Raw genomic sequence first — 72,089 nt, 5'->3', positions numbered from 1 at the left:
AAACTTATAACTTCAGAGTTGACCAAATCCCGGGTGCACCCCCGGTCCTGAAAGGTGTAGATTCGAAGAAGTTCGTGCAACGCTAGAGGAAGAGGCTTCGAAACCCATTCCAAAGAAGTTCAGAATGCCAGAACTCCCAAAATACAATAGGACCTCGGATCCCAACGAACACGTCACTGCCTATACGTGCGCGGTGAAGGGCAACGACATAAAAAACGATGAGATCGAGTCAGTCCTACTGAAGAAATTTGGAGAAACGCTCTCGAAAGGGGTGATGATGGGGTACCACAACCTAGCTTCCAACTCCATAGATTCATTCGCCATGATAGCGGACTCCTTCATAAGGGCGCACGCCGGTGCCATCAAGGTAGCAACAAGGCAGTCCGACGTATTCAAGATTAAGCAGTGGGAGAACAAAATGCTGCGAGAAATCGTGTCTCGTTTTCAGACAGAACGAATGGAGCTACCCCCGTTCTCTGATGACTGGGTAGTGCAGGCCTTCACTCAAGGCCCGAATGAACGAAGCTCGGTGGCATCAAGGCAGCTGAAAGAAAATCTGATCGAGTATTCTGCCGTAACCTGGTCGGACGTCTACAACCGATACCAGTCAAAGATCAGAGTTGAGGACGACCAGCTAGGAGCCCCTTCGGGCTCAGTATACCCGAGCAGGCTCTTGGCGAAGGAGCCAAGATCAAATAAAGATAGGTACCAGCCATACCCCGATGATAGAAGAAACGCTCCAAAGCGCAATCCACCCTGTTATGACTGGTTGGTAAACCAAGGACAGAACCCTCGGGGACCCCTCAACAGAGGTGACATCGACGGGTACGCGGGGCTAACAGGGGCGCCCTGCCTATCGGAGTACAACTTTAATGTCGATGTGTCAGACATCGTGTTCGCCATTAGCAAAATTAGGGATGCCAGATGGCCCAGACCAGTACACTTGGATCCTTCCCAAAAGAACTACAATTTGATTTGCGAGCTTCACAACTCACACGGTCACCGAACCAAGGATTGCAGGCAGCTCCGAGAGGAAGTGGCCCGACTGCTCGATAATGGTCACCTTCGGGAATTTCTCAGCAACCGGGATAAAAACCAATCCCGAGAAAGAGAAATAGCCAAAAGGAACAAAGTAGACGAGCCCCAACACGTCGTCCACACGATTTTTTGATGGTCTCCCCTGACGCATTCAAATAGAGGACCATCTAGCAACCGCCAAACAAGCGCCAGAACGCGAAAGCGCCGTCGCCACCAAGGTATATTCACCTCTCCCTCTTTCTATCTTCTACTTCACGATAACTCTTGAACAGGATAGCGACCAAGGCAATCGGGACGCCACTTCGGCTCGAAGACCCTGAGGTTTCAAAGCATCCGTTGTACTCTTTTCCTTTGATCGGTTTTTTATCCCGAAATGGCTTTTTACCGGCAGTGTTTTTTAACGAGGCAACACCCACGCACTTCCCAAAAAGGATTCAATGAGCCTACGGGACTTTCGAGGCTCCAATAGGAAATGATGTACCGGACCAAACGGTCCAAGGAGCCGCACCCGCGCGGGCCGAGCTCACATCAACGAAACAACATGTATTTACGCCAAGCAATAAAGAACATTTTTCAGCATCTCGTACTCAAGAAAAGGAAATTTTAGCATGCTCACGGCAGGGGTCCCTCCACCAAATGTGTCCCAAAAAACTCGGAGACTTAGCATCAACAATTTGGCATCCGCACGACCCCAGGGTCGAAACTACGGGCTCATAAGGCCCCAACAAGGTAACTCCAAGCTCACGAATAATGGCCTTTGAGCCTAAGTAAACTCGATGACTCGGAGACTATCGCCAATTGCCGTACACTGGAAAACCCGAGGCCGTAAGACCCCGAGCGGGCAGACTCGGTATAACCAGATCTATTTTACGTAGCAACAAAAACTGTAAGACCTCAACAGGCGTGACAAATTGTAAGACCTCAACAAGCATGACAAACTGTAAGACCTCAATGGGTATGACAAACAGTAAGACCTCAACAGGCATAACAAATTGTAAGACCTCAATAGGCATGAAAATTTTGTAAGATCTTACTATAGGCATAAAACTCAATCCCGAAGTTTAGGCTATACGTCGCATTTATAAGAATCCCGAAAGGGCATACCCTCGATGTAGACGCCTAAACTATCACTCGGGATCAAAAATGGATCCGGCCAAACACATATAACTACGGTCAAAATGGCTGCTCCAGCCAAATTAACGTGACTCGGGGACGCCCGACCGTCGTAACAAAAATGCATGCCATTACTTCGAATCTACTTCAAAAAGAACCGGTAAAACAGGCTTCCTTCAACAGGCAAATGAGCTTCGACCATGTCAGCTCCAAATCACAGGGCTTCGAGCTACTCAGCCTACGAGCTAAAAACCTTTCGAGGTGCTCAAATATCGCCGCAAACGACTTGAAAATGAGGTTCTTCCTGAACCGACGATGGGTCAGGCAAAATTATTTCAAAAAGACCTTAACGAGAGGAAAACAAAGCCTACAGTATGCCCACGGGCAAAAGCATAAGAGCCATTGTCTCCAGCCAAACGAGCCTCCGGGCCACACACTAAAAGGTCGCAATGACCAACAGCATAAGAGCCACTATCACCAGCTTGAAAATTGAAAACTTGAGGATTAAAATGAGCTCGAGTCGTAATCCGATTCGGAGACCGGATCCAAAATAGTTAACTATACATGCCTAAGGGCCACATACATAAAAGGTCGCTCCGACCCAAGGCGTAAGAGCCATTGTCGCCAGCCTATGCAAACGTAAAACTCGAGGGTAAATTGAGCTCGAGTCGGATCCCGACTCGGAGACTTAACCTGAAGACGGTTAAAGTACATAAGCCTAAGGGCAAAAAATAAAAGCCACTATCGCCAGCCTAATAAACATCGGGGCCATATTGTAGGTTCAGAGGTTTTTGTTAATTCAAAGGTCAAATCGACCCGATTGAAATCCCGACGAACAAGAGTATAGAAGATACAAATTGCAGGGTTCCCCATCTTATTTTTACATATTGGCGGTGAAGCACAATCTCAACCTATGACATATTATGAAAGCTATATATGCAAAGAAGAAGGCAGGAAATAGAAATTCCCCCTTTCAACAACTAAGGCCCGGTAGCCTCCTTCTTACCGTCCTCAGCATCGGACAGAAGGAACTTGGTATCATACTCCTCTCCTTTGGCTTGCTTGATCTCCCCCGAGAGATTGAAGGCCCTGACATGAATCTCCTCGTGGATTTCCCTCTGGGATATGCACCTCACATATTCCTTGCTATTGCGTGCATGATCGAGGGCCCTCTTCAGCTCAGCTTTAGCAACGGCAGCGCTCCTTGAATAGGACACCACTTTCTATCCCGCCCTGGTATTGCTCATTACAACCTCCGCCCAGACATTCACTACCTCAGGTTTTGCCCTCGAAAGCTCGGATGAAAGCCTTGCGATCATCTTAGCCTGAGCAGAATCGTTCGCACGGACGTTCTGGATTTGCCCCTCAAGAGTAGAATCCCCGGCCTGAGCCCTCTCTTTGGCCACAAAATGGGCACTCACATGCACCTGCAGCTCGGTGAATTCGCATTTGACTCGGCCAATCTCGCCCAGAGTTGTCCCAGCTCATCCGTTTTGTCTTTCAACTGAAATAGCAAAACATCAAGACGCCAAGATAGAAGGGGAGTGCAAGCCAGCATGAAATGCAGGGTATCTATTTTTCTAGGAGGACCTCCCAGACCCAGCTCCGGTCCACCTCACGCCGTAAGGAGACGAGCTCGCTTTCCTTTGCCGCACAAAGAAGCTTGAGGGATTTCTCCCTATCTAGAGCCTCCCACAATGGGGCCTCACAATGAAGCAACTTGGCTTTAAGCCTGTCGAAGGCCTATGAAATAAAGCCAGATAAAGATAAAGAAGAGCGCAGGGCCGGGACATTCTTACAGCAGTCGAAACTTACCATAAGGCCAAAACGCTAAGCCTCGCCGAAGGCCGAAGCAACGTCCAATGGCGTGCCACTCCCAGAAGGTTGTTGATCGACCGAATCACTTCTCCTTAACCACTGCAAAGAAGTCGCCTCACTACAAACCTTTCCGCACCCCGAAATATCTTTCTTTTTATTAGCACTCCTTGATCCCGAGGCCAACAACCTCTCCTTCTCCCCTGAGGGACACGGCCTCGCCTTGAAAGGACTCCCAAGACCTGTGATAGATAAATCAAATAAGCTGGCAAGAAAGACGCCATTTCTTAGGAGTCAGAGCATCGTGCACCTACCATGGTACTTCGCCTCCCATCTCCCTTTTGACAGATCTCGCCACCGGTGCCTATCATAAATCGTGCAAGCTGCCAGCTTATGAGACCACTCGGCTAAATCAGGGACCTTGCCAGGTGACCAATGAGTTGCTACAAATAAAGAACAAAAAGATATCGTTACGAAGCCAATCTCAGGTTGAAATGAAGACAGTTCATATGAAGCACTTACATGTGAAGTTCCATTTCTCAGGAAATGACAAAAATTCTCCCGGGATAATATCGGTCGTTCGGATCCGAATGAACCGATTCATCCATCCATGATCCTCATCCTCCTCGCTGCCAATTACAGGAGCTCGGGTGGATCGACGCTGAAGAGCAATCAGGTCCCGGTAGCACAATGGTTGATACAACCTCATGAGTTGGCTGAGGGTAAATTCTATCTCGACCTTGTCGGCAAAATATCTCATCGCCTGCACTATTCACCAAAGAGAAGGATGAACCTGCACCAACGTTACTTGATATCTTTGACAGAAATCAAGCACGACCCAGTCCGGGGAATCCGGCATGAAAACATGAGTGTATACGCTCAAACATCCCTCAACAAATGTCATGACACTCTCCTCGGGGGAAGGTACTTGTAGAATCGCGCCTTCCCCCCATCCGCAATCTATTCTGATCATCTCGAGGTTTTCCTCCCTCACTAATGAAATGATCCTCGACACACACTCTCGATGGCTCGGAACATTGGGAGTTTTCCCCAGCGTGATAGCCCTTCTCGATGCATGGCACCCCGAGCCCTGCTCTCCCGACATTGGAGGCGAGCCGCTAGAACCGACCAAATGTGGAACGCATGAGAGACTCCCCTCCACTCGATAATCAGACATCGAAGCAGTGGACATGGCTATGACATATTAGGGGGGCAAAGTGAGGATCCGAGAAAAAAAAATCCGAAAAAGGAAAGCAGAAGGACTAGCACAAAGCACCAGGCTCTATAGAAGAGATAGCCTTATTAAGAACAGCAAATTTGCCACTTAAGTGACAGATGAAAAAATATATAGGGGCAAAGCAACAACTGCCCGTTTACCAATTAATTCTGGCCGCGTTAACGTAACCCTCTCCTAGGGGAGCATACTAGCGGAATCACTCCAGCTCTTACGTGACTTAGAAAATTGCGGGACCTCAGGGAGACCCCCAACGTCACAAATATCAGTTTGAGAGGAGCTGTCGATTTAACCCTGCGACATGGCCAGTTTCAGGGCCCCGGTTGATCCGAGAGCACGCCCCGAAGGGCCAAAGCTGAGAGGCAAAAGCAAAAACACAAAAGCAAAGGGGCAAGGAGAAGGGATGACAGAGTGAAAACTCTTTTTCTACATTGTCAAAAAGAAAAACATCTTTACACTGTCCATTCCTCGGGGGGCCGCATACATAGGGAAAGGGATGGTATACAAAAATGACTCGGATACTACTCCTCATCACTATTATCTTCGCCCTATTGGGGGCAATCAAAAGCACCAGTTTTTCCTCCACTACACGGTCCTCCTTAAGATCAGCTGATAGGTTGATACCTCTGACCCCTAGTTCCTCCAGGGTCTCTCTCCTCGCCTTCGCCTTAGCATGCTTAATAGCTCGGATTAGTTTCTGCTCAGTTACTATGGATATGTCATGAGCTATTAGATGCGATGTGGCCACGTCCTCCTGATAAGTAACAACATCTTGTTAGACCTCAGACTTAGCTGCGGCCAAAGCAGCAATCTCCCTGCGAGCATCCTTGAGAAGATCCCAGGATGTCGCCAACTCCCCGTCCGCTATTTTATTTCGCTTCATCGGCCCAGAGATCTATGCATTCAATTGATTAATCTACGAGCCACTCTGCTCGACCTACGTGAGAGGGGTAAGCCCATGAATATATATGAACACGGGATAAAAAGTCGGGCACGAGCAAGGAAAAGTAGCTGAATAGCAAGATTGGCCTTCTTCCGGAGTGTCGTTTCCAAAGTGGCCCGAAGTTCTCCCAGCTCTTTATCTCCCCAGGCAGAGCGAGCCTCCGAATCCTACAGCTTCAAAGTAACTTTCTTACACTCCTTTTCATGATAAGAAAGCTCTCCGCAGAGCCGGAGGATGGCATGATCGTACATCTCCTTACACTGCAGCATAGCGGAAAAGTTAGAAAGACAAAAAATGATGCTTGTCGACGAAAGAAATGCACGAGAAATGGCTATCACCTGCTGTATGAACTTCTCCGTCGCTTTGACGGCACCAGAAATATCGAGACCAGCTCTATCAATAATACCATCAAAGATGTTCGCAATAAAGTCTCCTCCTTTGAGAGGAGTCTCCGCTATAGCACCGATCATCCCCGTTGGCATCCCGCATCACCAAAACCTACACCAGCACAGTAACCGCAATACGTTTTCGCTAAGGGCTAAAAAAACACAAAATACGAAGCATATGCGGTAAAGGAACCTCACCATGATTCTTGGCCACCCAATGCTTCTTATCCAGGCCGGTCCAAGACCGAACGCAATATGGGAACTTCTCGTTCAACCGCCCGATCCATCCCGACAAATCTGGGATCACCTCCAGGTGCCAAGCAGCGACTGCATGGAGCACAAAGAGATTATTATTTCAAAAGGAAGAATAGTTGGAAAGCGGCTAAGAGGAAAATTGCTTACATCGGGTATTCCACCTCTCCGGAAAGGGCATCTCTGGGGAGAGATGATATCCAAGGTCCTTACTCAGCTAAACTTGCTCATCCATCCTCGATCCTTTCCCTCGTCGACGCTCGTGAAAAAAGATTTTTTGGACCAATGGTGGAGCTTGATTAAACCTCGATACAATCGAGGATTATACATCCTGATAAGATGATTGAGGGTAAAAATCTCACCCTCAACCCCTTCGGTGAAATAATGAAGCATCAACACTATCCTCCAAAAAGAAGGGTAGATCTGACCAAGCATCACTTGATATCGGTCGCAAAAATCAAGAATAACCGGGTCTATCTCCAGGGGAGGGGCCTCAACAGATTTATCAGGTCCCAGGGTGAATGGGTAGGTGTACACATGAAGGAAGCCAGCCTTAAAGTCAGTTATATTATCATCGGGACCGGGAATCTCCACCGCCACTGCCTTGCTCCATCGGCAGTCCTTCCTCACCTTGCTAATATCGGTCACGATGCTAACATATCGGGACACATGCTCGCATAGGCTTGGTGTAGATGAAGTGGCATCGACATTAAAATCCTCTGAAACGTCGAGATTAGGTGGGGTACATTGTTCCAAGGAGGGAATCGCTCTGGTTTCTTCCTTAGGTCGGGATGATGCATCGTCGTTCCATCGGGGAACCGTCCTATAGGTCCTAGCCATGTCAATGGTAAAAATCCTTCTATGAAAAGATGAAGGGGTGTCAAATACAAAAATTCTAACTCATGAGCTTGAAAGTGAGGTGAAAGTGGAAAGCGTCAAACAACCGATGCATTTATACGAACCGCTGGGGAAGCAGAAGGGATGAGCCAATGGCAGTTCATGGGTTTCTCGATTATCGTATCTGACGGTGGCCTTACACAGTTCTCTAGAACATGGCATTTAATGCTCTTAAACGGTTGACGTCACGACAATGATGACCTCAAGACGACGGTTCAAATTTGTTTCCTATTACTTCATTCTAGGAAACACGAAGATTATCTATATACGGTGAAATTGGAGGAGTCTATTTCTCGCCACTAAGGTGCATTCGGGGGGTCATATCAGTATTTCGAGGCTGTAAGACTACGATCGAGCTCCCTCTCCCAAGGCTCGCCCGCGACCCAAGAAAGGTTCCGAGGGTGGGGAATTCCCGAAGCAAGCAGCCAACATCAGCAGGGTTTAGCATCGTGCCTAGACGTCCCATCCCTGTATCTTTACATTTAATGCACTCTGTACTATATTGTATTCCCTCTCCTATATAAAGGGAATCCATGCCACTTTGTAAAGGGACGATCTTGCTCCATCTATTTCTCCACAAGATCAATAATCTCTCTCTCTCTCTCTCTCTCTCTCTTTCTTCTCTCTAACTTACTCATTCTTACTCGCTCGAAGCCACTTTAACATTTATTACTTTCCTACGTGTTCTTCATTTACTGCTCGGTATTGGCCATACAGAGCCTTGTTTAATCATATCTTAACTGTTATCCCATTCTCGACTGCCCCCGATAGCTCGAGATCGAGCTGGATATCGGCCCCGAGGCTTCTTCATCGACCAACCCGAGGCTCGGGCAGCAAGCCCCCTGGATTTGATTACTGTCTCATTTTAGCTTGTATCTCTTCATTAAACTTCATACTCTTAGCATCAACTGCTCTAACAACTAGCATAAAAATAGATCACGTATTTCTAGAACCCCATTTACAAATTTAATTGTTGTTACCATTTTCACGGTAAACAAATTTGGACATGAGGAATTATTTAAAAATACATTAGGTTTCACATTTTTTTCCAAAAGCAAAATAGGAAAGGAGGGGAGTGGAGACCCTACCTATTTTGACATAAGCAAAATTCGACCTAATTCGTAATTTTGAAACCTTTTCTTTTTATTTTCCCTTTTCATGGGTTATAATATCGAATTTGTTATAAAACAATAAAAGAATAATATTGAAAAGAAAGAGAGAATTCTTAATGATTTTGGGATGAATTACAATAGAATAGGACCCCTCTATTTATAGGGAAAGAGTGACTTAGCCACCAAGTAATAAACCCTAAGATCTCTCTAAAATATAGACATTCACCATAAATAAAATTCTATTTATAACACTCCCCTTTAAATGCCTATTTACCAGATAATGTGCATCGTTAAAACCTTAACTAAAATAAACCCAGTGGAAAAAAAATCTAGAAAAGGAAAAAGAGTACACATATCTAACAATACGCTTTTTGGTTACCTCGTTAAAAACCTTGCAAGGAAAACCTAGTGGGACAAAACCTTATCAGAAAAAAAGAGTACAACACGTATTAACTCCTCCTGATGAGAGCATCAATTCACACCCTTGAACTTTAGCATTCCAATATTGTTCACCATATTCAAAAGATTGTTGGTAGAGATATGATAAATAAATTAACCATATTAACTTGAATGAATTTGTTTCACCTTGAAATCATTATTCCTAATAGAGATGTATTGTCTTCATATGATCTTGTTGGAATCGTTATTTCAATATCTTCACATAGAGGTAAAGACTCTGCTATCGTATTATCATGCTTATAGTTATAGCAAAATATCTTTGTGCAAAAATTGCACTTAGGATGTGGTCATTCATGACCATAAAATTCTCCAAGAATTGCATATGCTATCAGCATTTTAAATCGTTCATGGATTGCCATGTAAGTATAGTCAAATAAGCCATATAAATAGACTTTAGATTTGCACCAAGTTTTCATGTCATGCCAGACATATAAGATACATGAAAGTGATTACACACACCATTGACTTTATACTTTCAAGTGTTTGAACCACATGTCCAAAACTATATGTCTTTCGTATGAAACCGATTCTATTTGAATTGCGTCTCTTTTATTTGGCTAATAATTTGAGTCTGTATTCAACAAACTTAAGATCCTCAGCTATACTTAGCGCTATCATATATGTCGTCGACAAACATTTTATATCGGTTCCAACATTTTTTTCATAAAGACATGACATGGAGATCTTTTCATTCATATTCTTAGGTACCTGAACCTCTTTTCTGAGATTTTATCAAGTGTTATGTCATGAGATCTTCTAGATCACTTGCCTCCTTATTATGATCATTTTGATCATTTGTTCATCTTCTTTAACAAGAATTTTAATTGAAACCAATTTGTCTATATGCTTTAATTCTACCATAGACTTTGTCCTTTTAGGACTTAATATGAGCATTTGCAATGAGAAATAGTTACTTTCTTTGGGTCAGCAAATGCGTCTGACATGTTTTGCAATATATTACAAATAAATTATCCTTTTATGAACTTCAAGTTCATATTATTTTATTTGAGGATCTTGATGTACAAATGATAATTCATTCAATGTAACTTTTTCTCAACTGTTTATCTTGTGTCCCCCTCATGTTAGAAAAACTAAATTTCTTCCTCAATTTTGGGAACCCATCTTTGTGCATATGGTGTTAATAAAAATATACACCGCTAGTAATAAGATAGAATTATTTGGTTCCTGACCCTGAACCACTTGTGAGGGGAGAATATAATATACTTTCGTATATAACGTATATCAAACTGATATAGATAACTTTGTTCTCATAAGCAATAGTTTAACTATTAAGTGCAGGCACTCAATAATTATTTTGCTAAACTAGCTGTAATGTAAGCCAACTTATCAAGATAAACTGTCTTGAATAAAAAATATGAAAATTATGCTCGAAATTAAATTACCGAGCAAGTTACCTCGCAAACACCGGCAAGGTTGCGGGTTAATAATAATCGCACGTGTAACCATCTCATAGATGCATCTTATGTGGTATACATGGCAGGTGAATATTCTCATATTCACCTTTGATATTTTCAGTATTCATGGGATTCAATCCCAATTTTGTTGGTCTATTAATAACGAGAACAAACAACATAAGAGAATTCGTAAAGAACTTTCTAGTTCTTTAATATTTACCCATGTGAATTCTCTTTTATTTTTGCACATCATACTTAACTTAATATGGCTAAACCAATTATGCCAACTGAATAAATTATTAATATTGATAAAGTTCAGATTTATACCATGACGTGTGCAATTATCAATAAACTCCAAGTTTATTATGATATAGGTTTTTATATCAATAAACTTCTATTTTATTGTGGTATTTTTTTATTTATGTAGTACAGACTGAAGAATAAAGCGAGTAGCTTTTCACATATATATTACCCAGCTATAAGTTGTAGTAATAGAAGATATTAAATCTTCCTTTATTTATAGTCTTAATATAACCAACCGCTTTCGCGAATACTTTAGAAACTCAATAAGTCTCTTTGACACTTACTACGAGACAAAATAGTATAATTGGCTCTTCCAAAACTCTCAAATAATTTTGTACTACCACTTACTCATCAACATCTATATGGTGAATAAACTTTTAAGGAGAAAGTTATACCATTATGGTCATGGTCAAAATCATATGCAAGATCTGTTTCTTGTATTACTGTTGTCTTCGCACATTGCCAAAATATTTTGGCTCTAGAATAGGTATGTGACCAATGACCATTCATCCCATAATAATGACATTATTTTCTTATTTCCCCTCAAACCTCATTCTAGAGGTGACTGTGGTATATTCACTACCACTAGCACGTTCATATTCTTCCAAGAATGAATATGTATTCATAAATCAATGTTGTCACATTCAGATCATGAATGGACCATAATCCTCTATACGTGCCTTACAAAATCTCATGTCAAATCAATGACAAATATTACTTTCACAAAGTGAAGGATTATTTTGAGAATTATTATTGTTCTCATTACCACAATGATGACGATTATAATTTTGTCTATTGTCATGTCCATATCCACTGAGACATTCATAGTAATAATTTTGTCTTCTTTCTTTATCATATACTGCTATCGCATTCTCTTAAGAGAATGAGAATGAAGCAAATTCAATGGGGTGGGTCTCAATTCTTTGCCCACAATCATACATGAATTTGATCATGGCGAGGTATAAATTTTTTACCACTTTGGGTGATTATAATTTCTTACAAACTCCATTAGAGTTACAATCAAAATTTATTGACTTTGCTTATATTTAAAATCAAATTATAGAATTTCAAGAATTTAACAGAGAAAAATAAAGTAAAATACTTACCTTAAATCAAGAATTTAATTATGAAGGAAGTTCACTGAATAATTGACAATCATTATGCTCAATCTCAAAGCTTCTACTCAATTGGTTAGAGTCCGTGCTGATAACGTGTTTCAAAACAATAAAAAAAATATTGCACAGAAAGAGAGAGAGAATTCTTATTTATTTTGGGATGAATTATAATGGAATAGGACCCTTATATTTATAGGGAAAGAGTGACTTAGACACCAAGTAATAAACCCTAAAATATCTCTAAAATATAGAGATTCATCATAAATAAAATTCTATTTATAACAGAATTGTCATAGTTTAAAATTGTTGAATTTTGTATTTTTTGGCTTCTAATATAGTAAGCGACGTTATTAAATTGTTATGTTTTTTTAATATATATATATATTTGGTGTGATAAAACAATAGTAAGTAGCTTTTCCGTAAAAACACAAATAAACTAAAAAGAAATTCTATTACAAAATAAAAACTTTATTATGCAACTTTCAATTATCAATCTAACTCCTAACACTAGAAGATTTCAATTATTTCATCGCGGTAAAAAATACTATTTTGTCGCACCCTTGTGATAAATTGATAACATACTGTTTGATTTTATTTTTTCAAGGAAAAAGGTGAAAAATATCCTCGTACTTTTTTGATGTTTTATATGTCAATACCACACAAGATGGGGAGAGAGTGATTTGTGTGGTACCCAAATTTTGTTTAACTTGATAATAGAAGGACATGGTTCTTCTATGTGTTCCAACTACTACTGTTTGCGGAATAATAAGTAAAGAAAATAAAGATGTCAAGACCCAGATTTTTCACTCTCGAAAGTCGTGATGGCGCCTACTAATGTGAGCTAGGCAAGCCGACTATTGAACAAATAACCTTTTTACCCTTTTTATTCTCTTTAACAGTTATAAAGCAATAATGTGTAAACAACGGAAATTTAAAATAAGCGAAAGAAAAGCAATAGAGTATCTGAACATGTAACTAATACAACTGTTTAAGCCTTAACCACCTAAAATTGGTGTCACAATGTCACAGACGATCTAAGATTTACTACATACAAAGTTCGAAAAATAAACGATACACTGTTTCTGAATTAAGGAAATGAAATAGGCATAATGGGATAGAGGGAGACATCAGGGTTTGCGGATGCCTGCAGGTCTACCTTGGATCTCCGTGTGGACTGAAGGCAGCCACCCAATCTACGGTCCAAAAGCTGCTCCGTGATCTGCACATAGTTCAAAGTGTAGTATCAGCACAACCGACCCCATGTGTTGGTAAGTGCCTAGCCTAAAGGCTAGGACCAGACTACCACATAAACCTGTGCAATTCAACTATATACAGCGAAAAAGAAGAATAGAAATAAACAACCAAATATGGGAGGGGTAGCATGCTACGGGGAAGATATCAATTCAGAATAGAAAGACAACAGGTAGTTGAAGGAAACAGTAAATCTCGGATATCAACAAAGAACCAGAAATCAATAAGTACACGGCATCACCCTTCGTGCTTTTACTCTCGTCCTCACCAAAGCAATCAAGTAATGAAAATGTGCACGGCATCACCCTTTGTGCTTTTACTCTCGTCCTCACCATATAATCATTATAATCGGCACGGGATGGTACATCGTGCGGCACTGCATCATCTTTCGTGCTTTACACTCTTTCCTCACAAATCATACACGGCATTACCCTTCGTGCGTTAACACTCTTCCTCACCCAAGAAATAATCATAAACAATAGGGCAAGGGAATAATGAAATTACGATAAGAATCTCGGCAATGGAACAATAGTTCAACAATCAAGTCGTGGCAAGGGAATAGCATCAAAAGAAACATCAACATCCCGGCAAGGGAGATAACATGAAAAACAACAATATCCCGGCACAGAAGATAATATAATGATTCTCTTCTCTTTTTCACTTTTACACTCACTTTACCAATTTGAAACAATGCTTTAAAGGTTCAATTTCCACTTATACTTTCATATTTCATTGTACAACTTGAGCCAATGCTCCTCAATGTTCAAATGTCTCAATTACTTCCACAAACTTTGCCCAACAATAGAAATCATCATCAAAGCATGAATAATACAACGAAGCCACAATATTCACAGTATAAGACTCACATTGACACCAACGTATAGATACTCGTCACCATGCCTATATGTCGTACTCGACAAATACCACATAGCAAATAAGACTCGACTCCTAATCCCTCAAGCTAAGGTAAGACCAAACACTTATCTCGATGCCACAAACACAATTCACGTCTCAACTATCACTTTACCCCTTGATTCCACCACCAATTCGCTCGTATCTAGCCACAAGTTACTTAATTACATCAGTAAATGCTAAATAAATCAACTTCAATGCATGAAAATGAGTTTTCCAAAGTTTTACCCAAAAAGTTAAAAATTACCCCCGGGCCCACATGGTCAAAATCTGAGGTTCGAACAAAAACCTGATTACCCATTTCCCCACGAACCCAAATATATAATTTGTTTTGAAATCGGACCTCAAATCGAGGTCCAAATCCCCAATTTTTGAAAAACCTAGGTTCTACCCAAAACACCCAATTTCCCCCATGAAAATTATTGATTTTGAGTTGAAATCACGTGAAAAGATGTTAATGATTGAATAAAACGAGTTAAAATTGACTTACAATCGATTTGGAAGAAGAGTTATCTTTGAAAAATCGCCCAAGAGTGTTTTGGTTTTGAAAGAGTGTGAAAAATGGGAGATTTTCGACTAAATATAAAAATTGCAGGTTGCAGATATGGGAATTGCGACCAGGGTTCGCAATTGAGAACCCCGACCTCTGCTATGTTCGCATTTATGAAGGAGTTCTCGCATTTGCGAGGTGAGAAATGCGAAGGATGCGTCGCATTTGCGACGACTGGCTAAAAGGGGGAGTATCACATTTGCGATAGAATCCTCGCAATTGTGAGGTAGGCTGGCCTGTGCTTCTTTCGCATTTGCGACATGCCTCTCACATTTGCAAGTCAGGCTTCACAAATGCGAAGCCTGTAGGCCTGCAATGCAACAACTGAAAGTCTGCAATTCACCAAGTCCAAAATTCACCCCGTGGCCTATCCAAAACTCACCCGAGCCCTCGGGGCTCCAAACCAAACATGCACACCAACCTAAAAATATCATACAGACTCGCTCGTGCATTCAAATCACTAAAATAACATTAACAACTATGAATTTAGCATCAAAATCATGAAATCTTCTTAAGAACTTCAAATTTCCAATTTTCTCAAAAACGATCCGATTCACGTCGTTTCAAGTCCGTTTCTTATCAAATTTCGCAGACTTATCTTAAATCACATATAAGACCTGTACCGAGCACCGGAACAAAAATACGAGCCCGATACCATCAAATTTTAATCACAATTCATTTCCAAAACTCGTAAATAATTTCAGAAAATAATTTTCTTTAAAATACATTTCTCGGGCTTGTGACATCGGAATTCGATTCCGGGCATATGCCCAGTTCCATATTTTCCTACGGACCCTCCGGTACTGTGCAATCACGGGTCCAGGTCTGTTTACCCAAAATATTGACCGAAGTCAACTTAAACTCATTTTGAATGCAAAATTCATCATTATTCACAAAATGGCTTTCCGGCTATGCATCCAGACTGCACACACAAATCTAGGTGATGCCAAAAGAGATTTTTAAGGCCTCGGAATGCAGAATTCACTTTTAAAACAAGTGATGACCCTCATCACAAAAGAACACAAAGATTTTTACGTGAAAAATACCTGGCTCAAAAGGTGAAAAAACCACGACCTACTACTCAGTAGGATTTTTCCAAACTTTCACTAAAATCACTGAGCCGAAAACTACATTTACAAAAACTCTTTTGTAAACCTAAGATTAACTCTAATCCTGTTGTGGCACACAACATCAACTGTTGCGACATATTCAAGTTAACTCTAACTTGAACACTCTAGGTACCTAAATACAATTGCTTCTATAAAAGCTGAAAGGTACAATTTAAAAGCACCTACTACAATTGAACTAGAATAAAAGATAGACACTTGGAATTGTTTCTTCTATCTTGTTCAAGTAGCTTCAGGATTGCACGATTGAATCACACATAAATTACTTGTAAAATCGCCTTGCTATTTTGCTCTCAATTTAAGTTTAACTTCTGCTTATGTGCATTACCTATAAACAAGAACAACACTGATATTTAATGGGTTAGTAATTAGAGATTGACTGGGATTCAGATGCTACTCTTCTATCGTAGAAAAGTTCTAGTTGATCTCATACTCTAACACTATCTTCTTCCTAAACTGTGTTCTCTTCGCGTAAGGAGTCTTTTTCTCCTTATCCAATATGCAACCTTTTCGATCAGATCAAGAGATATTACTTCTGATAAGTTAGATTTATCTCCTTTACGTGCATCTCACATGTTTGTGTTGATCATGACTGTGCTTCACAAAATGGACCTGGTCCATGTCTAAGTTCTTTTGTCATTCTTCAAAACTTCACCTGTATTTGGGACAACAAATTCCCCCTTTTTGATGATGATAAACCCTGTGCTTTTTACTTACTTGGATCCTGTAAGAACTCAGCTTAACCATCAATACAAAGTTTAGAAAATTCACTTATCATCAAGGACCAAGTTAATTAGGTTATAAATATCACTTATTCAGAATATGTAAAGCACAATATCTCTTTCCTCTTTTGGCATCATCGAAAAGTTGCATACAAAGTGTGAGTCCCAAATTGTAATAAGTACTCATGGCCTCTGGGGCAACTGCAAGTGCAATCATGGATTAATCATCAGTAATCGAGCAAACATATTTAAACTATCAAGGAAATATTAACATTTAACAAGAGCAAAAATAGTAGATATCATTGATAGAAGATATGTTGCTATCACAATCCAACACAAAAAGCAAAAATATTCAAAAAATGAGCAAAAAGAAAGAAAAATCCCTAATCCGGGTCACTGAAGGTACTAGACAGGTTCAGGAGATAAAGGCTAGAATTCCTAAGGCTTGGGAGAGCTAGAGGGTTGGTTTTGGGCTTGGATAAGATTCAGCATATTTTGAAGAATTCCATCATTCTTCTCCTTTTCCTTGGTGAGCTTAGTTCTGAGAGCATCCCTCTCATATTCCACCTCTGTCACACGAGCCTTTAGCCTAGCTATCTCAACATCCTTGGCTTCACTTTTCTGAACAAGAGCCCTGACTTCACTGTTGATAGGAGTCTTCTTGGATGAACCAGGTTCATTTGGGATGACATCGACTAACTAGTCACAAGCAAGCAGAGTATTAATACCAAAGTAATCCTTGCTTTTAGCCATTTCCTATTTCTTCAGAGGCACATTGCACCTATCTAGAACTGTAGTCAAAATAAAGCCATAGGGGGTAGCATGAGCTTTGGAGCCATTGATAACCCTGTTCAGTAGCTTGATGATGAATGCAGGCCAATTGATTTGCCTTACACTTTCAAGGCACTCCATCAGAACTAAGTCCATATAATTTGCAATATGTCTTATCTCCTGCCTGGGCAGGAGGCACTTGTTGACAAACTCAAAAATGACTTTGTGTTGTGGCTTCATTTCACTCTTGTGCACCAACTTGGCCCCATTCACTTCTTCATCACAAAATCTCCTAATGATTGTAAGGGCAGATGGAAGGGAATCCAGACTTGGCCATCTCTGTCTGGTGTAATCATCATATCCCTCAGTAGGTATATATAGAATCTCTCCTAGTTTCTCTGCATCAAATGTCACTTGAACTCATTTGACTTTGCTTGTAACTCTGCCATCTTTGACTTCAGCATTTGCATTAAATTCAATGATTTCATTTCTGGCCAATCTCCCATCCATCTAAAGGTCCATGTCCTGCCAGCCCTGAGCAGTCAGTGTGTCAACTAAACGAACCATCCCTGGTTCTACCAAATATTTTAGCAATCTTCCCTTCAAAATTTTTCTTTTGCCAAACATGGCAAACTTGTCTTGTTCACCATCAGTCTCATTTTCTTCTTCACCACTCCATTCCTCATCTTCAGAAACTCTAACTTGTTTACTTCTCACTGCAGACCTTGTCCTCTTGGCCAATGAAGGTTCAACAGCTTCAGACACAGAGAAAGACTTCTTGGAAGAAGTCTTGGGCTTTTTGGGCTTGGGGGTCTGAACCTCCACTGTTGTAACTTTCTCCTGATGGACATGTTCCATCTCCTCAATATCAATAGCTTCTAAGGACTCTGCAACCTTACCCTTTCCTTTAGCCATCCTTTTCTTTTTACTTTCAGCCAGAGCCTTTTGTAGATCACTCTCACTCTGTTTCCCCTGCTTCTTGTGGCTCTTCCGTTGGGCAAGGAAGTTTTAGTAGTTGTTGGGGATTGTCACACCTCCTTTTTACCTACACCCGGAAGGGCATAAGGGAGTTTTTCCAATTAAAGGACAATCAAAATGGGATTTATTATTAAAGATTTAGAGTCGCCACTTGGGAGATTTATGGTGTCCCAAGTCACCGGTTGAATCCCGAATCGAGGAAAAGATTGACTCTGTATTACAGTCCGCGAACCAGAAATCTGAGTAAGGAATTCTGTTAACCCGGGAGAAGGTGTTAGGCATTCCCGAGTTCCGTGGTTCTAGCACGGTCGCTCAACTGTTATATTTGGCTTAAATTATCTGATTTTAACAATTATGAACCTATGTGCAAATTTTAACCTTAACCGCTTTTATTCATTTTTAAAGAAAATTGCAACGTCATTAAAACAAGTCTTGAACCACGTCACATAAATGCACCCGTGGTTTTTGGACATACTTTAACATCGTTGGGATTTGGATTTGGGTCACATAAATGCGCACCCAAGTTTAGGGAGGTAATGTTATTAAAATACGTGCCTAAAGAGACTAACGCGTTATTATTTTGGGGAAGACCGTGAAATTCGCTAAACGGCCCGTCCCGAAATCTAAGTATTTTAATATATACAATTATCGAGGGCCCCGCAATTTATGTGTTTTGTTTAGCGAGGCTCATTCCGTTTTATTATTTTAAAGTGCAAACCTAGAGCAATCTATAGTTTTCTACTTAATTTGTCTCTAAAATAAAAGAAAGGCCCTAATTAATTTGTTACTGGACTGATACAAACTAAGTAATATTTTTGCACCAACATCCGACCATTGGGCTCCGATGTGAGCCCAGCAGAGGGAATTTAAAACCAAATATACACCATAAAATCGGCCAAAACAGACCTTGGCCCAGGCCTAAATGAGAAAGGGGCCAAAACTGGCCTGGGCCGTGCATCAATTATCCTGAGGCTCAAACGTTTAGGGACTAGCCTGTTAAACCCTGTCTTTTACACTAAATGGAATTTCAATTTAATTAAGAACACAAATCTGATGAATCTACTACTAAAATTAACTAGCCAGTAAAATAAATTCAATGCAACATTAAACATGAGTTGGAAAGCAACTGATTTCAGATTTCATGACCCACGTAAACTGCCTATGATCACAATTTCAAACATGGTGCATACTAGTTCAAATTTCAAATTCCCTACTATGACTCATTTTTATTAAAATGCTGACTCATGAACTTTGATTAAACACTAACGTGACCACATATGAGAATTGAAACTCGAGAATTAAGGATGCTGGACGAAAATGGATTGCCTAAATTAACCTTACGAATTACATATCTCATATCTACTTTTAACTTTCTGATTTCGAACCCACACACAACCACTCAAACTCAGAATTATAGATTAACTCACATCATCACTACTAAATATAAAGCTCCCATGATTAGAAGAAGTATCACACTACTTTAACAGTCTACAACCTAATTAATCATAGCTTGAAAATACTATTTATACAGATCTAGGAAAACCGGAAATTAACTAAACTAATAGAAACTATTCTGTTAGTCCAGCATGGAATTATTACAACGAATACTCAACTAAACTCATATGCATTTCTAAATATCTAACACACACTTAACGGTTCAAATGCACAAACTTATAATTAACAGTCCATCAGTACGGTTATTACAGTATAATGAAAGCAGTAAATCAACAATAGGCCTCCACTTCAACAACAATAGGCCTCCACTTCATTCATTTTCAACTGGATATTTTCATACATCCAGTTTCAGGACATGTACCTGGTATGTAGAACAGAAAAATGGGGTAAGCAATCAGCAACAGCAAACAGCAAAATACAGCAGCAGAAAGCCCAACACAGTAGCTTCAACACCTCAATCCAGAAATCTCAGCAACACGAAGAAAACCAGTAAAAATGGAGAAGAAAAATAGTCCGAAAATCTCTCTTTGTTTTCTCTTTCTAGATTTGAACTCTCTCTGGTGTTCTTCCGCTCTCAATATTTCAGAAAATTTGGTTCTATCTTTTTTTACTCTCTCCAAAATGAATTCTGCCCCTGTATATTCATTGTATCCAGAGTGTATATCGAGTGTATACCGCTCTCTTCTCCCCCTTGAATCTGATTTTCAGCTCCCTTAAATGGGCATTCAATTAGTGCATTTTCCACTACCAATTTAACTTTTCATTTCTTTAATCATACACTTAATTGTCCACTCAATTAGTGCTTTTAGTTAATTTGATAATGCAAATACTACCCTACCACTATTAGGAGCTTCTCAATTAGTAATCACTTGCATAAAATTATACTAATTAGTGGATTATATACACATTCAACCAAATTATTGAACTAATCCCAATTATTCTGCCTAAGTGATTAAACGAGATACCATTTCAAAGTTTTCTGATATCCTAATTATTAATTAATTCCAAAAAATATAAAATCAAATCTTAAATGTCAATACTATATTTTTGTATTTTTAATGCATTAATAAAATTAAACATGCCCACAAATATATGCAAACAATCAGAAAAATCACGCAATAATTCCTAAAAATAACAAATAATCAAGGCCAAAACCTAATTTTGGGAATTATTTTGGAGTAATTCGTATGAGGCAAAAATCACGTGCTCACAGGGATGAAGCCTTTCTTTTCTTGGAGGGTTTAGGGGCACTGGGGATTTTGGTGTGTGAGTTCTCCTTTTCTTTGGGTCGTAACTTGCCGCTACCTTTTTCAAAAGATCTGCTAGGGTCTCTTCAATTGATGAACCATGTTCATCTCCCTGTGCACTTAAATTAACTAACCCTTCAGCAGCTTCACCATAACCACTTCCACTTGACTTCTTGCCACTTTCTTCAACATTTTCTTATACAACCCCACAAATAGCAGGTACAGACAAATCAACCAGTGGGTAAATGATCAACTACTCCTTTCCCTTTCCCCCTCTCATCACCACATCTACCCTCTCTCTCTTTTTCTTTTTCAGATTTCTTTTTACCTCCACTCCTTCTTAATTCAGGTAATTCCACATCCCTGATAGGCCCAACCAAAACAAACCTATTTTCTAAATTCTCAGTCAAAGAAGAACTTACCTTAGAAGGGGATTCTTGAGCCTTCTCAGAGTCAGAAGACCCAGGTCCTTCCCCCTAACAGATTTGTACGACTCAGAATCAGAGTTAGAATCAGAGTCTTGAGCCTGACTTGCCTTTAATTGCTCATTCAATTTCTTTGAGAGAGCACTAGATGCCACCGTTTTACGAGCAAGCATTTTTACTCTTCTTAGCCTGGATTTGGGAGATGTGCTAGGTGAAGGAAGGTTAGATGAATCAGAGGGAGTGTGTTGTGGAGGAGTTCCAGGGTTGTCTTATGGGTTTGTCATTGTAGATGATTTCTTGAGAGAATTGGTGAGTTAAAGCTTTGGAGAAAAAAGCAATTGGGTGTAAAACAATTGGGTGTTTTACGTGAAAAACACCTGGCTCAAAAGGTAAAAAAACCATGATCTACTACTCAGTAGGATTTTCCCAAACTTCCACTAAAATCACTGAGCCAAAAACTGCATTTACAAAATCTCTTTTGTAAACCTAAGATTAACTCTAATCTCGTTGTTGCACACAGCCTCAACTGTTGCGACAACTTCAAGTTAACTCTAACTTGAACACTCTAGGTACCTAAATACAATTGCTTCTATAAAAGCTGAAAGATACAATTTAAAATCACATACTACAGTTGAACTAGAATAAAAGATAGACACTTGGAACTGGTTCTTCTATCTTGTGCAAGTAGCTTCAGGATTGCACGCTTGAATCACACATAAATTGCTTGCAAAATCGCCTTGCTCTTTCTCTCAATTTAAGTTTAACTTCTGCTTATGTGCATTACCTGTAAAAGAGAACAACACTGATATTTAATGGGTTAGTAATTAGAGATTGACTGGGATTCAAATGCTACTCTTAAGAAGAGTTCTAGTTGATCTCATACTCTAACACTATATTCTTCCTAAACCGTGTTTTCTTCGTGTAAGGAGTCTTTTTCTCCTTATCCAATATGCAACCTTTTCGATCAGATCAGGAGATATTACTTCTGATAAGTTAGATTTATCTCCTTCACGTGCATCTCACATGTTTGGGTTGATCATGACTGTGCTTCACAAGATGGACCTGGTCCATGTCTGAGTTCTTTTATCAGTCTTCAAAACTTCACCTATACTTGGGCCAACATTTTTGAAAATAGTTTTAAAATATACTATGTTATACTATTTGGCTATCTGAATCCATATCATTATACTATAATTAAGAAATACCCATAAATTTGAAGGACTGCCACATGGCTTCACCAAATTCAAATAACCCAACTCCTTTTCTATGGTTCGATTAATTTAAACTCGGAACCCGATCAAAATGCTCGAAACTTAAAACACATCTAAACCTAAAAAGAGATCCAATACCCTTTCATTTATGAATTAAAGTAAAAATCTGGCTTTTTTAGAACATTAATTTTTAGTATTTTTTGGTTTATATGTATTTAAGTTAGGGGTGTTTGGATCAGGTTCTGGGTTTAAATTAAGCGAATCGCGTAATAGAAAAAGTGTTGGGTTATTTGAATTTGGGGAACTAGGAAGTCGCGTGACATTACGTCAAATTGAGGGATATTTTTGAATCATAAAAAATCAGTGGGAATTCAGATAGTCAAATAGTATAATAGAGAGTATTTTTAAACTATTTTTGAAAATATAGAAAAAGATAAATTTTGAAAATTTTAAAAAATTCTAATAAGATATTTTTCAAAATTCACTCAGATCACTCACAAAAAATAAAAAAAAAATCAAAATTATATTTATATCCAAACACAAACTCTAATTTTCAAATAACATTTCCACTTTAATTTATTATTTTTTGGCCACTTTTTTCCCGGAATTTACAATTCTTATGCCAAACGCCCACTTATTCTCTTTTTTCCTTGTTCCCTTTTCTTTTGTTTCTCTTTTATACTAACTATAGTAAGCTCAAGTTTTAAACCCCTACAGCACAAACCTCAGAAAGGAGAAAGGAAAGAAGGGGGAAAACGATGGCTCATCATTTGCCAGCCTTAAACCCTCCCAGAACCCTAAACACTAACCTTCACTCTATCAGCAAACCAATCTTCTCATTCTCACAAACAGCATCTCGAAAAATTTCGAAATTGAAGAAATACCCATCAATCACTTCATCCACTATGTCAAGCCAGCAGCAAAACCCACTGCCCCATATAGCATTAACCAACAATGAGCACAAGGAAGAAGTCATGAACGCTATCAAAAGTTCAATATCTAATTGCCTCTCCGAAACCCATCTTGATTTAACTGTATCTGCACTCCGGTCCAAAATCAGAGGCAAGGTAATAAATATTAGTACTTGTATTTTTCTCTTTTAGTTAGCAGAATGTAACAGATAAATATGTAGGGTGCTGGAACTTTTTCCAAAAGTTTAAACGCATAGTTTTGATAAAGGGATTTTATTTCCTTGATAGAAAGTTGACAACTTTATCCCAAATTTATATGCGAAGTTTTGAAATAATGTGTTTTATTCACGAATGTATATATGACAAATTGCATGTGTATATGACCGTCATAGATATATATATGATGGAGGGGATTATCTATTAGTGTTTCTATTTACTATTTTTCTCTGTTAGCTAGCAGAGTGTGACAGATAAGTATGTGGGATGCTGGAACATTGTCCCGAAGTGTAAATGCATAGTTTTGCTAAAAGGGATTTTATTTTCTTGTTGGAAAGTTGACAACTTTATCAAAAAATTTATGTTCATAGTAGTGAATTATGATTCTTTTTTTTGCACATATGACAAATTTCATGTGCTTTGAAGGTTAGAGATATATATGATGGAGGGGATTACCTTGTAATGGTGACAACAGATAGGCAAAGCGCATTTGACAGAATTCTTGCTTCCATCCCCTTCAAAGGCCAGGTAATATTTTTATTATTCCTGTTACAAGGTAGCTTATGTGAAGAATGTATTGATATTATGCAATTAGTAATAAGTATAATATGATCACTATCTTCAATCTTTAACGTAGTTACACTCTGGGTACGCAGGTCCTTAATGAGACAAGTTTATGGTGGTTTAATAAAACTCAACATATTACTCCTAATGCAGTGGTATCAGTGCCTGATCGGAATGTAACTATTGCGAGGAAGTGTTCGGTTTTCCCTGTTGAGTTTGTTGGTGAGTTTCTACCATATAGTGGTATTATCTGCAAAATTGATTCACTGTTCGACCAAAATATAATGAGCTTTATGTGTGGTTAGGTTCCTCACTACATGTATAGTAGTGAGGCAATTGTTGAAGTCAGCCAAATTGTCAGTTTGTGTTATATTTTCTGGACCTGCATGTTTAGAAACAATGGAAGTTAACTCTCTTTGTTATTCTCAATCTGGGCACTTCTTGCTCTATGGTGCTTATATGCTTAGTGGCAAAATTTTCCTTTAATGGCTTTACAAGCTTAGCATGGTTTACCGAACTCCCACCTCCACCCCACCCCTACCAGGGGAGGATGTAGAGGTTAAGGTATGGGTTCAAATAGCTTTTGCTCAAACTTTGTATATGTTAGAAAATTTACTAAATAAGTACAATTAATTGATTTCGGACCCATCAAATCAAATGTTGTGTTAGAATTCCATACTCGAACCTATAAAGTTCAAATCCTGAATTTGCCTCTGATCCACACCTCCCAATGAAGGAAAAAAGAGGTAAAACAAAAGAACAAATTTGACATAGTTTAAAGAACATAATAGTTGGACTATCATATGATTTCTCACTGTGAGGAAAATGCTGAAGGGCTAGCTACGTGTTTGAATCTCGCTCTGGCACACATATGAGCCACTACTATAGTTATCCTACTCAGCATTTCCTTTCTCTTCTTTGGGAGGAAGGGTGCTAATTGAAGGTAAGTCTTTGCAATTTGTGCAATTGAAATTCTTTTAGATGTCAATTTGAAGCATCCTTAGTGCTAGTAAGGGACCTAATCAATGGTGAGTCTTTGTAATTGTATATATATATGTATAGTCGCACATTGGAATAGGAGTAATATGTATAGTTGTAAATAAGACTTCTTGTATTATATTGTAAATATACATCAGTAATATTTTTTTCCCGTGCTACTTCTTAGTAATTAATGCCATTGAAATTCTTTTAGATGTCATTTTAAATATGTAAGCTCAAAACCTCCTAATAAGCATCTGACTTTTATGCTTCCATTTGTTTTGACAAGTATGCTTTCAAGTTTTCAACTGTGTCTTTTAGTGGAATTAAAAATAAATGATAGCTTCTCAAAGCTTTTTGTATTAGGTTACTATCTACTTCTCATGTTAGTTTATGTTTGTTGGTGACTGTCTTGTTATTGTACATCAACAAAGCCGTGACTTCAGGTATTAACATTATCTTCTTTTTCTAGTAAGAGGGTATGTTACTGGAAGCACTGATACATCACTCTGGACAGTCTACAATAAAGGGGTTCGGAATTATTGCGGCAACAGCCTTCCAGATGGTGTGGTTTGTATAATGCATGAATGCCACCATTTTCATTTAGCTTTTTGTCCTCTTCTTTTTATTTGTTTCCTTGATTTTTGTTCTTCTTATATTTTACAGGCTTGGTGAAAAATCAAAAGCTTCAAGAAAATATACTCACACCGACAACTAAAGCAGCAGATCATGATGTTCCTGTAACACCAGATGAGGTCTGTATTTTCACTCTCCTTTTTTCTTTTACTTCTTACTTCTCTACTAGTCTTTCTTTATTTCTATTTGCTGTTTTATAAAAGAATGAGTTAAATTTCTTAAAATTTGATGAGAATTAGCATAAGATATAATGGATGAAATTATGAAAAAATGACTAGCTGGACATGTTCTTGAAAGATTGTATTTCCATCTTTCTGTTTTACATCTTGGTATTTTGGTGGTGTTTGTCGGAATCTGGTTGGTCGCTTTGATGTTATAGGCAGATTTTCTAGCTTTTTGAGCATTTTCATGCCAAAGCCTGGGGATTTTGATATCTGTCATAACACAGAATAAATGTTGATTTGGAAGTGAGAATGACACTTTATCTGCAATATATTTGGCTGACAAGCTAAAACTTATAGTAGACAATAGATGATAATACTACTAGATTTTTCTCTTGTAGCACATTTGTTGTCTTTACCAAATTGCTGAACTTTGTTGTAAGCAAAGATGGCTTAAGTGTCCTGAGCAATTTAAACTGCAGATAGTTCAACTCGGGCTTATGACTCAAGCTGATTATGACGAAGTGAGTAGGAAGGCGACGAGCTTATTTGAGTTTGGCCAGGTAATCAGTTTATATTATGTTTATCAATTATTTTACTTGGGATTCTTATCATGCTTCTTTCTCCTATTAATTGTTAATATACCAGTCTCTTTTACTCAAATTCGCTGAACCAACGATGGAATGATCTCACTTCAATATCATCCCTATTCCTTAATTTCAAGTTCATGATGTTTCTTATCAAATGGCTTTAGTTTGTGCTGTGCAATAGGTTAATGATTGTGGAGATCAAAGCTTTTCTTTCTTTTTTCTTCTTAGTTAATTTTCCGCAGTGACGATCTTGGAATTTCGAAGTTCCATTCCGTATGGACAAATAAGTAGCATGCCTCTTTGTTATTATAAAAAATGTGGCATGCCCCATAATCGACATTTATTATTATACATAGATAGTTAAATCAATTCTCATACATTATTTGGTTTGGAACTTTTCACAAGTTTTAATCTATTTTCCATAAGTTTTTATATTTTAATCTATTTTTGGAATATTCTTCTTATTTTTAGAAGTATTGGAACTTAAAAAGTTCGTTGGGCTAAACGTGTCATGATAGGCAAAATACTTGCCCTGCTCCTTAGCCTTCTAAAACACTAATGGTTAGAGTTTCTGATGTATATACTGTCTTAGCTGTAGAATGCAATTAGACAATATTATACCTCACTGTTCAGTTGTCTTCACTAACCTTCACATTGCAGCGTGTAGCATTGGATCATGGTCTGATATTGGTGGACACCAAATATGAATTTGGAAAGGGAGTTGATGGTAAAATTTATTTGATTGATGAGGTAAGCGTAAGTTTCCTAGTTCCTCTTTGACAGTGATACTACTTTTCTCACTTCAAGGCCTGATCATCTGCTTCCTACTTTTAGGTACATACACCTGACTCAAGCAGATATTGGATTGCTCATTCTTACCAGGAACGCTTTCAGAGTGGTCTTGAGCCTGAAAATATCGACAAGGTTTCTTACATGATTGAAACTTAATCATTACGTCTTAGATACATGCTCATGCATTTATCTTAAGTGGATTAGGGAAGTAGAAAACTATAATTATACTTTTACTTTGTTTTTCCCAGTTAGCTTATGATTTCCGAGTATGTTGTCCTTGCAATATGCTGACATTTACTACAATATTTGACTAGGAATTCTTGAGGCTGTGGTTCAAAAATCATTGCAACCCATACGAGGATGAGGTAATCTGTAGGAAATGGGCATTTTATTTCCTCTCGTTTCCTTGGTATTCAGATAACACTCGTATTCGAACTGCACTAATCCAAAAAAATCAATTTTCCTGCTTAGGTCTTACCTGATGCTCCAGAAGAACTTGTCTCTGAATTAGCTTGGCGGTATGGTTCCATGTCTTTTCATGTTATCACTGTAGAGGCAATGCCTCCATTCCTTTTTAGCTAATAGTGCGCTGAAACTTCACTTGGCTGTCATCTACTTGTAGCAAAGCTGCAAAGATGTCTTACAGTTATCATTCTTAATGTTTCAGTTATTAGTGCTGATTTCCACTTTACTAACAGATACATTTTCCTGTTCGAGACGATAACAAATTCAAGATTCGAGATGCCTGGGACAAAGGTAATGCTGAATAGAAAACAATTACTATTATTGTCTGAATACAACAGTTACTGAAGAAAAATTTTATTTTGTGCCTCACACAACTCACACTAGTTGTGTGAGGCCTCTTTTTTGTCTCATAACTTTGTGGTCCCAGAATTTTGTGGATCCAAATGTGTAAGATATGGGTGCACAAATGTGTGAGATAAAAAGATGCCTCACACAACTAATGTCAGTTGTGCGAGGCACACCATAAAATCACTCGTTACTGAAAGTTCTTCATGCAGGAGCCAGTTCATGATCGAATCTCGAGAAATGTTTCACAGGCTTTGTCATCTTTGCAGTAATAGCATCAAATAGGAAACTTCTTGTGCAAGTTTAATGAGGTGGAACCAATATGTTCTGCTCTGACATTTGGGAATAATTTGAAGAACTGTATCTTGCGTATATTTTGAAGGATTGTAATGTCAGCTTGATATCAAGGAAGTTAGTCAATGTTGTATTACTATGTAACGCGCATATGACAAAATTATGCTTCAATCCCAAGTAAGTTGGGGTTCATAAATTTACAATTTTTATCCGCAGCCTGCCTGTTTTATCTGGACTTGGGACAAACAATGTAAGCAAACTCACATATTTGGTCGCTAATTTATTTCTTAACACATTTTTGAGTGATGGTCTCAGCAACTGTATGTTATTGACCTTATTCAGTGGATCTCAGTTACTTGTATAGCTGTTTTGCGTGAAGTGAAGTTAAGCCTGTCCAATCATTAAAGGTAGAAAAAGAGACGAATGGTTGTTAGAAGGTGCTTAAATCAAGGAATCCAACAAAATGGTGGAAATTGGTTTAAATTGCAAAAATATTTGTTTTATGTAGAACTTCTAGAGTTTTAGATTTTAATTATCCTTGAGATATTTTTTTGAGGAATTTTTAGAAATCACTATTGTTTAGTAGCTATTAACTTCCTATAGCTATCATATACATAATTACTTCCTATAACTACTATTTAGTTGTTATGTTAGTGTATTCGCTGTATTTCCGCTGCTGTATTTATGAATACAACAACAAAAAGCGTCTACAAATTAGGGCAGTTCAGCTGTACGTGCATGTATTTACATGTATTCGCGCCATGTATTCATGAATACAGCAGCAAAAAGCGCCTAAAATCAGGGCAGTCTAGTTGTACGCGCATGTATTTACATGTATTCGCGTTGTTGTATTCATGAATACAATAGTAAAAAGCGCCTAATGTTAGGGTAGTTCAGCTGCACGCGCGCCATGTATTCATGAATACCGCATCAAAAAATGCCTAAAATCAGGGCAGTTCAGCTGTACGCGCATGTATTCACATGTATTCGTGTTGCTGTATTCATGAATACAACAGTAAAAAGCACCTAAAATCAGGGCAGTCCAGTTGTACGCGCATGTATTCACATGTATTCGCGCTGCTGTATTCATGAATACAACAGTAAAAAGTACCTAAAATCAGGGCAGTCCAGCTGTCTAAGAGAGGAAAAAACAAATAGCATATTTCATGCCTCAATGGTAGCATATACCATAAATACTTATTTTGCTATAAAATATAAAGGAAGCTATAGAAAATTATATTTTAAAATAATTTTGATTTATATACCTTTGCTATAGGAGGTAAAATTTCCTATTTCTTTTTCTAATTATCCTTGAGATTTGAGTTACGGACAGTAGTATTTCTCCAGGTGTCACCTTTTGACTTGTAATTGCTTCCAGAAAATGCTTCAAGATAGTATAACTTTATGATATTTTTGAAATGCAAACACTATTGTATTTTCTTGGACATCCCGAAGATAAAAATAAGGAGAATGTTATAAATATATTATATTATGGATATTCATTTAGTACTCCGTTGTAAATAATTTTTCTGAAGAAGCTTATCCATATGGGACTCCATCGTAAATATATTTATCTATTTAATACTCTATTGGAAATAAGCTTCCTGAAGAAGCTTATCACTTTGGTACCCGATTATGGATAAATATTATCCTAGGTAGAAGATTATCCATACCGGGTATAATAAGTTTATCCATTCAGTACTCCGTTATGGATAAACATTGCTCTCAGTAGAAGATTATCCATATCTGGTATAGTAGCAACTTACACAGCAACTTGCAGTAGCAGCTTACACAGCAGCTTGCGTAGCAGCTTACACGGCAGCTTGTAATAGCAGCTTACACAGCAGCTTGTAGTAGCAGCTTACACAACAGCTTCCTTTCTTCTATAAATAGAAGAGATTTCAGTTCATTATGTACATCAGTTTGAATTCGAATAATATATCAGTTTCTCTCTATACTTGTCTTTACTTTATAGTCTTTATTTTATAACACGTTATCAGCACGAGACTCTGCCATATCGAGCACTTACTTTGAATTTAGTTTTTCTATTTCAGGATAAGAAGTAATTCAAAGTCACAATACTGAGGAAACTAATAGATGGTGTCCAACATAGAAAATCTGGAAGAAAAGCAAGCCTCTACATCGTTGGAGAAATCAAAGGCTTAGCTTGTGTATTTTCAACTATTATGATTGTTCGATGCCGAAGCATCTATTGCTTGGAGGTATCATGTATTATTTGTTTAATTAATTACTTATCTTAGCTATTAAAAGTATTCTAAAGAGCAAACGTGTATAACATGTAAGCGAGAAATATTGCATCAGTAGATGCATATAGCTAACAATTGAAAGGGATTTGTCACCTCCAAAAGGTGATTTTTCTTAAATCCATCCAATCTTCCTATTATCACTAAGAGTGATAAATATTTTGGGAGGCACCAAATTTGCTCCTGCCGAGCATCGCTTGAACTCTAGTAGAGTTCATGAGAAACGTAAGATCACTAGAAGTGATTATATATTTTATATAGTATTGTAACTAAATTGGTTAACCACCTGAAGTGGTATATTACTTATGACCATCAGAAATGATAATTTAGGCTTTCTATGGTTACAATTAAAGATAAGCTCATAAATATTCTCTATATTACGTTCGCCTCAATTTGCTCCTGAAGTAGTAAATATTTCAAAAGAGGTTGAAACATCACAATTTGATGTGATTAATGCGCGTTTAGATAATTATGTTCGATTTCCTGAAGGATGAGAATTTTTTATAAATATTAACCATTCCCTGAAGTGAATGTGACAATATTAATAAAGTCGTAAATATGAGCGCGCTATTGATGTAAATATATTACGATTCACCTCCAGAAGAGGTAATATGATTGGGAGAATATATACTCAATTTTTTTCGTATTTTAAATTTGCTCCTGAAGAAGTAACACAATTGAAATTTTCTCCTGAATCAGGATAATATTATGAAACTGTGTCTTTCTGTGCTTAAATAAAATAATAAGCTATTCAAAATTATTTCTGAAGCACATTTTCATTCCCTGAAGTGAATGAAGAAACAACACAACTCACCTCCTGAAGAGGTAGAATAACAAAGGATATAAATCTTATTTTTGTGGCATAAAGACTATTGTCGCACGTACCCGTTGTACGTAAAATATCTTGGATAATTTTATTAAATATTATTCCAAAGCAAAAGTATTCTTGTAGAATGCTTTCTACTACAACCACACTAATATGTTATGGTTAGTTATCGAGTTCCCCGAAGAAAATAACAACACATGTGTCACACCTCCTTTTTCCCCCGCGCCCACAAGGGCGTAAATGAGTTTTTCCAATTAAAGGACAATCGAAACGAGATTTATTTATTAAATTCAGAGTCGCCACTTGGGAGATTTGTGGTGTCCCAAGTCACTGATTTAATCCCGAATCGAGGAAAAGCAGTATAAGTTTATACTATGTGTTAGGACCACCAGAGGCGAAAATATATTTTGTATTTTTCCTTTAATAAAATGAAAACAAACATGCACAGGTAAATACAGATAATTAACAACATGCCACGAAAAACTCTCAACATTTCGTATAAAGGAAAAAATTATTTTATCTTGATTTCTTTTGGAGTATTTCTTGTGGAGCAAAAATCACGTGCTCACAACGTGTATCTTTCCCTGAAGGATGTAATGACTATATGGTTACCACTTTGATATAAAATATTCAGATGTTAATGGCGCTTCTCCCTGAATGAGATAGTTGTCACAAAGTTAGTGATAGAAATACTGAAATTCTTAATTTCTAACATTCATAAATTTAGAATTGTCTTTATAATATTCATTTGATTATGATTTTCTCTCATAATACCAGAAGTGTCTGAGTAATATTTGATAGTACAAAATATATTAACAACTCCTGAAGAGCTAATTGTTTGTCTAGAAGACATATGACACCAGTAGTATCTGATAAATATTAGATTATGGATAATGAATGAAGGCTCTTGAAGAGCTTATATACAAACATGTCATTCATATTATATGATTATGGTCAAAACATATGTTGTAGTAAACTTGAAGTTTACTAATATAGAGGACTATCATATTGAGATTACATATGACTGAAAGATTGAAAATCTTCATGTTTCCACAATCATAGGGGGTAAAATAATATGTATGTGAGAAGTTACTCGCCTTATTCTTTAATTTGTACTACATCATGTATCATAGTAAACTAGAAGTTTACTAATGCAAAAGTTCATGCCATAGTAAACTAGAAGTTTACTAAGAGATAGCACATGTCATGAAAAACTTGAAGTTTTCATTTGCCATTTTTAAATGAGCTATTTGACAATTCTGATAAGCATATACTGAAGAACCAGAAGATTCTTCAAGAATTCTCTTGTGCTGCTTGTTCTCATAATAAATTAGTTATACCGGCTAAAGTTGGGACTAAGACCCCTGATTCTAAAATATATAAAAGGTGAATATGGGTCCGTTCACCTATCATGTGAACCACTTATAGGTGCATATATGAGATGGTTACATGTGTAATTATTGTCAACCTGCAGTTTGACATTTGGAATTGCTTTTCTCGATTAAGAGCATAATTTTCAGATTATGAAATCAAGACAGTTCATCTTGATAATGCTGGTTTATATCCAAGCTGGTTTAGCATTGAATACCTCCTATTAATGGCTAAACCATTGCTTATGAGAACAAAGCTTCATGTGTTGGTCTAAGATTTTCTAAATTGCATATAGCAGCACTTGTATGCATCAGATCAACAATATATGATAAGTCCTCCCTTCACAATTGGTTTAGGATCAGAAACCAAATATTTTTACTATCTTTTGTTGTGTGGTATATGATTAATTTCTCTACCATAATACACAAAGATATGTTTCCCAAAGATGATTGGGGATATATGTTAGTTTTTCTAACATTTGGGGGATGGAATAAACAGTTGAAAAATATGCTATATGAATCGAATTATCATGATCCTCACTTAGAAGATAATTCAAGTCGAATGCCAGAAGCATTTGCTGATCCAAAATTAAATATCATATTTCAGCTGCAAATGCTCCTATTAAAATTAAAGTCCCTGAAGGATAGAGTTTACTGTACGCATGAAGCGTGGTAGACCAATCGGTTCCAAAGGTAACAATCCTTGAAAAATAGTAGGAGCTAATGATCAAAATGAGGAGGAAATAAGCTCTAGAAGAGCCCACGACATAACATTTCATGAAACTCCCGAAAAAGTTCAGGTACCTGAAAATAAAGAAAGTGATGAGATCTCCACAAGTTATGTCGCTTCGGAACTGACACAAAATGATCGTCGACGATATATTTAATACAATATAGTGCACAATATTGTAAAAGATTGTGAGGATCGGACTAGCAGTCCAGACACTTGAAGATGTCATACCATTTAGATACAAGTCTTAACCTATATGACTTATTTGGCTAAATCTATATGAAGATCCTTGAAGGATTGAAAATGCCCGAAGCATATAATTCAAAGTCTTGAGAAATGTACTCGATCAAATTATAAAGATCTTTGTACGGTTTAAAGCAATCTGTGCGCGTGTGGTATAATCGCCTCAGTAAATATTTGCTGAAAGAAAGTTACATAAATTATGTTATTTGTCCATGTATTTTTATAAAGAAAATGTCATCAAAATTTGTTACACTTGCTATTTATGTTGGTGACATAAATCTTATTGGAACTCCGGAAGAGCTCCAAGAGGGTCTTAAAAATACTTTTACATGGACAAAGTGTACCCATTAAGTACACCAATGAATATTCAATCACTTGAAGTGAATAAGGATCCGTTCCAACCTCTAGAAGAGGATGAGGAGCTCCTTGGTCCTGAAATACTCTATCTCGGTGTAGATGGTGCACTTATTTATCTTGCTAATGCTAACAAAAGTGGTGCAGATCGTATTGGTAATGCAGATGCAGGTTATTTATCCGATACCCATAAAGCTCGATTTCAAACCGGCAAGCAGGGAGTGCATATGATTGAGATCAGTGATTCATTCGAGAAACATGTGGGTTGGAATGTGATAAAAGACCCACAATATTATACGGAGACAATGTTTCATGCATAGCACTATTAAAGGGAGGATTTATAAAAGGAGATAGAACGAAGAACATTTCACCAGAATTATTCTACACACACGATTTTCAGAAAAGTGGTGACATTGATGTGCAACAAATCCGTTCAAGTGATAATCCAACAGATTTATTCACTAAATCTTTGCCAACTTCAACTTTTGAGAAGATGGTATACAAGATTGGAATGTGGAGACTCAAATATTTGAAACAAGGTTTTCATCAGGGGGAGTAAAATACGCGATGCAACTCTTTTTCCCTTACTAAGGTTTTTTCCCATGGGGTTTTCCTTATAAGGTTTTTAATGAGGCACCTAGCAATGCGTATTACTAAATATGTGTACTCTTTTTCCTTCACTAGGATTTTTTCCCACGTGGTTTTTCCTAGTAAGGTTTTAATGAGACACATTATCTTTTAATGAACATCCAAGGGGGAGTGTTATAAATATATTATATTATGGATATTCATTTAGTACTCCGTTGTAAATAATCTTCCTGAAAAAGCTTATCCATATGGGACTCCACCGTAAATATGTTTATCTATTTAGTACTCTATTGGAAATAAGCTTCCTGAAGAAACTTATCACTTCGGTACCCGGTTATGGATAAACATTACCCTAGGTAGAAGATTATCCATACCGGGTATAATAAGCTTATCCATTCAGTACTCCGTTATAGATAAACATTGCTCTCAGTAGAAGATTATCCATATCTGGTATCGTAGCAGCTTACACAGCAGCTTGCAGTAGCAGCTTACACAACGGCTTCCTTTCTTCTATAAATAAAAGAGATTTCAGTTCATTATGTACATCAGTTTGAATTCGAATAATATATCAGTTTCTCTCTATACTTGTCTTTACTTTATAGTCTTTATTTTATAACAGAGAACAATAACTTGTGCCAGATGTAATAATCACAAAACTATACATGATTATGATAACCGAAATTATCATATTCCGATAAGATTAATAAAGGCCAAGGAAAGTTACCTTAATATTAAAAGTCAAAGAACCAATCATGTTGCTGGTATACCTTGACCCGGCAGCAATAAAAATGTATAATTATCAAGATCACTTCACTATTTCACACATTTGGCAGCAGCCTTGGCCCCTTTTGAGGTTGCATAGCAAGAATTGTACCTCTATAATAACAAGAATCAGCAAAAAAGACTTGTAGAGAGTTCAGTAGCCTCTGTGAAAGCAAGAATCAGCAAATGGAGGGTGAGGGAGTGAAATTGCTTGGACACTGGGCAAGCCCTTTTGCTCTAAGGGTTCATTGGGCTCTGAAACTTAAAGGCGTTGAATATGACTACCAAGAAGAAGATCTCCCAAACAAAAGTCCTTTGCTCTTGCAGTATAATCCAGTGCATAAAAAGATTCCAGTTCTGGTTCATAATGGGAAACCTATTGCAGAATCATCAGTCATACTTGAATACATCGACGAGACTTGGAAGAAAAATCCCCTCCTCCCTGAAGATCCTTATGAAAGAGCTAAAGCGCGATTCTGGGCAAAATTTATTGATGACAAGGTAGGTAATAACTGATGTTCAGATATGAAAGAATGGATTCTTGTCACTAGTTTATCATCTTGCAGCAAATCACTCACTGAAAATTTTATGCTCTTTCCTTCTTTCCAGTGTGTGCCAGGAATCTTTCGTACTTTCTCCAAGGTCGGAGAGGAGCAGCAGAAGATAGCAAAAGAAGCTCGCGAGAACTTGAAACTTTTAGAGGGCGAACTAGACAAGAAACGCGTTTTTGGAGATTCGAGGATAGGGTTCATTGATGTTGCATCTGCTTGGATCATATGCTGGGCTCAGATTGTTGAGGAGATTGTTGATATCAAACTTATTGATGCAGAGGAAATGCCTTCACTCGTTGCATGGTTTGAAAATGTCCTCGAAGCTGCTCCTGTTCTGAAAGAGTGTACACCACCCAAAGACAAATTGTTAGAGCATAACAAAGGATTTCACAAGATGTTGGTTGCTTCAGCGTCACCTTGAATTCCAAAATCTGTTCCCATGGTGGAAGATGTTACTACATATGATTATATGATATGTAATCTTTTAGATGAGTTTGTATGACATGTAAGATTTTGCCATCAAATATAATTTTGTAGGGAAATAAGGGTATAAGCATCTATGATTATGATATCATAGTCCTTTTCTGTAAAATTAAGGAAACTTCAACTCTTTAAATTGTCTGGGAGCTTTGCACCTTGATAAGGCCAAGTCGCTAATTATCAATATGGCACACAGCATTTGAGTTCCTTATAAGGTACTAGTTCCTTCAACTTTTGGCGAGTAAAAACCAAATTCAATTTTAGTTCGAGGGGAGGTGGATGAAGGGCTGTGAAGTAAAAAGACCCAGCACTGATACATTGATGAAAAGCTACAAAGGACCAGAGACTTTTAACCATAATTTAATCGACCATTAACGAGGAAGCAACCCCCATCCGTTATTAAGGCTATTCAAAAAATTAAACATTCAGCTCGCATCCATAAGTAATCATACACCTATTTGAACAAACAAGTAAGAGAGCCAGTCCGGCAAGACAGATCAGGAAAGATAAAACAAGTCAAAGAACCACAAACATAGAGATATTACAAGTCATAGAACCAGCATATTATTCCAGTCCAAGCATTAAATGATCCATATCATCTTTATCATGATACAATATCATATTAGTTTGGTAGGAATCAGAACATACAGCGATAAAATATTTTAGGAGCCACTTTCTTTGGCTAATTCGCCAGAAAAGCCTCAAAATGAAAGAAATATCATAATAAGGCAACGATGTGTATGAAGTTCACTAGTGCAACAGAAAAAGTCAAAACCATGCTTTTACTAAAGCTTACCCCACTTGAAGCTTTATCATCCTGTCATAACTGACAAAACTAGTATTCCTCACATAAAAGGGAGAGGCTAAACAGAGCCACAAAGGAAACTTGCAAGACCGAATCACGCTAAAAGTGCAAATAATAAGAACTAGATTTCAAAGTTGAAAAGGATTTTGCAGACAATATTTATTGAATCAGAAATATTCAGAGAAGTTGAGGTGTGGACCAAGGAAGCTCAGACGATGCGCAGAGTAAATTAAGAACGATATATTTGACAAAGATGCAACTTAATCTTAAGCCAGAACTATGTGTAAGCAGTAAAATCATCTATCATGATAAAGGCTTTGAGAGTTTATTGATTTTTCAAACTTAAAAGGTCATTGATGGTTGTTTTGCATTCTGTAAGATTTCCAGATATCATTTGTAGAATTTTATACGCGAATATCAAATGCCCAAATATTCAAATATCATAAAAGCAACAATAGTTAGTAGAATAAATCTACACTCTGGCTAGACAATAGAAAATGCAGAAGCCATAAATTTTTACAGATTTTTTTTGATAAGTTTTACAGAGTTACCGATAAAGCAACTTCCAAGTGAAAAGGGAATCATGAAAAAAGAAAGTAGCTTAAGCAAACAAAAACTTACCTGTCGCTGCATGATGCACTCTCAATCAATCACATCCACTGTGCTTTTCATATTTTAAGCACAAACTCAAACTTTGCACCAAGCGACAAACAAAAAATACTCCCTCCGTCCCAATTTAAGTGACGGTGTTTGACTGGGCACGAAGTTTAAGTCCCAATTTAAGTGACGGTGTTTGACTGGGCACGAAGTTTAAGTAATAAAGGAAGACTTTTGAAACTTGCGGTCTAAAATAAACCATAGAAATTTGTATGGCTAGAAATCATCTCACTAAGGGTAAAAAGGAAAATTTGAAGTTGATTTGTTACTAAATATAGAAACGTGTCATTCTTTTTGGGACTTACTAAAAAGAAAGGAGTGTCACAAAAATTGGGAATAGTAACAAGTTCTCTTACAACGCAACGTAGTAACCTATCTTTTGCCAGGTCTAACAGTCAACTTTTAAAGAACAATTAAAGTACCACTATGGGTTTTCAGTTCTCACAAAGTAGATATAACTGCGACCTTCAGACTCAATGCAAAATGCCTGAACATATGACAGAGGTCTCATCATCCACGTCAATTCCATCCTTCTGCATCATATCAAGGATGTCCTGTGGACTTTCTTCTCTTGAGGTTTGCATTCTAAGCAATGACTTGTACACTTGCAAATTAGCAAGACGAAAATGTCTAAGAGTCTTAAGAAACTCCATAGCATTCTCAAAATTTCTAGTTTCTTCGAAATATTCTGCAATGGCGACAACAATACTTGGTGAAGGCCTCCAATCATAATGTTTTAGAGCAGCAAGACCACTTTTCAAGGCATCAATAGCTTTATCCATTTGTTGACTTCTTATCCAGCCCTCCACCAGTATCTCCCAGGTTTTAGAATTTGGACGTCCACCTTTCTCCAACGTGCGATAATGTAATGATTCAGCTTTTTCCACTGATCCATTTCTCATGTATCCACCGAGAAGTATGTTGGAGACCCTAATGTCATATGTCCTGCATTGAGACTCCCATTCTGCAAAAATTCTCTCGGCTTCTCTCATGTCGCCAAGCTTCACCAAAGATGACAAAATACACATGTAATTAGCACAAGTCATCTGAGAATTTACTGCATTAGAAGCTTCCCAGACCCGAAGTACTCCATCTTTGTTATTCAAGGAAGCATACTGCGTAATGAGAAAGAAGTAAGGACGGTGAGTACTTTTGGATATTTTCTTTTCAGCAATTTTTAGGGCCAAAAAGGCCTTATCCGTCAGTCCTGCTTTCATATAAATATTCGCTAATGTAGATAAAGAGGTCCATCCCACTTCTACATTTTGGTTGCTCTGCATTTCTTTGTATACCATCTCTGCTGATTCGACCCCAGAGAGCTTCCCACATGCGTCCATCCAGAAATTATAGGAGAGAACATTTAAGGATATTCGGTTTTGCTTCATTTGCAAAATGACAGATAATACTTTCTGGTACTGAGATGTAGCCATATAAAGCTTCATCATTTCATTAAACAGATGAGGGCTCAGAGCAAGTCCCAACCTGTTTATCTTTAGCATGAAAGCTTCAGCCTTCTCAGCGGACCTTTCTTTAACATAACAACGAAGAAGAGGGACGGAAGCAGCTTTCCGTAAAAAAGTGCTTGTTAAACTGTCAAAATATCTTTCAGCTTCTGTGCTACCATGTTCTTTCACAGTTAGTTCCAATCTCATGGCGTAATCAGAAGCTAACATGTGAGATCTGTGTTGAGTTTCCATCCAGTTAAGTATCTGCAAATGAAGAAAATAAAGATATACATTATTGTCTTAATGTATCTTGCTTCATTACATGCACACTCGGATAAAAGGAGAAGAGAGATTTCAAAAGAAAAGGTTTCACAATTAACAGGTAATGCCAAATCTTTACCGGTACTCCTCTATCGAGTATATAAAGCAAATATTAGCAGTATATAATTGTATATAAAATTGTAAGCAAACAAGTAGAAAATTCTTTTGTACATATTAGTGGAACATTTCTATGACCAAATTGAAGTTTGACTCTCGAGAGTATATGTTACTCACATTATTAACTTAAGTAACCTCACTAAAAATCATCATATAATCAAGCACCAAGCATACGAAATTGTACAATTTTATTTAATTAAAAAAAAAAATTCTGAGTGAATAGAAGACCTCCAGAGCGGGTTTGAAACGAAGTTGTTTCACGAGCTGCCGGGTAACGATCCTGAGCTCGGGTACAGAAATTTTACGGCCTTCATCCACCCAATTCTGAAGCACACTCCTCGCCGTGTTCCCACTTGATGAAACCACCTTCAAAATTCGTCTTTTTAGATCAAACCCACTGGGGTAACTGCTGTTTAATAGCGTCGTTTTGTTGGCTGAGCTCGAGCATGATCGTGACAACACATATCTCCATGTCCATGAGCTGCCAAAAAAATGTACTTAATTTCCATTCTTCAGAAGTGAAGAGATTGTACAAACAACAGAAATGGAATAAAGAGAGAAAAGGGTGCTTCGTACCATTGAAATCTTGAAAGATTGAAGCCAACTACCTTGAATAGCATTATTAGAGCTTTCCTACTTTCACTTCCGATGTTGTGAATAGGCTACTTCTTGTTCCTTTTGAGTGCTTCGTTTGGGTTTTGGGATGTGTTTTAGCGGAAATCATTTGTTTTTTGAAAATCCAGTTTAATCCTCGATGTCTGAAATCTTGTTCATTTCAACCCCTTCATTAAATGTGTTAAAACATATACTTAAGTTGTACCTCTACCCTAGCGGACATAGATTCGATTGACAGTTTTGTTGGATTAAAAAGTAATTTTCGAAAGTTTAAGTTGTGTTTCTTCATATATTTTATTTGAAGAAAAATTGAAAAATTTTGTGACTAGAAGAAAATTTTTTTCTCCAAAAACTGGTTTTGGGGGTAGTTTTTGGAAACTTGAAATTTTTTAAATTTTTTCCAAAACATAATCATATTTCATAAACAAACAATGTTTTTAATTTTTTTGAAAAAAATGAAGCCAAAATTTATGGTCAAACTAAGGGTGGCAAGTGGGCCGGTTAGGCCCGGGCTCGGCCCTGGACCGCGAGCCCATATGGGTAGTTGGCCTAAACGGGCCTACCAGTTTAAGCCCGAGATTAGGGGGTTTGAGGCCCAAGTGTGACGACCCGGCCAGTCGTCTCATGAGTTACCGCTCCGTTTTCCTATTTCTGCTTTCTTATGCTGCGTTATCCGTATTTTGTGATATCGGGTTGGTCGGATCGAGTCCGGAATGAGTTTGGTGAAGTTTGAGACACTTAGTCTCTTTTAAGAAGGTTTAAGTTGGAAAAGTCAATCGGACGTTGACTTATGTGTTAGAGGGCTCGGATGTGAGTTCCGATGGTTCGGTTAGCTTCGAGAAGTGATTTAGGAGTTAGGAGTGTGATCGGAATGGGTTTTGGAGATCCGGAGTGGAATTAGGCTTGAATAGGCGAAGTTGATACTTTGGCGATTTCTGGTTGATAGGTGAGATTTTGATATAAGGGTCGGAATGGAATTCCGAGAGTTGCAGTAGCTGCATTGTGTCATTTAGGATGTGTGTGCAAAATTTCAGGTCATTCGGACGTGGTTTGGTTGGGTTTTTGATCAAAAGCGTATTTCGGAAGATTTTAGAAACTTAGGCTTGAATCCGGTGTGATTTGATAGATTTGATATTGTTTGAGGTGTTTTGATGATTGGAACAAGTTTGAATAAGGTATTGGGTTATGTTAGTGCTTTTGGTTGAGGTCCCGGGGGCCTCGGGGTAATTTCGGATGGTTAACGGAAGAGTTGAAGTGTAATTGCAGCTGCTGAAGTTGCTGCTTCTGGTGTTTTCGCACCTGCGGTTTGGGGACCGCAGGTGCGGCGCCGCATGTGCGTGAGATTGGCCGCAGAAGCAGGCGAGGAGGATTTGGTCAGGGACCACAGAAGCGGTCAGGTTAGCCACATCTGCGGAGTCGCAGATGCGGAAGGTATTTCGCAGAAGCACGGCCTGGTCCCTTAAGTGAATTCCGCAGAAGCAGAGGGTAGACCGCAAATGCGGTACCGTAGGTGCGGTTAAAGTGTCGCAGATGCGAAAAAAACTGGGCAGAAGGTATATATTTCTTCCTTCGCGATTTTTGAAGGGTTTAACCATTTTTGAACTTGGAATTGGGAGCTTTGGGCGATTTTGAAGAGATAAATCAAAGAGACTTCGTTGAGGTAAGGATTTTGGACTCAAAACACATTTCTATGGTAGAATTTCATGAATTAAGGCTGTAATTAATGGGATTAAAGGACTAAAATGGAGGATTAGAACTTGAGTCTAAGAGGCCTTTAATGGAGGATTTGAGGGGTCATTCGAACCCCGATTTTGGTGTTCTTTATATGTATGAACTCGTGGGGAGACGAGAAATCTATTGATATGAAAATTTTTGAGTTTCGAGAAGTGGGCCCGGGGCTTGGGTTTTGCTAATTTCGAGATTTTTGGTATTTTTCGATTGTTTCGCTTGGGCTTTATTCCCTTAGCATATTGTGACGTATTCGTTCTGATTTTGGATAGATTCGATGCGAGTGGAGGCCGATTTGAGGGGCAAAGGCATCGCGGAGTAGTATTTTCACCGGTTTGATGTAAGTAACCATTGTAAATCTGGAACTGAGGGTACAAAACCCCGGTATTTGACTTAATTTGATAAAAGCGGTGACGCACATGCTAGGTGACGAGCGTGTGGGCGTGCACCGGTAGGGATTGTGACCTGGTCCGTCTCGTAGCTACTATTAAGCCGCGTAATTGATTTGAAAATCTATATTATTATATGTTTAAGTCACTTATACTGTATTAGGGTCTGCATGCTATGTTTGGGGCCTTGTGCCGATCTGTAGAACCCTTAGGGGCATTTCGATTGTTTTTCCTCACTTTACTTGTTAAAAACTATATCCTCAGTCATGTTTTTACCTGTTTAAAAGATTAAAGCTGGTTTTTATCACTCTGTTCCTAAATGTGAGGATTGTTTGGGCTGAGATCCCTACCTTCTATTATTGTGCCCGAGAGGCTATGAGGTTAATGACTGAGAGAGGTTGAGAACCCAATTGTGAGGATATCATATGTATATATCATGGATCGGGCTGCACGCCGCAACGATACTTATATGGATCAGGCTGCACGCCGCAGCGATATATATATTGGATTGGGCTGCACGCTGCAGCGATATGACGCTTGTGCTGTAGGAGCCCCTCCGGAGTCTGCACATCCCAGTGAACGTAGTCGACTATAAATATATGAATTGGGCTGCACGCCATAGCAGTTACTATAATTTCTGTTATTATGATATATATATATATATATATATATATATATGAGCCGAATGCTGAGAGTGAGTACTAAGTGATGAGAGTTGAGTCCCAAGTGACTGAGAGGCTGCCCGAGAGGCCTTGTTATGATGCTTTCACTGATTTCATTCTGCTTTTAGATAGCCTCTGCTGGATTTATTGTTAACTAACTGATTTCAATGTTTTAAACTGAAAGAGACGGATTTATGTCAGAAATTGATTTTTGAACTGTAAAGAGAACATGTTATTTCGTTGTTTATCCAGTTATATATATTTTTGAACTGCTCGTCACTACTTTCAGTCCTTATTTACTTTAGTTACTTACTGAGTTGGCGTACTCACGTTACTCCCTGCACCTTGTGTGCAGATCCAGGTGTCCGAAGGGTAGAGTGAGGGCTTTCTGCTGATTCAGTGTTCGCCGGCGATTACGAGGTAGCTGCTTGGCGTCCGCAGCCCTGTCTTCTCCTCTCTAACCAGTTTATTTTTCACATTTCCTAAACTTGATGTACTAGATGTTCAGTTATGTATTAGAGGCTCTAGACTCGTGACACCAGATTTGTTGGGGCTGTGTAGTATCAGCTATGTTGATTTTCCGCATATTTCTGTCCTTTTAATTCTTATGATGAATTCCGCATTTTAAACTTATGTTAGAAAAATGGCTTAAGGTTATTGGTAAATGGGTTGTGATTATGGGTTGTCGGCTTGCCTAGTACTATGATAGGTGCCATCATGACCGGTATTTAGGGTCGTGATAAGTTGGTATTAGAGCCTAGGTTACATAGGTCTCACGAGTCATGAGCCAGTTTAGTAGAGTCTCGCGGATCGGTACAGAGACGTGTGTACTTATCCTCGAGAGGCTGCAGAACCTTTAGTAAAAACTTCACATTCTTGGAACTCTTGTCATGCAAATTTGTTGATCCGAGTGCTAAACTTCTGCTATTCTATTCTCTCACAGATGGTGAGGACACGAGCTACCGGACGGGGTAGACGACCACCAGTGCCACAAGCGGGGGCCACTAGAGGCCGAGGCCACGGTTGAGGCCATGGTAGGGGCAGAACAGCTAGAGTAGCGCCAGCAGATCCACCAGTTGCCCCAGTTCCCGATCAGGTCCCAGTTGTGGACGTTGCAACAGCACCAGTGCAGGCACCAACTGTGCCTATCGTGAGGAGGCTTTAGCTCAGATATTATCAGTATGTACCGGTTTGGTTTAGGAGGTCTCAGTTACTACGGTCAAAGCTACTTCCCAGGCAGGGGGAGGCACCCAAACTCCCGTTGCTCGCACACCTGAGCAGGTAGTGCAGGGATTACAGACACCGGGGGCACCTCCAGCCCAGCCAGTTGCACCAGCTCAGGAGTTTATGGTACCAGTTATGCCGGATGATGAGTAGCGTCAACTTGAGAGGTTTGGTAGGGTCCAGCCTCCGACATTCAGTGGTGTAGAGGGCGAGGATGCCCAGGGATTCTTGGATAAGTGTCAGCGGATGCTTCGTACAGCAGGGATTCTTGAGACTAGTGGTGTGGTATTTACTACATTTCAGTTTTCTGGGGCTGCCTTCACTTGATGGGAGGCGTATGAGAGGCGTAGGCCTGTTGGTGCAGTGCCCCTTACTTGGCAGCAGTTCTCTGTTCTCTTCCTAGAAAAGTATGTACCGCAGTCGCGCCGAGAAGAGTTGCGCAGGCAGTTTGAGCAGCTGCGTCAGGGGGAGATGTTAGTGATGCAGTATGAGATGTGGTGTTCTAAGTTAGCCCGTCATGCGGTTTGTATGGTTCCCACAGATCGAGAGAGGACCAGGAGGTTTGTTGATGGCCTCACGTATCATCTTCGCATTCTCATGACTAGAGAGAGGGTGATAGGCGCTACCTTTGAGGAGGTTGTTGACATCTCCTGTGAGATTGAGTTGGTTCACTAGCAGGAGCGGGAGGAGAGGGAGGCCAAGAGGCCTCGGTGATCTGGTAGCTTCAGCAGTTCTCCTTCGAGGGGTCAGTTCCAGCAGGGCAGAGGCCGTTCTTTCAGGCAGGCTCATTCAACTCACCTAGGTTACCGTGGGGCATCTTCGGGTCATGGTCATCATAGATCTCAGCAGGGCCAGTCATCACTTAGTGCCCTTCCAGCTCAGAGCTCGTCTCGTGCTCTATCAGTCCAGGGTTCTTCCATGCCAGATTTTTCTGCTAGTCATACCGGTGCTAGGGGTTCCCTTCACTCCCCATCTCCAACACTGGGGAGTTGTTATGAGTGTGGAGAGTTTGGGCATATGATGAGTCAGTGCCCTCGTCTTCAGGATAGACAGTCTCAGCAGAGGGCTCAGCCCTCAACTTCTGCCCCAGTTACTTCACCATCCGCCCAGCCAGCTAGGGGTGGAGGTCAGGCAACCAGGGGTCGCACTAGAGGGGGAGGTCGATCAGGCGGTGGTCAGGCTCATTTTTATGCTATCCCAGGGAGACCAGATGCTATTGCTTTAGATTCTATCATTACAGGTATTGTTTCAGTTTGCCACAGAGATGCCTCTGTATTATTTGATTCTGGTTCCACCTTTTCTTATGTGTCATCGTACTTTGCCCATTATTTGGATACGCCCCATGAGTTTCTTGTTTCATCTGTTCATGTATCTACTCCGGTGGGCGATACTGTTATTGTAGACCTTGTGTACCGATCATGTATGGTGATTATTGAAGGTCTGGAGACCCGAGTGGATCTATTGCTATTGAGCATGGTGGATTTTGATGTCATTTTGGGCAGGGATTGGTTATCTTTGTGTCGTGCTATTCTAGACTGTCATGCTAAGACAATCACTTTGGCTATGCCGGCTGTGCCACGGATTAAGTGGCGAGGTGTGACTGATTATGTTCCTAGTAGAGTGATCTCGTTCTTGAAGGCCTATCGTATAGTTGGGAAGGGTTGTCTTTCATATCTAGCGTTTGTGAGGGATGCCAGAGCTGAGACTCCCAGCATTGATTCTGTTACAATTTTGAGGGATTTTCCCGATGTGTTTCTTGTCGACTTGCCGAGTATGCCACCAGATAGGGATATTGATTTTGGTATTGACCTGGTGCCGGGTACTCAGCCTATTTCTATTCCGCCGTATCGTATGGCACCAGCGGAGTTGAATGAATTGAAGGAGCAGCTTCAGGAACTCCTAGATAAGGGGTTCATTCGGCCTAGTGTGTCACCTTGGGGTGCGCCGGTTCTGTTTGTGAAGAAGAAGGATGGCACAATGAGAATGTGCATTGATTATAGGCAATTGAACAAGGTAACAATTAAGAACAAGTATCCTTTGCCTCGCATTGATGATTTATTTGACCAGCTTCAGGGAGCGAGAGTGTTCTTCAAGATTGATCTCTGTTTGGGTTATCACCAGTTGAAGATCATGGACTCAGATATTCTTAAGACTGCCTTTAGGACAAGATATGGTCATTATGAGTTCCTTGTTATGTCTTTCGGGCTGACCAATGCCCTAGCAGCATTCATGCATTTGATGAACAACGTGTTCCGGCCTTATCTTGATTCGTTTGTTATAGTCTTCATTGATGATATTCTGGTGTATTCGCGTAGTCAGGAGGAGCACGCGGAACATTTGAGAGTTGGGTTACAGAGATTGAGGGAGGAAAAGCTTTATGCAAAATTCTCTAAGTGTGAGTTTTGGCTCAGTTTAGTGGATTTCTTGGGGCACGTGGTGTCCAGCGAGGGTATCCAGGTTGATCCAAAGAAGATAGAGGCAGTTCAAAGTTGGCCCAGACCGTCCTCAGCTACAGAGATTCAAAGCTTTCTTGGTTTGGCAGGCTATTATCGCCGGTTTGTTCAAGGATTCTCATCTATCGCATTGCCTTTGACCAAGTTGACTCAGAAGGGTGCTTCATTTGTATGGTCGGACGAGTGTGAGGAGAGCTTTCAGAAGCTCAAGACAGCTTTGACCACGACTCTAGTGTTGGTTTTGCCATCAACTTCAGGTTCATATACCGTGTATTGTGATGCTTCGAGAGTTGGGATTGGTTGTGTGTTTATGCAGGAGGGTAGAGTTATTGCTTATGCTTCTCGTCAGTTGAAGCCCCAATAGAAGAACTACCCCGTTCATGATTTAGAGTTGGCTGCCATAGTTCACACATTGGAGATTTGGAGGAATTACTTGTATGGCGTATCTTGTGAGGTGTTCACTGATCATCGCAGTCTTCAGCATTTGTTCAAGCAAAAGGATCTTAATTTGAGACAGCAGAGATGGTTGGAGTTGCTTAAGGATTATGATATCACTATATTGTACCATCCGGGAAAGGCTAATGGGGTGGCCGATACTTTGAGCCAAAAGGATGTGAGTATGGGGAGTTTGGCATATATTCTAGTTGGGGAGAGACCTCTTGCAGTTGATGTTCAGGTCTTCGCCAATCAGTTCGTGAGGTTGGATATTTTGGAGCCCAGTCGGGTGTTAACTTGTGTGGTTTCTCGGTCTTCCTTATATGATCGCATCAGAGGGCGCTAATATGATGATCTGTATTTGCTTGTCCTTAGGGACAGAGTTCAGCATGATGATGCCAGAGATGTGACCATCGGTGATGATGGGGTGTTGATGATGCAGGGCCAGATTTGTGTGCCCAATATGGAAGGGCTTCAGGAGTTGATTCTGGAGGAGGCCCATAGCTCGCGGTATTCCATTCATCCAGGTGCCGCGAAGACGTATCAGGATTTGAGGCAGCACTATTGGTGGAGAAGAATGAAGAGACATTGTGGGGTTTGTAGCTCGGTGTCTCAATTGTCAGCAGGTGAAACATGAGCATCAGAGACCGGGTGGCTTGCTTCAGCAGATAGTGATTCCTGAGTGGAAGTGGGAGATGATCACTATGGACTTTGTTGTTGGACTTCCACGGACTTTGAAGAAGTTCGATGCTATTTGGGTGATTGTGGATCGGCTGACCAAGTCCGCGCACTTCATTCCTGTGTGTACTACCTATTCTTCAGAGCGGTTGGCAGGGGTCAATATCCGAGAGATTGTTCGCTTGCATGGTGTCCCAGTTTCCATCATTTCAGATAGAGGTACTCAGTTTACTTCACAATTTTGGAGAGCCATGCAGAGAGAGTTGGGTACTCAGCTAGAGTTGAGCACAACCTTTCATCCTTAAACGGACGGGCAGTCCGAGCATACTATTCAGATATTGGAGGACATGTTGCGTGCTTGTGTTATTGAATTCGGAGGATTATGGGATGAGTTTCTACCGCTTGTAGAGTTTGCTTATAACAACAACTACCAGTCGAGTATCTAGATGGATCCATATGAGGCTTTGTATGAGAGGCGATGTAGATCTCCGGTTAGTTGGTTCGAGCCCGGTGAGGCTAGGCTATTGGGGACTGATTTGGTACACGTTGGAAAAGGTGAAAGTGATTCAGGAGAGGCTTCATACAGCACAGTCGAGGCAAAAGAGTTATGCTGATAGGAAGGTTCGAGATGTGTCCTACATGGTTGGTGAGAAGGTCCTGTTGAAGGTTTCACCCATGAAAGGTGTTATGAGATTTGGGAAGAAAGGGAAATTGGGTCCTCGGTTCATTGGGCCTTTTCAGGTGCTTCAGAGGATTGGGGAGGTGGCTTATTAGCTTGCTTTGCCACCCAGCTTGTCTAGTGTGCATACAGTATTTCATGTTTCTATGCTCCGAAAGTATATTGGGGATCCGTCTCATGTTCTAGATTTCAGTATGGTTTAGTTGGATGATGATTTGACCTTTGATGTGGATCCAGTAGCTATTTTGGGTCGTTAGGCTCGGAAGTTGAGGTCAAAGAATATAGCTTCAGTGAAAGTGTAGTGGAGAGGTCAGCCCGTGGAGGAGGCTACATGTGAGACCGAGCGGGAGATGCAGAGCAGATATCCTCACCTGTTTGAGGCTTCAGGTATGTTTCTTGACTCGTTCAAGGACGAATGTTTGTTTAAGTTGGGGAGGATGTGACGATCTAGCCAATCATCTCATGAGTTACCGCTCTATTTCCCTCATTTCTGCTTCCGTATCCTTCGTTATCCGTGTTTTGTGATATCGGGTTGGTCGGATCGAGTCCGGAATGAGTTTGGTGAAGTTTGAGACACTTAGTCTCTTTCAAGAAGGTTTAAGTTGGAAAAGTCAACCGGACATTGACTTATGTGTTAAAGGGCTCGAATGTGAGTTCCAATGGTTCGGTTAGCTTCGGGAGGTTATTTAGGACTTAGGAGTGTGATCAGAATGGGTTTTGGAGGTTCAACGTAGAATTAGGCTTGAATTGGCGAAGTTGATATTTTGGCGATTTCCGGTTGATAGGTGTGATTTTGATATAAGGGTCGGAATATAATTCCGAGAGTTGTAGTAGCTTCGTTGTGTTATTTGGGATGTGTGTGCAAAATTATAGGTCATTCGGACGTGGTTTGATTGGGTTTTTGATCAAAAGCGTATTTTAGAAACTTAGGCTTGAATCCGGTGTGATTTGATAGATTTGATGTTGTTTTAGGTGTTTTGATGATTGAAACAAGTTTGAATAAGGTATTGGGTTATGTTGGTGCTTTTGGTTGAGGTCCGGGGGGCCTCGGGGTGATTTCGGATGGTTAACGGAAGAGTTGAAGTGTAATTGCAGCTGCTGAAGTTGCTGCTTCTGGTGTTTTTGCACCTGTGGTTTGGGGACCACAGGTACGATGCCACATGTGCGTGAGATTGGCCGCAGAAGCAGGCAAGGAGGATTTGGTCAGGGACCGCAGAAGCGGTCAGGTTAGTCGCATTTGCGGAGGGTGTTTCGCAGAAGTGGGGCCTGGTCCCTTAAGTGAATTCTGCAGAAGCGGAGGGTAGACCGCAAATGCGGTACCGTAGGTGCGATTAAAGTGCCGCAGATGCGAAAAAGATTGGGCAGAAGGTATTTCTTCCTTCGTGATTTTTGAACTCGGAATTTGGAGCTTTGGGCGATTTTGAAGAGAGAAATAGAAGAGACTTCGTTGAGGTAAGGATTTTGGACTCAAAACACATTTCTATGGTAGAAATTCATGAAATAAGGCTGTAATTAATGAGATTAAAGGACTAAAAATAGAGGATTAGAGCTTGAGTTTAAGAGGCCTTTAATGGAGGATTTGAGGGGTCATTCGAACCCCTATTTTGGTGTTCTTTATATGTATGAACTCGTGGGGAGACGAAGAATCTATTGATGTGAAAATTTCTGAGTTTCGAGAAGTGGGCTCGGGGCTCGGGTTTTGCTAATTTCGGGATTTTTGGTATTTTTCGATTGTTTTCGCTTGAGCTTTATTCCCTTAGCATATTGTGACATATTCGTTCTGATTTTGGATAGATTCGATGCTAGTGGAGGCCGATTTGAGGGGAAAAGGCGTCGCGGAGTAGTATTTTCACCGGTTTGAGGTAAGTAACTATTGTAAATCTGGAACTGAGGGTACATAACCCCAATATTTAACTTGATTTGATAAAAGCGGTGACACACATGCTAGGTGACGAGTGTGTGGGCGTGCACCGGTAGGGATTGTGACCTGGTCCGTCCCCTAGCGACTATTAAGCTGCGTAATTGATTTGGAAATCTATATTATTCTATGTTTCAGTCATTTATACTGTATTAGAGGCTGTATGCCATGTTTGGGGCCTTGTGCCGATCTGTAGAACCCTTAGGGGCATTTCGATTATTTTTCCTCACTTCACTTGTTAAAAACCATATCCTCAGTCATCTTTTTACCTGTTTAAAAGATTAAAGCTGGTTTTTATCACTCTGTTCCTAATGTGAGGATTGTTTGGGCTGAGATCCCTACCTTCTATTATTATGCCCGAGAGGCTGTGAGGTTAATGACTGAGAGAGGTTGAAAACCCAATTGTGAGGATATTATATGTATATATCATGGATCGGGCTGCACGCCGCAGCGATACTTATATGGTTCGGGTTGCATGCCGCAGCGATATATATATTAGATCGGGCTGCACGCCGCAACGGTATGATGCTTGGGCTGTAGGAGCCCCTCCGGAGTCTGCACATCCCAGTGAGTGTACTCGACTATAAATATATGAATTGGGCTGCATGCCACAACAGTTACTCTTATTTATGTTATTATGAGATATATATATGAGCCGAGTGCTGAGAGTGAGTACTAAGTGACGAGAGCTGAGTACCGAGTGACTGAGTGGCTGCCCGAGAGGCCTTGTTATGATGCTTTCACTGATTTCACTCTACTTTTAAATAGCCTCTGCTGGATTTATTGTTAACAAACTGATTTCAATGTTTTAAACTGAAAGAGACGAATTTATGCCAGAAACTGATTTTTGAACTGTAAAGAGGACATGTTATTTCGTTGGTTATCCAGTTATATATATTTTTGAACTGCTCGTCACTACTTTTAGTCCTTATTTACTTTAGTTACTTACTGAGTTGGCGTACTCACGTTACTCCCTGCACCTTGTGTGCAGATCCAGGTGCCCGAGGGGCAGAGTGAGGGCTTTCCGCTGATTCAGTGTTCGCCGGAGATTAGAGGTAGCTGCTTGGCATCTGCAGCCCTGTCTTCTCCTCTCTAACCAGTTTATTTTTCATATTTCCTAGACTTGATGTACTAGATGTTCAGTTATGTATTAGAGGCTCTAGACTTGTGATACCAGATTTGTTGGGGCTGTGTAGTATCCGCTATGTTGATTTTCCGCATATTTCTGTCCTTTTAATACTTATGATGAATTCCACATTTAAAAACTTATGTTAGAAAAATGGCTTAAGGTTATTGGTAAATGGGTTGTGATTATGGGTTGTCGGCTTGCATAGTACTATGATAGGCGCCATCACGACCGGTATTTGGGGGTCGTGATACCAAGTGGGCCGGTTCATTAAAGAAGGTAAAAATAGCACGGTATAGTCAGTTTTCGGACTGGTCATTCAAAAATAGCCAACGTTTATGAAGTCAATGAAAAATAGCCACTATTTTGCTGCAACAGAGACCGGTCCAACATAATATACTGGAGTTCGGTGCACCTATGTATGAACTCCAGTATATTATGCTGGACCGATATACTTTGCTGACTCCACTATAATATACTGGAGACTGGAGCACCAGTGCTCCAAACTCCAGTATATTATACTAGACAATTATACTTGCTGGACTCCAGTATATTACGCTGGAGTTGTAGTGTACTTATGCTGGAACTCCATCATATTATGCTGGAGTTTCAGCATACTTATCCTGAAACTCCCGTATAATATGCTGGAGCACAAGCATACTTATGCTGGAACTCCAGTATAATATACTGACGTATTTTCTGGGTTTTGAACAGTGTTTTCGCTCAGATTTATCTTTACATGAAAAGTGGCTAAATTTCGATTACTTTTGAATTTTTGAACGACCAGTTCTAAATCTAGCTATTTTTGAATTTTTCCCTTAAATAAGCCCGTTAGGACCGGGACTGTTTGGGCCCGGGATTGGGTCCTAAGTGGGCCGGTTCAACCGGTCTTAAACGGGCTCAAACGGGCCCAACGACATTCCGATTTTTTTTGGCCGTTGCAACATTTAAAAAATGGCCGTTGGCCTGGCAAAATAGCCATTTGGGCTTTCTAAAATAGCCATTTAACCCCCCTCCCCCTCCAACTTTATTTTAACCCCAAACTTTTTATAATTACACTTTTTTCCTATTTTTAACTATAAATACCCCCTCATTTTTTAATTTTTCTCACAAAATCATCAATCTCTTTCATTTCTCAAACTCAAATTGAAGTATTCAAGTCTTCAAGTCTTCACTCATCTCTCATTTCTCAAACACAAATTCTTAATTCAAGTTAAATCATGCCCGGTGATTCTAGATTGCGCCCATTTATTTTGGAACACTTTAATGTGGTAGAAAAAAATGAAGAAGTTTATATAATAAAGTTCAAGAACTGTAGTCGAGTCTACACTCATCGTCCAAAGTTGGAGGGCACACACTATTTAAGGAGGCATATAAAGAGTTGTCTTGCTCAATCTCCAGATATTCGTATTTAAGATTTTAAGTTGATTTGAGACAATTTGTGTTATTTTAAAATTATTAGACTTATTATGCTTAATGTTTTAGTTTGTTAGATTAATTTGAAGTATTATGTTGAAGGCATTGAACTTTAATTTGAAGTATTAAATGCAAATTTTAATTTGCAACTTTGATATATAGCCCGCTTAGTATATCTATAATACTATACTACTATATATACAATCTTATATAAAGCAATATACTATATAAGACAATTTCTTTATTATTATCAATATATATATATATATATATATATATATATATATATATATATATATAAGCTATATAATTTACAAGAAATTGCCTTACATAAATTATTTTTAAACAAATAGGCCAGGCCCACTTAGAACCACACACACACATACACACACACATATATATATATATATATATATATATATATATATATATGGGTTTTGCTAACATACTACATGAAGGTAGTATATTAGCACCCTACCCATTTTTTATTTCACATAAATGTCCCTGCCACCTCAATAAGTGCTTAGCCTTTTTAGTCTTTTCACCCAACCAACTCACAAATCACTTAATGCCCTAAAAATTATATTTTCAAGACCTTCCCGCTAAATAGCGCCATTTACTGTACATAACTGGCGGAAAAAAGGGACCAAGCAATCATTGCTCTTCTATGAAATTCCAAGGTTATTTCTTAAGTTTTCTCTTCTTCCAACATTGACTAGTGCATAATGGAGGTAAGCATATAGTATTATAATACTTTTTCATTTGTTGATCAAATTTTAAGGTTAAAAGCTTTTTTTACTTTTGAAACAGAGGTGTCCAACGATTAAAGAATTTTTAATTTATATTTGCTTTGTGCCTTTAGATTTGCTTCTTGCTTTTTGATTTATAACACAAATTTACAGTTTCAATGAACTGATTCTATAGTTGGATTACTTAGTATTATTTCTTTTGATGGAATTAAAAAATACAGGTTTTTAACAATACTAGTGATTCAACAATAGGAGTTTCAAGAAACTATTGCTCATGTGGTGATATTGGGTGCTTTATTAATGGAGATACATTTGTAGGAACTACTACAACTTCAAATGAGGAACTTAGAAAAGAGAATGTTATTGATATTAGCGATGGTGATTTGCAAATAGGAAAAGTGTTTTATAGTGATGATGAAGCTTCCAATTACTATATGAATTTTGCTAAAAGTTTTGATTTTTCAGTTAGACTTGATCGCCATTTAGGAAGTGTAGAACATCCTATGGGAATTTATAAAAAGGATTATGTTTGTCATCGAGCTGGTAGCCCTCATCCTCAAAAGGTAGTTGAAAAAGAACGACAAAGAAATCGAAAATCTTCCAGATGTAACTGTGAAGCCAAGATGTCCATCGCCAAAGATATATTTGATGGCATCACTCGTTAGACAGTGGTGTATTTTGATAATGTTCACAATTATGAATTTTTTAGTGATAAAGAGGTACGATTTCTCCCCGCTTATCGAAATATTGACATTGTTGATCAAACATGAATTAAACTTCTTGCTAAAGCTGGTTGTACAATAAGTTTAATCAGAAGATTGATTGAATTAGAAAATGGAGTAGATGCAGCCAATTGCCTTTCACAGAAAAAGATATAAGAAACTTTGTTCAATTAGAAGTTCTACTAATATTGAAAGTGATGCCCTGGAGCTATTGAAAATATGCAAGAGCTTAAAAGACAAAGATGTTGATTTCCAATATGATTTCACTGTTGATGGATGTCAAAGACTCGAACATGTCATCTGGGCATTCGGAGCTCTATTCGGGCTTATGAAGTTTTTGGAGATATAGTCGTCTTTGACACTACTTATCGATTGAATCGTTATGAAATGCCGTTAGGAGTTTGGATTGGTGTGGACAATCATGGAAATTCTATTTTTTTGGTTGTGTTCTCTTGCGCAATGAGAAGGCATCTTCTTTTTCTTGGGCTTTAAAGGTAAAAATCATTATAATATCTAACTACAAGAATTTTTTTTAGCTTTACTGATACTGTATGTTTATTTTGTAGAGTTTCGTACGTCTTATGAATGGAAAGCACCCACAGACTATATTAACAGATCAAGATCTTGGCTTAACAGAAGCTATTGCCAATGAATTGCCGCATTCTAAACATGCCTTTTGTATATGGCATATTATATCCAAGTTCTCTACTTGATTTTCTTTTGTCCTTGGTTCAAGATATTTGCAATTTAAAGCTGAATTTCACAGACTTTATGTACTTGGTAACATCGAAGAATTTGAGCACCAATGGGATGAATTGATTTCTCAATTTTGACCTTGGATCAGATAGGCATATTAAATTGCTATTTTTGAATCGTGCATCTTGGGCACTACCATACTTGAAGGGATACCTTTTTGCTGGAATGACGACGACCAGACGCTCAGAATCTATAAATGCATATTTGAAAAGATTTTTACATGCAAGAACAAGTTTAAAGTTGAGCAGGTTGCTACTGCAGTTAGTATAAGAAATCATGCTGGTGAAGAGGCAACAATGCGGCAAAAGTATTACAATCCTTAAATTAAGACATTCATGCCGATGGAGAAACATGCATCAAAAGTTCTCACGCCCTTTTCCTTCAAGTTGTTACAAGATGATATGATACTTTCTGTTGAGTATGGTCTATTTCCACATAGTGATGGATCATATCTTATGCGTCACTACAACAAAACAAATGGTGGACATTTTGTCTATTGGAATTCAATAGAAGAGGTTGTTCAATGTTCTTGCCAAGAGTTTGAATTTTCAGGAATTTTGTGCAGGCATTCTATTCAAGTACTTAGTGCTCATAACTATTTTATGTTGCCTGATAAATATTTGTTGGCTAGGTGGAGGCAAGAAAATCCACTGGTTCTAAAGTTTACTCATATGATGAAATCTAATAATGATAACAACGAGTTTCAGAGTCTTTATGCTACATTCAGAGATTTGACTCTTGAATCAATAAAGACAAAAGGTCGTCTTGAATATGCTAAGAAGGAATTGCAAAGAGTGCTGCAAATTGTTCAATATTTTTCTGAAAATGATCATATGGGTGAAGAGAATGAACATGTTTCTTTTAGTCAATCTATAGAGAGCAATTCTCTAGATGAAGATTATCACATTGAAAATCCACAACAATCTCAGACAGAGGGAAGAAAAAAAGGAAAAAGGTTAGTTGGGGGCATTGAAGCTGCAAAGAAACTAAGATATTGCAAGGTTCCTAATTGTGGTGGAACTGGCCATGACTCAAGAAATTGTCCACTGAAAACGAAAATTACAGAAATCCCAGCAATTCAATCTCCTAACAAGTAAGTATATGAGTTTCATTATATCCAATCTCTTGTTAAACAAAGATACTCATAATGCATACAAACTGAAATAAAAAATTTACTTTGGTTGCAAGATTCTAAAAGGACGGACAAAGAAGCTCTAAGGTGATCCAACTGTGAAAATGTCCTTTTACATACAAGAATCAACCATTGTACATCATAGTTTGTTGATCTCAAGTTGAATTGTGTAGAGATCAAAAATTACAAGAAATCATTTTCTGTTTATGAACAAGAAATCAATTGTTGTACATCATTTTTTGAATAGTGACATCTTTTATTTCATGTAAATTTTGTTTTAGATGAGTACAAGAGGAGGGGCTTTAATCAATGTGTTTTCATCTCTTACTACATAATTTGAACAAGGAATCTTTTTGCTCATCAGAACAATATATTGTATACCAGATCAATTATTTGAATAGGAATATTCTTTATTCCATGTAAAAACTGGTTCAGATGTACAAGAGGAGGGGGACTTCAAGCCTAACCTCCAATATTACTTTTGGTATAAGAGAACATCCTCTCTTACAAAATTTCAAGAATAAGCTATTAGTTTCTAAAGCCAAATTCGTGAAGGAGAATCTCCACATTGTAGAATTTATAAGTGCTATGAATCTAAAAATTTCTTGAGCTTCAAAAATATCAAACTTTTTAGCAATCATGCCTTCCAGCTACTATCCATCTCCAATCACATAGAACTGACTTCTATGCTGCAAAAGAAAAGAGTTACACATCTAGTTATTTATCCATCCAGTTATTGTGATGACACGACCAGTCGTCTCATGAGTTACCGCTCCGTTTTCCCTATTTAAGTTTATTTATGCTTTTTATCTATATTTTATTTGGTCGGGTTGATCAGTTTGAGTTTGGAGAGGATTTGGTGAGAAATGAGACACTTCGTCTCTTTTAAGAAGGTTTAAGTTGGAAAAGTCAACCGGATGTTGACCTATGTATTAGAGGGCTCAGATGTGAGTTCTGACAGTTCAGTTAGCTTGGGAGGTGATTTGTGACTTAGGAGCGTGATCGAAATAGGTTTTGGAGGTCCGGAGTAGAATTAGGCTTGAATTGACGAAGTTGATATTTTGGCGATTTCAGGTTGATAGGTGAGATTTTGATATAAGGGTCAGAATAGAATTCCGAGAGTTGCAGTAGCTTCGTTGTGTCATTTGGTATGTGTGTGTAAAATTTAGGTTATTCGGACGTGGTTTGGTTGGATTTTTGATCAAAAGCGTATTTCGAAAGATTGTAGAAACTTAGGCTAGAATCCGTTGTGATTTGGTAGATTTGATGTTGTTTGAGGTGTTTGGATGATTGGAACAAGTTTGAATAAGGTATTGGGTTATGTTGGTGCTTTTGGTTGAGGTCCCGGGGGCATCGGGGTGATTTTGAATGGTTAACGAAAGAGTTGAAGTGTAATTACAACTGCTGAAGTTGCTGCTTCTGGTGTTTTCGCACCTGCGGTTTGGGGACCGCAGGTGCGGCGCCGCATATGCGTGAGATTGTCCGCATAAGCGGGCAAGGACCGCAAAAGCGATAAGGTTAGCCGCATCTACGGAGTTGCAGATGCGGAGGGTGTTTCGTAGAAGGGGGGCCTGGTCCCTTAAGTGAATTCTGCAAAAGCAGAGGGTAGACCGCAAATGCGGTACCGCAGGTGCGGTTAAAGTGCCGCAGATGCGAAAAAGACTGGGTAGAAGGTATATATTTCTTCCTTCGCGATTTTTGAAGGGTTTAACCATTTTTGAACTCGGAATTGGGAGCTTTTGGCGATTTTGAAGAGAGAAATCAAAGAGACTTCATTGAGGTAAGGATTTTGGACTTAAAACATATTTATATGGTAGAATTTCATGAATTAAGGCTGTAATTAATGAGATTAAAGGGCTAAAAATGGAGGTTTAGGGCTTGAGTTTAAGAGGGCTTCAAATGGGAATTTGAGGGGCCATTTGGACTCTGATTTTGATGTTGTTGATATGTACGAACTAGTGAAGAGATAAGGAACCTATTGATGTATGAATTTTTGAGTTACGAGAAGTGGGCCCGGGGCTTGGATTTTGCTAATTTCGGAATTTTTGGTATTTTCGATTGTTTTTGCTTGGGCTTTGTTCTCTTAGCATATTGTGACGTATTTGTTCTGATTTTGAATAGATTCGACGAGAGTGGAGGTCGATTTTAGGGGCAAAGGCGTCGTGGAGTAGTATTTTCATTGGTTTGAGGTAAGTAACCATTTTAAATCTAGAACTAAGGGTACAAAACCCCAGTATTTGACTTGCTTTGATAAAGGCAGTGACACACATGCTAGGTGACGAGCGTGTGGGCGTGCACCGGTAGGGATTATGACTTGGTCCACCCTGTAGAGACTATTAAGCCGCATAATTGATTTGGAAATCTATATTGTTCTACTTTTCAGTCATTTATATTGTATTAGGGGCTGCATGCCATGTTTGGGGCCTTGTGCCGATCTGTAGAACCCTTAGGGGCATTTTGACTGTTTTTCCTCACTTTACTTGTTAAAAACCATATCCTTAGTCATGTTTGATTAAAGCTGGTTTTATCACTCTATTCCTAAATGTGAGGATTGTTTGGGCTGAGATCCCTACCTTCTAATATTGTGCCCGAGAGGCTGTGAGGTTAATGACTGAGAGAGGTTGAGAACCCAATTGTGAGGATATTATATGTATATATCATGGATTGGGATGCACGCCGCAACGATACTTATATGGATCGGGCTGCATGCCACAACGATTTATATATATTGGATCGGGCTGCACGCCACAACGATATGACGCTTGGGCTGTAGGAGCCCCTTCGGAGTCTGCACACCCCTAGTGAGCGTAGTTGGCTATAAATATATGGATCGGGCTGCACGCCACATCGGTTACTATAATTTTTGTTATTATGATACATATATATATATATATATATATATATATATATATATATATATATATATGAGCCGAGTGCTGAGAGTGAGTACTAAGTGACAAGAGTTGAGTCCCGAGTGACTGAGAGGCTGCCCGCGGGGCCATATTCTGAGTGATTCCTTGCCTGAGAGGCCTTGTTATGATGCTTTCATTGATTTCACTTTGTTTTTAAATAGCCTATGCTGGATTTATTGTTAAGATACTGTTTTCAATGTTCTAAACTGAAAGAGATGAATTTATGTTAGAAACTGATTTTTGAACTATAAAGAGGACATGTTATTTCGTTGTTTATCCAGATATATTTATTTTTGAACTGCTCGTCACTACTTTTAGTCTTTATTTACTTTAGTTACTTACTGAGTTGGCATACACATGTTACTCTCTGCACATTGTGTGCATATCCAGGTGCCCGAGGGGCAGAGTGAGGGCTTTCCACTGATTCAGTGTTCGCCGGAGATTACGAGGTAGCTGCATGGCGTCCGCAACCCTGTCTTCTCCTCTCTATCCAGTTTATTTTTACACTTCTTAGACTTGAAGTACTAGATGTTCAATTATATATTAGAGGCTCTAGACTCATGATACCAGATTTGTTGGGTCTGTGTAGTATCTGCTATGTTGATTTTCCGTATATTTCTGTCCTTTTAATACTTATGATGAATTCCGCATTTAAAAACCTATGTTAGAAAATGGCGTTACGTAAATAGCAAATAGGTTGTGGTTACGGATTTGTTGGCTTGCCTAGTACTGTGATAGGCGCCATCACGACCGGTAATTGGGGTCATGCCAAGTTGGTATTAAAGCCTAGGTTACATAGGTCTCGCGAGTCATGAGCCGGTTTAGTAGAGTCTCGTGGATCGGTACGGAGACGTCTGTACTTATCCTCGAGAAGCTATAGAACCTTTAGGAAAAAACTTCACATTCTTGAAACTCTTGTCATGCAAATTTGTTGATCCGAGTACTAAACTTCTTCTATTCTATTCTCTCACACATGGTGAGGACACGAACTACCGGACGGGGTGGACGACCACTAGTTCCACCAGCTGGGGCCTCTAGAGGACGAGGTTGCGGTCGAGGACGTGGAAGGGGCAGAGCAGCACTCGCAGACCCACCAGCTGCCTCAGTTCCCGATCATGTCCCAGTTGTGGATGTTGCAGCAGCACCAGTGCAGGCACCAGCTGTCGTGATTCCAGGCCTTCAGGAGGCTTTCGCTTAGATATTATCAGTATGTACCGGTTTGGCTTAGGCGGTCTCAACTACTATGGCCGCAGCTACTTCCTAGGCCGGGAGAGGCACCTAGACCCCTGTTGCTCGCACACCTGAGCAGGTGGTACAGGGATTACAAACACGGAGGCACCTACAGCCCAGCCGGTTGCACAAGCTTAGGAGTTTGTAGTACCAGTTATGCCAGATGATGAGCAACGTCGACTTGAGAGGTTTGGTAGGCTCCAGCCTCCGTCATTCAGTGGTGCAAAGGGCGAGGATACCCAGGGTTTTCTAGATAAGTGCCAGCAGATGCTTCGGACAGTAGGGATTTTTGATACTAGTGGTGTGGCATATACTACCTTTCAGTTTTCTGGAGCTGCCTTCACTTGGTGGGAGGCGTAGGCCTATTGGTGCAGCACCCCTTACTTGGCAGCAGTTCTCTGTTCTCTTCTTAGAGAAGTATGTGCCATAGTCGTGCCGAGAGGAGCTGCGCAGATAGTTTGAGTAGCCTCGTCAGGAGGAGACGACGGTGACATAGTATAAGATGCGGTTCTCTGAGTTAGCCCGTCATGCAGTTTGGATGGTTCCCACAGATTGAGAGAGGATTAGGAGGTTTGTTGATGGCCTCACATATTATCTTCGGATTCTCATGACTAGTGAGAGGGTGATGGGTGCTACGTTCGAGGAGGTTGTTGATATCGCCCGTGAGATTGAGACGGCTCGCAGGCAGGAGCGAGAGGAGAGGGAGGCCAAGAGGCCTCGGGGATTTGGTAGCTTTAGCAGTGCTCCTTCGAGGGGTCAGTTCCAGCAGGGCAGAGACCGTTCTTTCAGGCAGGCTCATTCATCTCGCCCAGGTTATCGTGGAGCATCTTCAAGTCATGGTTATCATGGATCTTAGTAGGGCCAGTCATCACTTAGTGCCCTTCCAGATCAGATCTCGTCTTGTGCTCAATCAGTCCAGGGTTCTTCCATGCCAGGTTCTTCTGCTGGTCATTCCGATGCCTGGGGTTCCCTTACGTCCCCGTCTCCAGCACCGGGGAGTTGTTATGAGTGGGTAGAGTTTGAACATATGAGGAGGCAGTGCCCTAGACTTTATGATATTCAGTCTCAGTAGAGGGGTTAGCCCTCGACTTCTGCTCCAGTTACTTTGCCACCTGCCCAGCTAGCTAGGGGTGAAGGTTAGACAGCTAGGGGTCACCCTAGAGGGGGAGGTCGATCAGGCAGTGGTCAGGCTCATTTCTATGCTATCCCAGGTAGACCAGACGCTATTGCTTCAGATGCTGTCATTACAGGTATTATTTCAGTCTGCCATAGAGATGCCTCTATATTATTTGATCCCGGTTCCTCCTTTTCTTATGTGTCATCGTACTTTGCCCGTTATTTGGATATGCCCCGTGAGTCTCTTATTTCACCTGTTCATGTATCTACTCCGGTGGGTGATACCGTTGTTGTAGACCGTGTGTACCAGTCATGTGTGGTGATTATTGGGGGTCTGGAGACCCGAGTGGATCTATTGCTATTGAGCATGGTGGATTTTGATGTCATTTTGGGCATGAATTGGTTATCTCTGTGTCGTGCTATTCTAGACTATCATGCTAAAACAGTCACTTTGGCTAGCCGGGTGTGCCACGGATTGAGTGGCGAGGTATGACTGATTATGTTCCTAGTAGAGGGAACTCGTTATTGAAGGCCCAATGTATGGTTGGGAAGGGTTGTCTTTCATATCTAGCATTTGTGAGGGATGCCGGAGCTGAGACTTTTGGGCTGACCAATACCCCAGCAACGTTCATGCATTACATGAACAGCGTGTTTCGGCCTTACCTCAATTTGTTTGTTATAGTATTCATAGATTATATTATGGTGTACTCGCGTAGTCAGGAGGAGCACGCAGAGCATTTGAGAGTTGTGTTATAGAGACTGATGGAGGAGAAGCTTTATGCAAAATTCTCCAAGTGTGAGTTTTGGCTTGGTTCAATGGCTTTCTTGGGACACGTGGTGTCTAACGATGGTATTCAGGTTGATCCGAATAAGATAGAGGCAATTCAGAGTTGGCCTAGACCATCCTTAGCCACATGGATTCACAACTTTCTTGGTTTGGCAGGTTATTATTGCCGATTTGTTCAGGGATTCTCATCCATCGCATCACCCTTGACCAAGTTGACTCAGAAGGGTGCTCCATTTGTATGGTCGGACGTGTGTGAGGAGAGCTTTCAGAAGCTCAAGACAGCTTTGACCATAGCTCCAGTGTTGGTTTTGCCATCAGCTTCAGGTTCATATACTATGTATTATGATGCTTCGAGAGTTGGGATTGGTTGTGTGTTGATGTAGGAGGGTAGAGTTATTTCTTATGCTTCTCGTCAGTTGAAGCCCTATGAGAAGAACTACCCCGTTCATGATTTGGAGTTGGATGCTATAGTTCACGCATTGAAAATTTGGAGGCATTACTTATATGGCATATCTGTGAGGTGTTCACTGACCATCGCAGTCTTCAGTATTTGTTCAAGCAAAAGGATCTTAATTTGAGATAGCAGAGATGGTTGGAGTTGCTTAAGGATTATGATATCACTATATTGTACCATCCCGAAAAGGCCAATGTGGTGGACAATGCTTTGAGCCGAAAGGCAGTAAGTATGGGGAGTTTGGCATATATTCCAGTTGGGGAGAGACCTTTTGCAGTTGATGTTCAGGCCTTGGCCAATCGGTTCGTGAGGTTGGATATTTCGGATACCAGTCGGGTGTTGGCTTGTGTGGTTTCTCGGTCTTCCTTATATGATCGCATCAGAGAACGCCAGTATGATGATCCACATTTACTTGTCCTTAGGGACAGAGTTCAGCATGATGATGCCAGAGATGTGACCATCGGTGATGATGGGGTGTTGATGATGCAGGGCCGAATTTGCGTGCCCAATATGGATGGGCTTTGGGAGTTGATTCTGGAAGAGTCCCCTAGCTCGCGGTATTCCATTCACCCAGGTGCCGCAAAGATGTATCAGGATTTGAGGCAACACTATTGGTGGAGAATGATGAAGAAAGATATTGTAGGATTTGTAGCTAGGTGTCTCAATTGTCACCAGGTGGAATATGAGCATTAGAGACCGGGTGGCTTGCTTTAGCAGATGGATATTCTCGAGTGGAAGTGGGAGAGGATCACTATGGACTTTGTTGTTGGGCTCCCACGGACTTTGAAAAAGTTCGATGCTATTTGGGTGATTGTGGATTGGCTGACCAAGTACGCGCACTTCATGCCTGTGTGTACTACCTATTCTTCAGAGCGGTTGGCAGGGATCTATATCCGAGAGATTGTTCATTTACATAGTGTCCCAGTTTCCATCATTTCAGATAGAGGTACTCAGTTTACTTCGCAGTTTTGGAGAGCCGTACAGAGAGAGTTGGGTACTCAGGTAGAGTTGAGCACAACCTTTCACCCTCAGACGAACGGGCAGTCTGAGCGTACTATTCAGATATTGGAGTACATGTTGTGTGCTTGTGTTATTGATTTCAGAGGATCATGGGATGAGTTTCTACTGCTTGCAGAGTTTGCTTATAACAACATCTACCAGTCGACTATTCATATGGCTCCATATGAGGCTTTGTATGAGAGGCAGTGTAGATCTCCAGTTGGTTGGTTCGAGCCTGGGGAGGTTAGGCTATTAGGGACTGATTTGGTACAGGATGCATTGGAAAAGGTGAAGGTGATTCAGGAGAGGCTTCGTACAGCGCAGTCGAGGCAAAAGAGTTATCATGATAGAAAGGTTCGAGATGTGTCCTACATGGTTGGCGAGAAGGTTCTATTGAAGGTTTCACCCATGAAGGGTGTTATGAGATTTGGAAAGAAAGGGAAATTGAGTTCTTGGTTCATTGGGCCTTTTGAGGTGCTTCAGAGGATTGGGGAGGTGGCTTATGAGCTTGCTTTGCCACCCAACTTGTCAAGTGTGCATCCAGTATTTCATGTTTCTATGCTCTGGAAGTATATTGGGGATCCGTCTCATGTTTTGGACTTCAGCACGGTTTAGTTGGATGATGATTTGACCTTTGATGTGGAGCCAGTAACTATTTTGGGTCGTCAGGTTCGGAAGTTGAGGTCAGAGGATATAGCTTCAGTGAAAGTGCAGTGGAGAGATCGACCCATGGAGGAGGCTACCTGCGAGACTGAGCGGTAGATGCGGAGCAGATATCCTCACCTATTTGAGGCTTCAGGTATGTTTCTTGACTCGTTCGAGGACGAACGTTTGTTTAAGTTGGGGAGGATGTGACGACACTGCCATTCATCTCATGAGTTACCGCTCCATTCCCCCCATTTCAGTTTCTTTATGCTTCGTTATCCGTATTTTATGTGGTCGGGTTGATCAATTTGAGTTCGGATAGGATTTGGTGAGAAATGAGACACTTAGTCTCTTTTAAGAAGGTTTAAGTTGTAAAAGTCAACCGGATGTTAACCTATGGGTTAGAGGGCTCCGATGTGAGTTCTGACGGTTCGATTAGCTTCGGGAGGTGATTTGTGACTTAGGAGCGTGATCAGAATGAGTTTTGGAGGTCCAGAGTAGAATTAGGCTTGAATTGGCGAAGTTGATATTTTGGCGATTTCCGGTTGATAGGTGAGATTTTGATATAAGGGTCAGAATGGAATTCCGAGAGTTGCAGTAGCTTCGCCGTGTCATTTGGGATGTGTGTGCAAAATTTCAGGTCATTCGGACGTGGTTTGGTTGGGTTTTTGATCAAAAGCGTATTTCGGAAGATTTTAGAAACTTAGGCTTGAATCCGGTGTGATTTGATAGATTTGATATTGTTTGAGGTTTTTTGATGATTGGAACAAGTTTTAATAAGGTATTGGGTTATGTTAGTGCTTTTGGTTGAGGTCCCGGGGGCCTCGGGGTGATTTCGGATGGTTAACGGAAGAGTTGAAGTGTAATTACAGCTGCTGAAGTTGCTGCTTCTGGTGTTTTCGCACCTGCGGTTTGGGGACCGCAGGTGCGGCGCCGCATGTGCGTGAGATTGGCCGCAGAAGCGGGCGAGGACCATAGAAGCGGTAAGGTTAGTCGCATCTGCGGAGTCGCAGATGCAGAGGGTGTTTCGTAGAAATGGGGCCTGATCCCTTAAGTGAATTCCGCAGAAGCAGAGGGTAGACCACAAATGCGGTACCGCAGGTGTGGTTAAAGTGCCGCAGATGCGAAAAAGACTGGGCAAAAGGTATATATTTCTTCCTTCGCGATTTTTGAAGGGTTTAACCATTTTTGAACTCGGAATTGGGAATTTTGGGCGATTTTGAAGAGAGAAATCAAAGAGACTTCGTTGAAGTAAGGATTTTGGACTTAAAACACATTTCTATGGTAGAATTTCATGAATTAAGGCTGTAATTAATGGGATTAAAGGGCTAAAAATGGAGGTTTAGGGCTTGAGTTTAAGAGGGCTTCAAATGGGAATTTGAGGGGTCATTTGGACTCCGATTTTGATGTTGTTGATATGTACGAACTCGTGAGGATATAAGGAACCTGTTGATGCGTGAATTTTTGAGTTTTGAGAAGTGGGCCCGGGGCTCGGGTTTTGCTAATTTCGGGAATTTTGGTATTTTTCGATTGTTTTCGCTTGGGCTTTGCTCTCTTAGCATATTGTGATGTATTCGTTTTGATTTTGGATAGATTCGACGCGATTGGAGGCCTATTTGAAGGGCAAAGGCGTCGTGGAGAAGTATTTTCACTGGTTTGAGGTAAGTAACCATTGTAAATCTAGAACTGAGGGTACAAAACCCCAGTACTTGACTTGCTTTGATATAGGCAGTGACACACATGCTAGGTGACGAGCGTGTGAGCGTGCACCGGTAGATATTGTGACTTGGTCCACCCCGTAGAGACTATTAAGCCGCGTAATTGATTTGGAAATATATATTGTTCTACGTTTCAGTCATTTATACTGTATTAGGGGCTGCATGCCATGTTTGGGGCCTTGTGCCGATCTGTAGAACCCTTAGGGGCATTTTGACTGTTTTTCCTCACTTTACTTGTTAAAAATAATATCCTCAGTCATGTTTTTACCTATTTAAAAGATTAAGGCTGGTTTTATCACTCTATTCCTAAATGTGAGGATTGTTTGGGCTGAGATCCCTACCTTCTATTATTGTGCCCGAGAGGCTGTGAGGTTAATGACCGAGTGAGGTTGAGAACCCAATTGTGAGGATATTATATGTATATATCATGGATCGGGCTGCACGCCGCAGTGATACTTATATGGATCGGGCTGCACGCCGCAGCGATATATATTGGATCGGGCTGCACGCCACAGCGATGTGACGCTTGGGCTGTAGGAGCCCCTTCGGAGTCTGCACATCCCTAGTGAGCGTAGTCGACTATAAATATATGGATCGGGCTGCACGCCGCAACGGTTACTATTATTTCTATTATTATGATATATATATATATATATATGAGCCGAGTGCTGAGAGTGAGTACTAAGTGACGATAATTGAGTCCCAAGTGACTGAGAGGCTGCCCGTGGGGCCATATTCTGAGTGATTCCTTGCCCGAGAAGCCTTGTTATGATGCTTTCATTGATTTCACTCTGTTTTTAAATAGCCTCTGTTGGATTTATTGTTACGAAATTGATTTCAATGTTCTAAACTGAAAGAGACGAATTTATGTCAGAAACTGATTTTTGAACTGTCAGAAACTGAAAGAGACGAATTTATTTGAACTGCTCGTTACTACTTTCAGTCCTTATTTACTTTAGTTACTTACTGAGTTGGTGTACTCATGTTACTCCCTGCACATTGTATGCAGATCCAGGTGCCCGAGGGGCAGAGTGAGGGTTTTCCGCTAATTCAGTGTTCGCCGGAGATTACGAGGTGGCTGCATGGCATCCGCAGCCATGTCTTCTCTTCTCTATCTAGTTTATTTTTAAACTTCTTAGACTTGATGTACTAGATGTTCAGTTATGTATTATAGGCTCTAGACTCGTGACACCAGATTTGTTGGGGCTGTGTAGTATCTGCTATGTTGATTTTCCGCATATTTCTGTCCTTTTAATACTTATGATGAATTCCGCATTTAAAAACCTATGTTAGAAAATGGCTTTATGTAAATAGCAAATGGGTTGTGGTTACGAATTTGTCGGCTTGCCTAGTACTGTGATAGGCGCCATCACGACCGGTAATTGGGGTCATGACAGTTATGAAAATGAAACATCCTAATTTCCAATTGTAAATTGTAGGAAGTAGTTAAAAATATAAATAACCCAAGGAAAATAATTGACTTACAATCTAGTGAAATACGCCTCCAGCCTTCACCCTTCTTACGCTTTCCGTCATCCATAGGGAGCTAATAAAATTACATGAACTATACCAAACGAGACCAGCATCGTCGCAAAATGAATTGTAGATGTGAAAATAAAATCCTAGAATTTAAGGACGGAGGCAAGAAGAATAAAACAGAACAGATCTGCGTCCTGAAGCAGATCTTGAAAATATAATTTTAGGGCATTATTTGAAGCGGTACTGAACTAGAAGATTACCTCAAAAAGTGGTAGTACAAATTCAGACAACTCCAAAACTCGTAATGGTTCTTAGTCTTAGGAAGAGAAAGAAAAAAACATAAGAGAGAGAAGAGAAGGGGCATGGATGGAGGACGAACTAGATGGGGAAAGAACATGACTTGGCTTTAGTATTTTATATGGAAGGACAAAAATATTCTTTTTATTTGTGAGTTGGTTGGGTGAAAAGATTAAAAAGGCTAAACACTTATTGATGTGGCAGGTACATTTATGTGAAATAAAAAATGGGTAGGGTGCTAATATACTACCTTCATGTAGTATGTTAGCAAAACCATATATATATATATATATATATATATATATATATATATATATATATATATATATATATATATATATATATATATATATATATATATATATATATACTTCAAACTTCAATTATTAATACTATTTATCCTTTTACTCGTATAGACTCGAAAGGATTTTCTGCTACTTATCAGGATAAAGGGATAGATTATTCTTTTGTTACGACTCTATCAAAATATAAAGGAATTTTAATATAGTTTCTTGGCTTGGTTCCAAGATGGTGGTACAGTCGACTCTGGTACTACTCTTATTGGCTTTGCCTTAGTGGCTCCGTCTAGCCAGCTGTGGCACTAAAAGCCCATTGAAGTTGTTAAAAAGGCGTTCTCTTTTACAGTTAGAACTGCTAGACACATGGGCTCAATAAGAGTATGTATCAGACCTAGACAGGCCCCTTGTTTGGGTAAAATGATAGATCCTTCCATACAGTCATTAAAGCTATAATAAAATTCTCGTATATTTCGATTTTTTACTAGTCGTGCGGACTACCGCCAACCTTTAAAGGTACTAAAACAGTTAGATCTGGATTGCCGTGCGGACTACCGCCCGCCTACCCGATCCTAGTGTAAACATGGGATTTGTATTCACTTTGATGAAAAGTCTACTATTTATAATAGACATTCGTTTTCTAATCATAGAATTTTACCTGCTATTCAACATATTTCTCCTGTTGAACCAGTCTATGGTCCAGCTCGCAAACGTGCGGCCTCTTTACACACGATCACTACTAAAGTGAGTGATAAGCCTATTGAAAGGGTTAAAGTTAACCCTCAAACAAACATTGTTCAGGACAATGATAATATTTCTGATAAGGATATTCCTTCTGCATCCGAAATGGATTTCAACCCCAACGAGATTTAATGATTCCACACCAAATTGAATTTAGCCCAGGTTTTCGGGCTATATATATATTAAGTTTATATAAGCACATATATATATATAGATTATATGTAATATTATATATAAGCTATATAATTTACAAGAAATTGCTTTAGATAATTTTTTTTTAAAAAAATAGTCAAGGCTCACTTAGGCCCGTTTATGATCTGGCCCGACCCACATAGCCCAGGACCATTAGTTTGTGGTCCCGGTCTGGTTACACCCAAAAGCCCACGAAGTCCGAAACTGTTTAAGCCCGTCCCACGATGCCCGGGCCCACCTAGAACCGAACCGTTTAGGCCTGTCCCACGAGGTCTGTTTAGGACCGGGCCCGGACCGTTTGCCACCCTTAGGTCAAACAGGAGCTATATTGTTAATACAAAGTTCCAAATAGAGTTAGTAAATGCAATTCAAACCAACTACTAAGCTTTGAGCTTAGGTCCAATTTGGAATAAAAACACTAAATAAACGGAATTGCAAATCTTCTCATGTTTAAAGTGAAAGCAATTACTCCATTCGTTTCAAATTATTTGTCGTGTGTTTCTTTTACACATCTCTTAAAAAATATCAGTTAGAATATTTTTAGTTATTTACTCTTATACATGTCTTCTGTCTTGAGCCGAGGGTCTCCGGGAAACAGCCTCCCTGCCCCTCGGGGTAGGGGTAAGGTCTGCGTACATATTACCCTCCCCAGACCCCACCTGTGGGATTATACTGGGTTGTTGTTGTTGTTGTTGTTGTTGTTGTTGTTGTTGTTGTTGTTGTTGTACTCTTATACATGTCTTATTGGTATTTGAGCAATCATAATATCACTCCATAATTGAGGTATTTGTAGTCTTCAACAATAATTACTACAAGGGTAAAATGAAAAAAAAATTTAATTTTGTCTTGAATTTCTAAAATGACAAATAATTTGAGATAACTAGTTTTAGAAATCACGTCAAATAATTTGAGACGGATGGAGCAACACTAAAGAATAGTATATTCTATGTGCTACAAAGATCTTGAAGGCACTGAGATTCCTCTGATGACGCTTTATTTTATTGGAGCTGATGTGTCATTGTCTATGGAGAATATAATGCCTCCAATTTCAAATAGTAGCGGACTTCAGTACCTAGCCTTTAAACCAACGAAAGATTAACATTTCTTCGGCAATGCGGCCCAATCAAACTTTTTCATCGGATTCGATTTTGATAAAATGACCGTATCCTTCGGGCTACTGATTACACCAAGTTGGCCTGATTTATTTAATTAGCTTTAGACTTTTTTGATATGTTATTTCTACTTTGTTATGTGTATGTCGACTTTAGTCTGTATCATCTATGGAACCAAAAATTTCTTACTATTTTGTGCCCTCTTCACAACTAGATCTCCCAAGCAAACGTACCATCAATGACAATGCTTGGGACCTGGAGTATTTTCACTTCAGTTGTTGTTAAACTTTTTAATGTGTACTATTGATCCTCTTAGGCATATCAGTTAGTGAACAAAAGTTAAACTTTGTTATTGATCCTTTACTATTTTTCAAGAGGAGAATATTGTGATTGACTTAGAAATTACTACTACTTTCCTTCCTACACCATTCTACAACTAACTTGAAACATTGGTGAGAGAAGCCATTGAAGTAGAACCGTGGTTGACAACTCATCATCTGGGTTGACACTCTACTACAAAGATCTAAAAGGTACTGATATTTCTTCAATGATGCTTTATTTTATTGGAGCTGATGTGCCATTGTCTCTGGAGAATATAATGTCTCCAATTCCAAACTATGGCGGACTTCAGTGTCTAGCCTTTAGACCAATGGAAGATCAGCCTTTCTTTCGCAATGTGGCTGATGGTACGCTAGAAACCCGTGTTTTAGTCGTATATTGCACTCTAATCATTGCACTTTACTTGTGTTTGAGCTTAAATGATGGTAATTTGTGCTTATTATGTGTTTTATGCCTTGCACGAAATAATTCCGAGCTTTTAAGATATTTTGGAGCTAAATCAAACAAGTTGGAGCTTTGAAGTCTTATTAAAAGCTCAAGAAATTAAGCCGGGATCACATTCGGGGGTCAAGGACCAAGTCTAGATGTCAAAAAGTGAGAAAAAAGATTACTCTAAGAAAAATACACTACGACGCCGTGGGGCGCAAGGTGGTAGTGCAATTTTTCTGCAGCGTGCAAAAATCAGCCCTATGAAGTTCTCTACCGGCGCATGGGGAACCACGCATGTCCATTTTTGAAAAGGGTAGTTCCATATGGACCCGTTCCGTACATGGTATAAATACACAAAAAAAGTATGACTTTGAGGGAACTTTTGACCTACGAAAGATTTGAGAAGCAACTAAGGCAAGAAGACACAAGAATTCATCAAGATTTCAACCAACAATCGGTGCAATA

The 72,089-nt window shown here is 39.5% G+C and overlaps 4 protein-coding genes across 4 annotated transcripts; 3 read left to right on the top strand and 1 right to left on the bottom strand.

Moving 5' to 3' along the window:
* The first annotated feature begins 23,419 nt into the window (after positions 1-23,419).
* On the top strand, positions 23,420-28,985 carry LOC104227966 (phosphoribosylaminoimidazole-succinocarboxamide synthase, chloroplastic). Its single transcript, XM_009780345.2, has 12 exons — positions 23,420-23,798; positions 24,285-24,386; positions 24,515-24,644; positions 25,873-25,965; positions 26,067-26,155; positions 26,680-26,760; positions 27,448-27,537; positions 27,622-27,711; positions 27,894-27,944; positions 28,051-28,097; positions 28,278-28,335; positions 28,602-28,985. Exons 1-12 carry the CDS (start codon positions 23,490-23,492, stop codon positions 28,659-28,661), a joined length of 1,200 nt encoding a protein of 399 aa, XP_009778647.1. The 5' UTR covers positions 23,420-23,489; the 3' UTR covers positions 28,662-28,985.
* Positions 28,986-35,896: 6,911 nt separating this feature from the next.
* LOC104227968 (glutathione transferase GST 23-like) lies at positions 35,897-37,014 on the top strand. The gene is made up of 2 exons (XM_009780348.2): positions 35,897-36,321; positions 36,430-37,014. The coding sequence occupies exons 1-2, from the start codon at positions 36,007-36,009 to the stop codon at positions 36,790-36,792; spliced, it is 678 nt and encodes a 225-aa protein (XP_009778650.1). The 5' UTR covers positions 35,897-36,006; the 3' UTR covers positions 36,793-37,014.
* Positions 37,015-38,703: 1,689 nt separating this feature from the next.
* Positions 38,704-40,899, bottom strand: LOC104227967 (pentatricopeptide repeat-containing protein At5g27460). The gene is made up of 3 exons (XM_009780346.2): positions 40,773-40,899; positions 40,425-40,677; positions 38,704-40,022 (listed from the first exon to the last, which is right to left on the bottom strand). The coding sequence occupies exons 1-3, from the start codon at positions 40,814-40,816 to the stop codon at positions 38,787-38,789; spliced, it is 1,533 nt and encodes a 510-aa protein (XP_009778648.1). The 5' UTR covers positions 40,817-40,899; the 3' UTR covers positions 38,704-38,786.
* Positions 40,900-56,081: 15,182 nt separating this feature from the next.
* On the top strand, positions 56,082-56,843 carry LOC138872460 (putative protein FAR1-RELATED SEQUENCE 10). The gene has a single exon (XM_070150489.1). It carries the CDS (start codon positions 56,082-56,084, stop codon positions 56,841-56,843), a length of 762 nt encoding a protein of 253 aa, XP_070006590.1.
* The last annotated feature ends 15,246 nt before the right edge of the window (positions 56,844-72,089 follow it).

This window comes from Nicotiana sylvestris, chromosome 1 (genome assembly GCF_000393655.2).
Source record: "Nicotiana sylvestris chromosome 1, ASM39365v2, whole genome shotgun sequence".
Lineage (NCBI taxonomy): Eukaryota > Viridiplantae > Streptophyta > Magnoliopsida > Solanales > Solanaceae > Nicotiana > Nicotiana sylvestris.
Note: the sequence above shows the minus strand (reverse complement) of the source record. Positions and strands in the feature narration are given on the sequence as shown.

Bases quoted from the DNA above. Each gene is read 5' to 3' on its own strand.
- LOC104227966 (XM_009780345.2), top strand. From the start codon at position 23,490: ATGGCTCATCATTTGCCAGCCTTAAACCCTCCCAGAACCCTAAACACT. The intron at 25,966-26,066 runs GTGTGGTTTGTA...TATATTTTACAG, and splicing joins CGGCAACAGCCTTCCAGATG to GCTTGGTGAAAAATCAAAAG. The intron at 26,761-27,447 runs GTAATCAGTTTA...TTCACATTGCAG, and splicing joins GCTTATTTGAGTTTGGCCAG to CGTGTAGCATTGGATCATGG.
- LOC104227968 (XM_009780348.2), top strand. From the start codon at position 36,007: ATGGAGGGTGAGGGAGTGAAATTGCTTGGACACTGGGCAAGCCCTTTT. The intron at 36,322-36,429 runs GTAGGTAATAAC...CCTTCTTTCCAG, and splicing joins CAAAATTTATTGATGACAAG to TGTGTGCCAGGAATCTTTCG.
- LOC104227967 (XM_009780346.2), bottom strand. From the start codon at position 40,816: ATGCTATTCAAGGTAGTTGGCTTCAATCTTTCAAGATTTCAATG. The intron at 40,678-40,772 runs GTACGAAGCACC...TTTTTTTGGCAG, and splicing joins AATCTTTCAAGATTTCAATG to CTCATGGACATGGAGATATG. The intron at 40,023-40,424 runs GTCTTCTATTCA...CTTCATTTGCAG, and splicing joins GTTTCAAACCCGCTCTGGAG to ATACTTAACTGGATGGAAAC.
- LOC138872460 (XM_070150489.1), top strand. From the start codon at position 56,082: ATGCCGATGGAGAAACATGCATCAAAAGTTCTCACGCCCTTTTCCTTC.